The 72,089-nt window shown below is 32.5% G+C and overlaps 2 protein-coding genes and 1 pseudogene across 2 annotated transcripts; 1 reads left to right on the top strand and 2 right to left on the bottom strand.

The window, feature by feature from the left end:
* Positions 1 to 30,130: 30,130 nt before the first annotated feature.
* LOC107922161 (probable disease resistance protein At4g33300) lies at positions 30,131 to 33,756 on the top strand. Its single transcript, XM_016852044.2, has 6 exons — positions 30,131 to 30,471; positions 30,578 to 31,313; positions 31,409 to 31,791; positions 31,881 to 32,236; positions 32,323 to 32,528; positions 32,618 to 33,756. The coding sequence occupies exons 2-6, from the start codon at positions 30,656 to 30,658 to the stop codon at positions 33,454 to 33,456; spliced, it is 2,442 nt and encodes an 813-aa protein (XP_016707533.2). The 5' UTR covers positions 30,131 to 30,471; positions 30,578 to 30,655; the 3' UTR covers positions 33,457 to 33,756.
* Positions 33,757 to 41,851: 8,095 nt separating this feature from the next.
* LOC107922537 (uncharacterized) lies at positions 41,852 to 43,998 on the bottom strand. Its single transcript, XM_016852622.2, has 3 exons — positions 43,706 to 43,998; positions 43,305 to 43,619; positions 41,852 to 43,082 (listed from the first exon to the last, which is right to left on the bottom strand). Exons 1-3 carry the CDS (start codon positions 43,808 to 43,810, stop codon positions 42,336 to 42,338), a joined length of 1,167 nt encoding a protein of 388 aa, XP_016708111.1. The 5' UTR covers positions 43,811 to 43,998; the 3' UTR covers positions 41,852 to 42,335.
* A 21,792-nt stretch (positions 43,999 to 65,790) lies between these two features.
* Positions 65,791 to 68,247, bottom strand: LOC107921879 (pollen-specific leucine-rich repeat extensin-like protein 3; annotated as a pseudogene).
* Positions 68,248 to 72,089: the final 3,842 nt, after the last annotated feature.

Genomic DNA, 72,089 nt, shown 5'->3' with positions numbered 1-72,089 from the left:
ATATTCTTTGTTCACAAAATAGATTTCCTTTTGACAGGTAATTTGGCCCTAAAATTTGCTGTCAGGTTTGAGCTTTGTTGGGTTAAAGGTGGTTGGCTTGATGTGTTATCCATTAAAGTGGCTTGGTTCAAAATTTGTAGGCTCGATGATTGGCTTGCCATTTGGTTACCCCCAACAATCCCTTTGCAAGTCCTTGTATTATGGCCTAGTTTGCCACATTTGGTGCAATTAGCTTGCTGTCCTGTCTTGCTTAATTTTGGTCCACTCTTTCGTACTTCATCTATTTCCTTCCTCCTTATTTGTTTGGGTCTTCCTGGGGGCCTTCTAATTATGGGAGGAAGAATGGGTTCCATGTTCCTTACATGTTCCCATTGCATAGGACCTATACACAAAAATTTAAAGATGTCAAACACATTTTATAAATAAGTAATATTTCATAAAGGTTTAGGGTTTTAGGGCTATTTCCTTTTACAGGGTTAATTAAGTGGCTGTAAATATTCAACTGGGTAGTGACAGTATAACATGTATTTACATATGTTTCAGGGCTCACAGCAAGTAATTGCATGCAAGAAACAGCATGCTTACAAGGAATTCCTGACAAGTCCCATTTTCTGCATGAACAGGAGGAGTTGAGGAGGTCAACCACATGCTTGTTGCCTAATCCACAGTCTACCTCATACTTCTCATTTCCAGCATATATCGGCCATATACTATAAACAGAGTAACATTTTAAAGTTAAAAAATTTTCCATCCAAGCAACAGAATTCAAGCTAAGTAAAAAAAAAGTTAGCAAAGCTTACTTATTGGACTGACTAACAATTTCAGACAACTTCTTCTGTATCATTGGACATAAAGGTCCAGGATACTTCTCAGCAGCCTCTCTCATAGAAACCAACCTAGTCATGATTTTTCTTCTAATTATTTCCAGCATCGTTAGGATGGGTTTATCTCTAGCTTCTAAAATGATCTGCAAGGAGAGCAAGTCTTTAAATAACTCCAACAATAATTATACAACATGAAGTGATAAATAGTCAGATTTAAAAAATAAATTTTAACCTTGTTGAAACATTCACTGTTGTTGTTCAGTAGTAGATCAGATTTGCATCTAGTTGAAAAGTGGGCTCTTGACCAAGTTCTTGGATCATTGTCACGCAGCCAAGCCTCAGCAGATTCTGACAATGACCTCATTTCAGACATTGCTTCTTCAAATTGTCTTGGAAAAGCTATTTTAGCAGCTTTCCAGTAAGTAAGACACATAACTTGAACTCTAAATCCTTCCATATTTTTAAAATTATTGTAAAGATGTCTGGCACAATTTCTTGCTTCAGCATTAGGGAACAACAAAGAAATCGCTTCTATTAAACCCTGTAAAACAATTAAAACAACATGCTAAGTAATCGTTTTTATATAAACAATTTAGCGTATACTATGACTTTATAGTACCTTTTGTTTGTCAGACATGAAGCATATATTGTAGGAGTTGTCAATCTCCAAATCCCTCTGTAACAACTCGAGGAACCAAAACCATGATTGTTTGTTTTCACTCTCAACTGCAGCAAAAGCCACTGGATATATACAATCATTGGCATCAACCCCGACAGCAGCAAGCAAATGTCCACCATAATATCCTTTTAGCCAACACCCATCTAACCCTATAATTCTCCTACAACCAGTTAACCAACCTGATTTGCATGCTTCAAGGCATATATAAAGCCTCTGAAATAGCCTACAGTCTAATTTACAGATGGTTGTTGTACCAGGGTTGCTTCTCCTTAACTCAAGTAAATAATCATATATATTGGCATATTGGGCTTTGTGATTCCCTTGAACTAGTTCCAGAGCCCTAGTCTTAGCCCTCATACATTTAGTCCGAGACACTATTGTTCCAAAATCCACCCTAATATCATTTTGTAAGGATGTTAAGGAATAATTAGGATCAACTTGAAATTTGTGTAAATAATGTCTAGCCATCCACTTTGAAGTAATATTCTTATTTTCATTACCTTGCCACACTTATGATGGTTGACTAAGGTCTTAATTTGCCAACTCCCATCCATTGGATCCTTGGGATTTAACTTGGATGCCCATAATGTCCATGGACAACTAGGTACACAGACTGCTTTCACCTTAAGCTTGTCATTCCTAGTTAGTTTGGTTTCTACCCTATTTATCCTCCCATACTGTTTAATTACATCTTTTAAAATGTCTCTACTAGGGAAAACCAAACCATTTATCAATATAGGGTTCTTCATATAAGTTTGAGGATTGAATAGAGGGTGCTTTTTATTCCCATATTTATCATAATCCACGTCATTATTCAAATCATCATCACTGTTACTGTCAAAATCATCTTCTAAACTCCAAAAACTTGAACCCAGTAAGTGGTCTAACTCTTTCTGTATCATTTCACCTACTAGTTCAGCCTCTGGTTCATCTACCCTATCACCATCAGACTCAAAAGAATTAGAATAAGCAGTACCTGACTCATATGCTTTATATGAACTATCATCTGAGTCAAATGCTTCTCCTCCAAAATCTCCCCCTAAAGTATTTTGTTCAACTTCAAACCCTAAACCAAAAAAGGAAAATAAAACATTATATTAGTATCAACAAATTGCACAATTCAAACCTGAAAAAAATATTATCTCAACTTCAGTTCAATTTCAAACATCACTAATGAATTTATGAACATTTTAGGACATTCGGACAGTAGTCGATATTCACATTTGGACAACATTAAAATACATAATCTAAAACATGAAAATAGTAATCATTATTCACAGAGAGAGTGTAGAAGATAAATCAATTTATCTCAGTAATTATGTAATAGGATTCTTTACAAAGAAGCTGTGGGGTATATGCTCAAAAACTAGCTTTAAAATGGAGAAGAAAAAGAATTATGGATGATTTTTTTTTAAATTCCCTGCTTCCTTTTTCTTATGGTTTGCTTATTCAGAAACGAGAGAGAGGAAGCACTTTATTAAATGAAATTTTGCTTCATTCTTATTTGACAGATTTACAATTGTTTTTGGTTTTGTTCAGTAGACAGGTCGAAGAAACAAAAATACTCCATTACTATTTACTATTTCTTCTTTCCACTAGAAATATATTGACAGCATATGTTCATGCTTGGGCTATCTAAGTTATTTAGTGGTTGCCAGTTGGGGAGCTATGTTTATTGTCTTCACCAGTTTTTTGGGGGGGAGTGGGGTGGTAGCTATTTTAAGAATAACAAACTAATCCATCCCTCTAACAAACCCAAAACCCAATGCTAAAAGGCCATGAACGTACACAACTCTAGGAAGCCCTTATACTTAGAATCAAATCATGTTTGGGGTTTTCTTCTTAACCCTTCACTGCAAAAGAATTTTTATGCAATATTTTTTTTCCAATTTATCACGTTTTATGGAACATTTGGCTCCTCTAATCCTTTGTGTAGACATTGAGACTGATGGATGATAAGATGGAATAAGCCTACTAATCTTTGATTTAAAACTTTTGTTCTCAATTTCACATGCAGGATGTCTGCAGAAACGGTAGCATATATAGCAGTTGAGTCCCTATCAATATTAGAGAAGATGCATTCCAAAGGGTTGGTGATCTTAGTTATTTTTAGTATGAAGATTAGCAGTTGAGTCCCTATCGGCAGAAAAAGTGATTCCACTTACAATAAAAAATTCAATCTATTTTTAGGGTTTTCATTAAACAATAAAAAATTCAATCTTTTGTTTTTCAGTATTGAATAAAAAAGGCAGAGGAATGCAAAGAAGACATACCTGGACTCTCCATTGAATCCATCTTTATGAAACAGTCAATTTGATTTCAACTATTTTGATCTTAATAATAGTTTTTCTAGTCAAATGAAAAAAAGAAAAATCTAAAAAAAGAAGAGACGAAGAAAAATTAAAAAGAGGAGATGAACAGTTTTTTCAGTTAAGGTTTAGGTTTAAAAATTTTGATTAATTAAATTTATTTAATTTAAAATCTATTTTTATCCCATTTAAAAATCCAAGTTGGCACTTAAAATCTAGTTGGACAGCCACATAAGATTACCGTTAGAGGGATAACGGAACTTAACGGTAGAGTGATCACTTCGTAACAAAATAATAACATAAGTGACTAAAACGTAACATTTCAAACATAAGTGACTAAAATGTAACCTGAAGCAAACAAAAGTGACTATTTTTGTAGATTACCCTATTATTTTTCTACACACACCGCTCTTTTCTTTCTCTTTAAAAGAAAATGTGAAATGTTTCTTAATTCTAATAAGAAATTTGCAAAAACACTTTAATTACGCTTAGCGTCATAAATTTGCATGAAATTGGATCATTCAAATTACAATACGAAAAAGTAGTGTAGTCCACCTAACATAGAGCTAGTGCACGAGATGCTCTATTAATTTGCGTACAAATCCGTCGGAAGGATGTACATATCGAAATTATGAGTTGCGCTATAATTTTCATTCAAAGCTTTAATCACTTTAAAATGGTCAGATTCCACCATAACCTCATCAAAGTTCCATTTCTTTCAACTGGGAAACCGTTTCCCTTATCGCCAACACCTTTGTAGTATGAGGAGCCATGCACCCCAATTTGCATTTAGTACAACAACCCACCTTTTTACCATTAACATCTCGATTGATAGTTACCCAGCCAACTGCATTTTTATCCTTAAACATGTTCGCACCAACATTTCATTTTCTCCAATTTGTTGGTTTGCACCAAACCCCATTCGACCAACTGAGACCCCTTTTGAGTATGAAGCACAGTGTCGAAAACAACCCTTGAATCTGTCCATCCCTACAACAAAGCATCAACAAAACACACGACACATAGGATAACACTTCTTTAGACTTCTAGCAATGTAAATTTGGATGGAACTATATGCTCCATAAAATAACTAAGCCCCTCTCCATAAGTTTGTCATACAAGCTCAACACATTCAATAAAAAGTCGAAAAGTAGACTGAGTCAAAATCCTTGCTATCGACCAGACTTCGACTACTTTTGGACAACGTATGAAGACATGCTCCAAATTTTCCTTTTCAATGCACCTGCTACAAGGTAGCAAACTGAAACCTGTCTCAGCTAATGGTGACTTACAAGGCAGAAAATTTCTCAAGCAACGCCGTAAGAAGTCCTTAAACTTTTTGTGGAAAATTGTTGTTCCAAAGACACAACCGAGGTCCATCCACTCACAAATCTCGATTGCAAGAATATGACTCCAATGCTACCCTATAGCCTGACTTGATCAAATAAGCACCATTCCAATTAAAATGCCAAATATGGCTATCCGAACTTTATTAAAAACAATCAGCGTTTTACTTATTCGACAAGCATCATATGGAGACATTATACCATCAACTAAATTTTTATCCCAAAACACTCACCTTCATATCTTCCATACCTTTCAAAGGAAGTCAATGAAAAATTGTTATCATCTCTGATCCATAGGTCTTTAGAAACCTCAATGGCAGCACCACCACCAAATCGCCAACGAGTTCCCTTAACCAAAAATTGTTTAGCTGCTACTCTTCCATATATAAGAAGGATTATTACCTTCATTTGCATAAACAAAATCACATATTGGAAAATATTTGACTTTTAAAATTCTAGAATGAAGAGAACCAAGGTTCGGGATAAATCTCCAACCTTGCTTGTCGAGCATTGCAATATTAAAACAATTAAGGTTTGGAAAACCCATTTCGTCAAATTTCTTCAAAACATAGAGGTTTTCCCAAAAGTCTAATGATTTTTTCCTTACTCATTATTACTCAAACCCCACCAAAAAGAGTTCATTTTTTGGAGGGTGTCGCACGTATTCAGTGGGAGTAAAAGTACACTCATACAATAAGCAAGGAGTACTTAAGCAATCGTTTTCAACAACACTTCCTTTCTTGATTTTGATAACAATTTATTCTTCCAACTAATTTTTTTTTACTCAGTCTTTCTCTAATAAAAAAGAGAACAATCGCTTCTTATTTTCCCCCACCAAAGATGGTGACCTAAAGTATTGGCCATAAACAGGTGAAGAATGGACACCCAAAATTGAGCACATTGCCTGCTTTTCTGACAATTTAGCATTCGAATTAAACATGATGCCTGATTTCTATAAGTGATTAGTACTTGATTATTTTTTACTATATTTTACTTACATTTGTTTAGTTTCTTGAACATTTTTATATATTTTAAATTTATTTTAGTGATTTGATTTTTTATGTTTGTATTGTAAATATGGTATGTTTTTAGTGGTTTTTATGTGATTAGCTTCAATAAAATATTTCATGTGAAATTTGCAAGTGAAACAGGTTTGGGGAGAAGATGTCAATATATGGAACCATAAGATTAAATGCACTAAGCCTAAAATTGACCCAATATGATGAGTGAAAGTTCAATTCTCAAAGATTCAAAATTTGTAATTTGGACACATTCAAAACTTTCAGTCGGAACACTTCTTAATGTTTTGATCATGTCTCGAGCTTCAGGACTCCATTTTGGGTGTACTTTATATCGTCGGAAAGTGCATTTGAAGATCTATTCAAATATTGGAACATCAACACCAAAATGCATTAGGAAGAAATCCAAAAGTAAAGATAAAGTTACAAGTTTCACATTGATGGATAATTTTGACACGTTTTCGTGTTTGGCTCATATCTCCTAACATATTTGGAGTTTGGAGTTGAAATTTCTACAGTGAATATACAAGATGCAAATCATCAATCAACTTTCTTGGAATTTTCTCATTGGAAGACGTTAACTTGGACAAAAGAAGTCATCAATTAACATATGAAAAATGACTCAAAAAATGACAAAGAAGTGTGCCTAGAAATTTATTATTAGCAAGTCCTTTGCATTGACATTTTTCTCTTTACAAGTCTCTATAAATAGCCTTTTGTTTTAGAATACGAGGTATCTTGAAGTGGGAAAAAAATCATTTTCTTGTTAGTATTTTCTTGTTTCTTTATCCTTGTAAAATCTCAAGTTTCTTATATCTAATATGTCTTTTTCATATAATTTTGAGTTGTTTAATTTTGTTACGTTATTCTAAGTTTTCAATACTGAGGTGAAAAAGTGAAACTCTTGGCAAATATTAAGGTAAATTTCATACTCATCATTTGAGCTAAAATTAATTATCAGTCACTTGTTATAATCATACTTGTAAAGTAAGATATTTTATTTGTTATAAATAATAGATGACACAATGAATGCTTGAATAAATTAACATTGATTTGTTATAGACATATAAAAACTGGCATAATAAATATTTGGAATATTTTTATAAGTCTTGAAGTTATCAAGTGATTATAATACCATATGTTATATTTTTGAACTGAACTTAAACAGTTGAACTATCATATTGCATCATCCTTTGTTTATGGATTCATCTGCTAAACTCTTGAACTTATTGGCCAATCATTTTGGACACTCTTGTGATGGACATACCTTTGCTCCTGGATTCATATGCTTAATTATTGGATGTACATTGCTAGATTATCCGATACGGACCTCCATTTTTGTGTAGATCTAATTAAGTAATAATATTTAGTACTAAATTTAAATCTTACTATGACACCAAGAGTTGATCCTCTAGACTCAGTATATTTTCTTCCAGGTATTTGTTTTTATTATTTTTAGTTAATTTATTGTGTTAACTTTTATTTTTATTTCTAGTCTTTCTTGCTACTACTTTCATTATCGATACCCATTCCAAAGTTAAGTGTTAAATTTTTGTTCTAGCATAATACTTGTAATCTTGTAAGTTCTAATCAACTTCCCTGTAGATCAATCTTGGACTCCCGAGATTTTATTACTTGAATATAATCTGCACTTGGGTTGTAGACTTAAAAAGTCCTTATCACCCTCAGATAAATGGACAGGTAGAACTTGCAAATAGGGAGATTAAGAACATTTTCGGAAAAAAAGTTAATCCAAATTGCAAAGATTAGTCTTTGAGACTTAACGATGAATTATGGGCTTACCGAACTGCTTTCAAAACATCATTGGGCATGCCTCTCTATCAATTAGTTTATGGAAAACATTATCATTTACTTGTGGAATTTGAACATAAGGCATACTGGGCAATTAAAATGCTTAACTCCAATCTTGATGATGCTTTTAAGTTGCAAAATTTACAAATTAATGAACTCGAATAACTTAGAAATGATGCTTATGAGCATTCAAAAATAAATAAATAAAGAACCAAAGTTTTTCATGACAAGATGGTGTTAAGAAAGACATTTGATGTTGGACAAAAGAGTTTTGCTCTATAACTCCTGAGTTCACTTATTTCTTGGAAAACTAAGATCAAGGTGGAGTGGTCCATTTATTATAAAGCATGTGTACCCTTATGGGGCATTCGACATTGAGAATCCAAAAAATGGTAATATATTCAAGGTAAATGAACAAAGACTCAAATTATTCCTAGAAAATCAATTTGCTCAAGATCAAATTCTTTGTTTTTCTCATCATTGTTACAAGAATGTTTAGGTGTAAATATATATTTTACTAATTAGGAGTTCATATTATTATAAATATTACAATTGTTGTTATTGTTACTATTTATTTCAATTCTCTTTTGTTTTTTTAACCCCAGTTAAATGGTGGATAACAGTACTTCATGACTTTATAGTCGATCCCATCAGCTACTCATAAAACTAGTATCGTATATTCTTACTTTTAAATCTTCTCCAATTCAAAACCTTTTAATCTTCTCTTCCATCTCGTTTTCTTTGCTTTCAATGCACTTTAATCTTTTTCTTAAACTTTCTTTATTTTCAACATGAATAACATTGTTTCAAAGATGCACAAACGATTTTCTTGTCTCCCCAGAAATATGTTAGTGAAGCTTTACAAGGTCAGGTGTAAAAGATTAAGGATGTTCATGCATAAGGGCATGCTTACAAACATACGAGTGATTATCGAGGGAAGGTACGATTTGAGGAATATCTTTCTTTTTTGCATTTATTTGGTACAAATAGGAGTAGTTATGCAAGAAAGCAAAGAATAAAGAGCCTTAGAGTGATTTGTCAAAAGTGTGCTAGATGAACTTGTAACGGTAAATGTCGATCTATTGGGATGACATCTATAAATCGAGAAGATAAAATAAAATTTATTAAGGATGAATTGTGTAAGGATAATTTTGGAGATATTCGAATTTCTCTTGAGACCCATCCTAGTGGAGTTGTGCAAAAAGAATTTATTAATTTATGGTCTCAGTTACAATATGAATCGAATCGTCTTAGGTATCTGAAGATAAAAGACCCTATTTTCTAGTTTGTAAAAAAATTGGATGGGAAGTTGATCCTCGACTCATAGAAGGTGTTTAAGTCGTTACTAAATGTAAAACCAAAGGAAGATGTCAGCCAAAATCACAACTACTGTAAATAATTCTCAACCTTTAATCTTCTATAACGACCTGATAGTCAGGGGTGTTAGATAGTGAGGTTTGAGACTCTATTTCTGTAAAATGAACCCGTAAATATTTTATTTAAATATTTATGGGGTTAGTTAGTACTGAATTAGATTTTGGTTAAATAATTTTCATGAAATTAGGAGTTATTAAGGTGTAAGGACTAAATCACGTTAAAGTTAAAAGTTGAATTATAGATTGAAATAAATTATAGCGACCAAAGTTGTAATTATGCCATTATAATGGGATTTCTATGGTCGGTCATGGTCAGGGGCACTAATGTAGTTTTATATATATGTTATATTATAAGGTTAATAATAATAACAAATATAATAGAAACATAATAAAAGAAATAGAAAGAAAGTGGAAAGAGGATTGCATGCAAATTGGAAAAGAATGAAAAGAAAAGAAGAAGAGAACGCACGGCTTTGGGGATTAGGGGTTCAAGCTCAAATTAGTTAGTGCAATTTAGTCATTTCCTTGTACATTTTATGTTTTTGGAATCTCAATACTTAGAGCTACCCGACCCATTTCATAATTTTTAGTATTGTTTAAGATTTTAGATGTTAACATTGTTGAATAGTTTAAGTAATAGGGGTTAAATTGATAGATTTTTAAGTTAGAAGTGAAAAATGACTAAATAGTTAAGTTAATTATTGATTTTGAGCAATATGGACTAAATTGAGAAAAATTTGAAATTTAAGGGTAGAATTGAAAATAGATAGCTAAATTTAACTTAGAGTGAAATTAGTATAAAATTTTGAGGTTAAATATAGAGGTTAAAATTAATCTCAATTTAGGGACTAAATTGAAGTTTAAGCAAATATAGTGTAAAAATTGAAAATTTAATGTGAAATTGAATTGTGTAATATTAATGTATTTTAATTGTTCTATTTCATACCTAACGTCGTACCGGGATCCTCGAGTAAAAAGGGGAAGGATAAAATCGATGTCGAGTAGCTCAGAATTCAATATTTGTGTTTCTATATTCTGAATTCTTGTAAATTGTTGCATTTTAAACTATTATGCATGGTAAGACATGAGGTGAGTAGTTTTTTTTTAAATTGGGATGAAACAGATTGAATTGAATTGATTAATGTTTATAAAGATTTAAATGTGTGTATTGAGAAATGTACGTATTTGCATATATGATGAATTGAATATATGTTTTGAGAATTATGATTGTTAATGAATTGAATAAAATGTCTATATGCTACAAATGTATATATATAAAGAAATGAGACATTGGATATATTGAAATGTAATGAAAACCTATTAATTGTTCGGGCTAAGTCGGATATAGATGACATAACATAGGATAGGAAGAGTTCAGGGATTTCTTCGACCTCGAGTCGATGAGGCACTAGGTGTCAATTTGCTTTGGTTTAACCGATGAGACATTGGGTGTCAACTTATATAGCACTGGGTGCAATTATTACTTCAGATTTATCCGATGAGGCACTAGGTGCCAAACTGGTGTGATGGTTGGATCTGTGTATCGGTCTAAGTCTGAGTCGTGTTAATAGGGGAAATTAAATAATAAATTTATGTGTTTGATATTGAGATGGAAAAGATGAGAAATGAAATATGAAATGATGCAATGAGATGTGAATTGTGAAATGAATTCAAGTATTGATCAAAGAGATGAATCATGCCACTGCATGAGTTGAAATATTCAAATGCTATATGAAATACCATTGATATATACTTGAACATATGTAATCTAGTGGATGTAATAAAGAATGAGAAATTTTGTATTACTGATTTGAAAAAAAAGTGCATAACATTTTTTGTTGCATTCTCACATTTTGATTACTCATATTAAGTTAAATTGTTTGGATTATAGAAATACCACTGACTATAGAAGTTGAGTCCTTGTTTTACTCACATTTTGATTACTCATATTAAGTTTCACCCTAGAATAAAGTTTTGAGATTTGGCCGAAAATAGAAGTTGAGTCCTTGTTTTATTAGACCGTATGAGATTACTGAAAGAGTGGGACCAGTTGTGTATCGATTAGCATTACCAGAGGAATTAAAGAAAATACACGACGTTTTCCATGTGTCAATGCTTAGAAGGTATCGATCGGATTCATCTCACATTATTTTGGCAGAAGATATAGATATTCAACCTAATTTGTCCTATGAGGAGGAACCGGTTGAAATTTTAGCCCGCGAGGTGAAAGAGTTGTGTAATAAACGTGTTCCGTTAGTAAAATTTCTATGGCATAATCATAGTGTCGAGGAAGCGAATTGGGAGCCAAAAGAGACGATGAGATCTCAATATCCCCACATCTTTTCAGGTAAATTTCGAGGACGAAATTTATTTAGGGGGAGAATTGTAAAGACCCGATAGTCAGGGATGTCAGAAAGTGAGGTTTCAGACACTATTTTTGTGAAACGAACCTGTAAATAATTTAAATATTTATAAGGTTAGTTAATAGTGAATTAGAATTTGGTTAAGTAATTTTCATGAAATTAAGGGTTATTAAAGTACAAGGTCCAAATCGCATTAAAGTTAAAAGTTAAATTATAGATTGAAATAAATTAAAGGGACCAATGTAGCAATTATTCCATTAATTAATGGGATTTTTGTAGCCGATCATGGTTAGGGCCATTAATGTTATTATATATATATATGTTATATTATAAGGTTAATAATAATAAATATAATAAAAACATAATAAAAGAAATAGAAAGAAAGTGAAAAGAGGATTGCATGTAAATTGGAAAAGAAAGAAAGAAAAGAAGAAGAGAACGCACGGCTTTGGGGATTAGGGGTTCAAGCTAAAATTGGTTAGTGCAATTTAGTCAATTTCTTGTAAATTTTATGTTTTTGGAATCTTGATACTTAGAGCTACCCGACCCATGTCATAATTTTTAGTATTATTTAAGATTTTAAATGTTAAGATTGTTGAATAGTTTAAGTACTAGGGGTTAAATTGACTGATTTTTAAGTTAGAAGTGAAAAAGGACTAAATAGTGAAGTTAATTATTGATTTTTTACAGTAGGGACTAAATTGAGAAAATTTTGAAATTTAGGGGTAAAATTGAAAATAGGGAGCTAAATTTAGCTTAGAGTGAAATTAGTATAAAAATTTGAGGTTAAATGTGGAGGTTAAAATTAGTCTCGGTTTAGAGACTAAATTGAAGTTTAAACAAATATAGTGTAAAAATTGAAATTTTAATGTGAAATTAAATTGTGTAATATTAATGTATTTTAATTGTTCTATTCCTTAGCTAACGTCGTACAGGAATCCTCGAGTAAAAGGGGGAAGGATAAAATCGACGTCGAATAGCTCGAAACTCACGGTTTGTGTTTCTATATTCCAAACTCTTGTAACTTGTTCCATTTTAAACTACTATGCATGGTAAGACAAGAGGTGAGTAGTTTTGTTAAAATTGGGATGAAAGGATTGAATTGAATTGATGAATGTTTATAAAGATTTAAATGCGTGTATTGAGAAATGTATGTATTTGCATATATGATGAATTTAATATATGTTTTGAGAATTGTGATTGTTAATGAATTGAATAAAATGCCTATATGTTACAAATGTATATATATATGAAAATGAGACATTAGATATATTGAAATGTGAAATGAAACCCTATTAACTGTTCGAGCTAAATTAGATATAGATGGCATGCTATAGGATAGGATGAGTTTAGGGATTTTTTCGACCTTGAGTCGATGAGGCATTGGGTGCCAATTTGCTTCAGTTTAATCGATGAGAGATTAGGTGTCAACTTATATAGCACCTGGCGCAATTATTACTTCGAATTTATCTAATAAGGCACTAGGCGCCAAACTGGTGTGTTGATTGGATCCATGTATCTATCCGAGTTCGAGTCGTGTTAATAGGGGAAACTAAATAATAAATTTAAGTGTTTGATATTGAGATGGCGAAGATGAGAAATGTATATTAAATGAGAAATGAAATGAGTAATGAAATATGAAATGATGCAATGATACGTGAATTGTGAAATGAATTCAAGTATTGATCAAATAGATGAATCATGTCATTGCATGAGTTAAAATATTCAAATGCTATATGCAATGTCATTGATATATACTTGAACATGTGGAATTTAGTGCATGTAATAAAGAATGAGAAATTTTTTATTTTCGATTTGAAATATAATTGCATAACATTTCTTGTTGCATTCTCTCGTTTTGATTACTCATATTAATTTAAATTGTTCAGATTATAGAAATACCATTAAGTTATACTCAGCGTGCGGTTTGTTTTCCGTGCACAAGTTCAGTACTTTCAGCTTATCATCGATAAAACATCCAACAACGAATCCCTAGCTCAAGTGTGATAATGTTCTAAATTGTAATGGCATATACCTAGGAAGTCTTTAATTGATAGTTGGTTTGTTAATTTAATGTTATTTTGGTTTAATGTGAAATGATGGCTACTTGAATATATAAGGTTACAGTTGAGGCAATGTTGGTATGATAGATTAGCCTAATGCTTGGTATGTGCTTAGCTTCAAATTTGGTAACTTAATGAGTTGAAAGTTAGTTCAATTATGGCAAATGTGGTAAGAATAGAAGTTTTAAATGGTTGATGACTTGATGATATGTTTGAACATATAAAATGTGGTACCAATGAGGGTATATTGGTTAAGCACTTAAATTGGTTGTTTTAGTATGAATTGAGCATGTTTAATTGTGTTTTGAATGGGTTAAATGGCTAGTGAAATGATTGCTTAGTGTCCAAGTATTCACAATTTGGTAAACTTGAGTTTTAAGGTACATTTAGGTGCACACGACCTAAGACACGATTTGACACACGGTCCTGTGTCATACACGGGCAACCCACATGGGCGTGTGGCCTGAGCATGTTGAAAAATGGTATATGTGTACACGGCCTGCGACACGGTCGTGTGATCCAAGTCAGTGAGTTACACAGGCTGGGACATGGCCGTGTGTCTTAAGTCAGTGAGTTACACAAACAAGGACACGGGCTGGGGCATGACCGTGTGTCCCAACTTCGAAAGTCAAACGGTCTGAGGTGTTCACGCAGCTGTGTGTCCCTTATTTCTAGGTATTTTTTAGATTGCCCTAAAACTTTTAGAATTTTTCCAAATTAGTCTTTGTTTTAGGTATTTTAAATATTGCGCTAAAACTTTTAGAACTGTTCCAAATTAGTCCTTGTCTGTTTGTAGGCTATTTTTAGGGTTCTATAGACTCGAATTAAGGCTTGTAAAAGTATTTTTACTCTATTTTGGAGTGAATTAGCAAACTTGATTTAGGTGAAGTAGGTCATTCTACTAATATCATCGAAGGTAGTAATAGTTTTGATGCTAAGAATTGGAATAGCCTTGTTTTGTATCCAACTTATAGCTTTCAAGAGGGGATAAATAGTGATAAGAGTGTAGACAATAGAAGAACAAATTTAGTACTGCATAGTATAATTCGTTATTCTATTGTATAATACTTTAGTATGGAAGTGTTGGATTGTCATGATATGCTTCTTGTATGATGTGATTAAATGTTCTAATTGGTTAGTAATGCCCATGACCTTAATCTAATGACAGAGAGAGGTTAGGGGTGTTACATTTAGTGGTATCAGAGCTACAGGTTTAGCTGATTCTCTAACTAAATCGAGCTCAGAATTGAGTCTAGATGTACATGCCAAAGTTGAGTCGAGTTGAGTCGGGATTTGGATGCTGATTATACTTGTTTTTGTTTTATAATTAAAAGATGGCAAATGAATCTGATAATGAAGTTGAACAAGAGTTTTACTCTAGCGATGATTATACTAAGAGAGGAAACTAAATTGGTAACACCAAGTGCTAACCTAACTGGTGCTCAACAACCTAATGTTAAGCGAGTTAATAATGAGGGAGTAGGTGATTCACATTTACTCCAAGCTATTGCTGATGTTTTTCAGTGTGTTGCAAGAATTATATCTACTACAGTACCTGCATCTACTGTTCGACGGGCTCTAATAAAAGAATTACGGAGATATCGTGTGACTGAGTTCTTGGGTTTAAAAGGGTTGATCCCTCAGTAGCTAATGTTTAGATTAAATCCACTAAAAGTGTCTTACAAAAACTTGAATGCAACCCACGTGAAAAGCGTAATTTGTGTTGTTTCTCTACTGCAAGGAGAAACATATACATGGTGGCAGTCAGTAACACGTCACGTATCTACCAAATAGGCCATGGGAGTTCTTCCAAAATGAATTTCAAAAGAAATACGTCAGAGAATCATATATCGAAGATAGTAGACAAGAGTTTCTATTGTTAAAACAAAGTGGGATGATAGTGGTTGATTATAAACAAGAATTTTTATGACTTAGTAAGTACGCTATTAAATTTGTGTCATCCAAAATTAAAAGTTGTAATGATTTCTGCATGGACTACGTGATGAACTACGGGTACAATTGGTATCGTATCGAATTACAGAGTTTGTCGATCTAGTTGAACGGGCAAAGATTGTAGAACAAGCCTTTGGATTTGATAAAAAGGTAGAGGTTACTCATACTGCTAGAAAGAGGTTTGGAGCTGCTAGCTCGCACCTACAACCTAAACGAACTAAGGAATTTCGTGGTAGCTAAAAGTCGACTTTTAAGTTTAATAGATCTGATAGAAACCGTGGTCGACAACCGACTATGTCCACAGGTAGCATGTGAGGTCTGTCTAGGGATACTGATATTCTGAATTGTAAGCATTGTGGGAAAAAGTATCATGGTGAATGTTGGAAGGTAACTCGAGCTTGTTTTCACTGTGGATCTACGGAGCATTTTGCTCGAGAGTGTCCGGAAAATGAGAATGCTACCCCTATTACTTCTCAGAGATCTGTACCTACCACTAAGGGTCGTGGAATAAGTCGTGGTGGTTCTATTGGCAGAGGTGGTGCTAGAAAAGAGAGCGATGTTGTTACTCATCAATCAGAGGCTAGAGTGCCAGTTCGATCTTATATCATGCGAACACATGAGGATGGTGATGCTATTGACGTTGTGGCAAGTATCTTTTTATTGCATTCAGAACCTGTTTATGCTTTGATAGACTCGAGATCTTCACACTCATATGTTAATTCTAAGTTAGTTAAATCAGGAAGTTTTAATTCCAAGACGTCTAGAGTATCGATAGTTCTGTTAAGACCTTTGAGGCAGTCTGTAATAGTGGATCAAGTGTGTAGGAAATGTAATATTTCCTATTGATTTGTTGATAATGCCATTTGGCAATTTTGATATGATTTTACGAATGGATTGACTTACTGAACATGGAGTGATTCTAGACTGCCGTAAAAAAAGTTTATGGATCAGAGTGCTGATGGTACCATGATTGAGGTGAATGGTGTTCAAACAAGTGGTTCAACTCGTATCATTTTAGCTATTCGAGTTAATAAACTTCTCAATCAATGTTGTGAAACTTTTCAAGCCTATGTTATCAACTCGAATTCTAGTGATAGTTAAAGCAGTAAGATTCGTACTACTTGTAAATTCCTGAGGAATTATCGGGATTACCACCAAATCGGGAGGTTGAATTTTTTAATTAAGGGGTTTCCTAGTATAGCTCCAATGTTAATGTCTCATTATTGTATGGCACCAACAGAGCTAAAAGAATTAAAGGTGCAACTATAAGATTTATTGGATCGCGGCTTTATTCGCCCTAGTATACAGCCTTGCGGAACTCTAGTGTTATTCGTTAAAAAAAGATGGTTCGATGCGACTCTACATAGACTATCGACAATTGAATAAGTTGACAATTAAGAATTGATACCCCCTACCTCGTATTGATGACTTGCTTGATCAACTGAAAAGAGCTTTTTTCTTTTCCAAGATAGATTTGAGATTTGGTTACTATTAGCTGAAAGTGAAAGATAATGATGTACCTAAGACAGCGTTTCGTACGCGTTATGGCGATTATGAATTCTTAGTGATGCCTTTTGGGTTGACTAACGCTCCTACGACATTCATAGATCTCATGAACCGTATTTTCCAACCGTATTCAGATCAATTTGTGGTAGATTTCATTGATGACATCTTGATTTACGCGAAATCCAAGTCCGAGCATAAGCAACACTTCAGAATATTTTTGCAATTATTGCAAGAAAACAATTATATGGTAAGCTTAGCAAGTCCGAATATCAGAAGTTGTATTTTTGGGGCATGTTATCTCAGCGGATGGAGTTAGAGTTGATTCGAAAAAGATTGAGGCTATTGTTTAATGGAAAGCACCGAGAAGTGTGTCGAAGGTTCACAATTTTCTTGGTTTAGCTGGTTATTACCAAATATTTGAAAATAGATTTTCGAATATAGATTTACCAATGACAAAGCTGTTGCACAAAAAAATTTAGTTCGTATGGAGCAATGAATGCCAAGAAAAGTTTTAGAAATTGAAGCAAATGTTGACTGAAACGCCAGTTCTAACTTTACCAGAATCGGAAAAGGATTTTGTAGTCTATAGTGATGCTTTTTTGAGCGGTCTCAGTTGTGTTTTAATACAAGACATAAAAGTGATCGTGTATGCATCTCATCAACTAAAAATGCATGAACGTAACGGCTTAGAGTTACCTGTTGTAGTCTTTGCTTTAAAAATCTGGATATATTATCTGTACGGTGAAAAATGTCACATTTATACAGATCATAAGAGTCTTCAATACCTCTTAACTTAAAAAAGTTAAACTTAAAACAACGACGTTGGGTTGAGCTTCTGAAAGATTACGATTGTGTTATTGATTATCATTCTGGTAAACCTAACGTCGTAGCTGACGCGTTGAGTAGAAAGGCAACAGTTGAATTGCGAGTGATGTTTGCTCGACTTAGTATCAATAATGATGGAAGCTTGATGGCTGAGTTGAAAATCAAACCAATGTTATTTGATCAAATCAAAATAGCACAGTTAGACGATGTCAAGTTAGCAAAGAAAAGAGAAATGGTTCAAAATAGCGCAACAAAAAATTTCATCATTGATGATTGTGATTGTTTGAGATTTCATAATCGAATCTGTGTTTCAAATGTTACGAAACTAAAAGAGTTGATACTTCGCGAAGCTCATGATAGCCCTTTTGCCTTACATTCTGGAGGTATGAAAATGTATCGTGATTTTCGAGAATTGTATTGGTGGCCTGGAATGAAAAGAGAAGTAGTTGAGTACGTAGTTAAATGCTTAACTTTTAAACGAGTTAAGGTAAAACATTAGGTTCCCACAAGATTACTTCAGCCTATTTCTTTTCCTGAGTGGAAATAAGAACGCATAACGATGGATTTTGTAACGGAGTTACCTTTATCTTCAACTAAGAAAAATGTTGTGTGGGTGATCGTTGATCGACTTATGAAATCAGCTCATTTCATTGCAGTTAGAACTGATTGGTCAATTTAAAAGCTTGTTGAAGTTTACATTCAGGAAATTGTTAGATTGCACGGTATCCCTATGTCGATTATCTCTGATCAAGATCTACGTTTCACTTCGAGATTTTGGAAATAGTTGCATGAATCTCTTGGTATAAAACTCAATTTTAGCACACCCTTTCACTCGCAGACAGACGAACAATTTGAACGTGTTACTTAGATTTTGGAAAATATGCTTTGCACTTGTGTAATTGATTTTGAATCAGGTTGGGAACGTTATTTACCTTTGGACAATTTTGTATACAATAATAGTTTTGAATCGAGTATTCAAATGGCTCTGTACGAAGCCTTATATGGTCGTAAGTGTCGAACACTTGTTTGCTGGATGGAATTATGTGAAAGAAAAATTGTTGCGCCAAAATTAATTCAAGAAACGGAAGATATTGTTAAAATAATCCGAGATAGATTGAAAACAGCCATCGGTAGATAGAAATCGTATCCAGAATTTAAACGTAGAGAAATTGAGTTTGCTATTGGTGAAAATATTTCTTAAAGTTTCACCCTAGAAGAATGTTTTGAGATTTGGTGGAAGATGGAAACTGAGTCACTGTTTTGTTGGATCGTATGAGATTACTGAAAGAGTGGGACTAGTTGCATATCAATTAGCATTACCAGAGGAATTATAGAAAATGCACAATGTTTTTCATAAGTCAATGCTTAGAAGGTATCGATTGGATCTGTCTCACATTATTTCTGCGGAAGATATAAAATTCAACCTGATTTGTCCGATGAGGAGGAACCGGTTGAAATTTTAATCCATGAGGTGAAAAAGTTGAGTAATATATGTGTTCCTGTAGTAAAAGTTCTATGGTGTAGTCATAGTGTAGAGGAAGTGACTTAGGAGCCAGAAGAGACGATGAGATCTTAATATCCCCACCTCTTTTCAGGTAAATTGCGAGGATGAAATTTATTTAGGGCTAAAGAACTGTAACGACCCGATAGTCACGGATGTTAGAAAGTGAGGTTTTAGATTCTATTTCTGTAAAACGAACCCGTAAATATTTTATTTAAATATTTATGATGTTAGTTAATAGTGAATTAGATTTTGGTTAAATAATTTTCATGAAATTAGGGGTTATTAAGGTAAAAGAACTAAATCGCATTAAAGTTTAAAGTTGAATTATAGATTGAAATATATTAAAGGGACCAAAGTAGCAATTATGTCATTAATTAATGGGATTTGTGTGTTCGGTCTTGGTTAGGGCCATTAATGTTATTTATATATATGTTATATTATAAGGTTAATAATAATAATATAATAATAAATATAATAAAAACATAATAAAAGAAATAGAAAGAAAGTGGAAAGATGATTGCATGCAAATTGGAAAAGAAAAGAAAGAGAGAAAAGAAGAAGAGAGCGCATAGCTTTGGGGGTTAGGGGTTCAAGCTCAAATTGGTTAGTACAATTCAGTTATTTTATTGTAAATTTTATGTTTTTGGAATCCCGATACTTAGAGCTACCCGACCCATTTCATAATTTTTAGTATTGTTTAAGATTTTAGATGTTGACATTGTTGAATATTTTAAGTACTAGGGGTTAAATTGATAGATTTTTAAGTTAGAAGTGAAAAAGGACTAAATAGTGAAGTTAATTATTGATTTTGAGCAATATGGACTAAATTGAGAAAATTTTGAAATTTAGGGGTAAAATTGAAAATAGAGAGCTAAATTTAGCTTAGAGTGAAATTAGTATAAAAATTTGAGGTTAAATGTAGAGGTTAAAATTAGTCTCGGTTTAGGGACTAAATTGAAGTTTAAGCAAATATAGTGTAAAAATTGAAAATTTAATGTGAAATTGAATTTTGTAGTATTAATGTATTTTAATTGTTCTATTCCGTAGCTAACGCTATACCGGAATGCTAAAGTAAAAAGGGGAAAGATAAAATCGACGTCGAATAGCTCGGAATTCACGGTTTGTGTTTCTATATTCCAAACTCTTGTAAATTGTTGCATTTTGAACTATTATGCATAGTAAGACATGAGGTGAGTAGTTTTGTTAAAATTGGGATAAAACGGATTGAATTGAACTGATGAATGTTTATAAGGATTTAAATGTGTGTATTGAGAAATATACGTATTTGCATATATGATTAATTGAATATATATTTTGAGAATTGTGGTTGTTAATGAATTGAATGAAATGTCTATATGTTACAAATGTATATATATATGGAAATGAGACATTGGATATATTGAAATGTGAAATGAAACCCTATTAAATGTTCGGGCTAAGTCAGATATAGATGGCATGCCATAAGATAGGAAGAGTTCAGGGATTTCTTCGACCTCGAGTCGATGAGGCACTAAGTGCCAATTTGCTTTGGTTTAACCGATGAGACACTAGGTGACAACTTATATAGTGTTGGACGCAGTTATTACTTTGGATTTATCCAATGAGGCACTGGGTGCCAAACTGGTGTGTTGGTTGAATCCGTGTATCCGTCTGAGTCTGAGTCGTGTTGATAGGGAAAATTAAATAATAAATTTATGTGTTTGATATTGAGATGGCAAATATGAGAAATGAATATAAAATGAGAAATGAAATATAAAATGATGCAATGAGATGTGAATTGTGAAATGAATTCAAGTACTGATTAAAGAGATGAATCATGTCATTGCATTAGTTGAAATATTCAAATGCTATATGAAATGCCATTAATATATACTTGAACATGAAGGATTTAGTGGATGTAATAAATAATGAGAAAATCTTTATTATCGATTTGAAACATAAGTGCAAAACATTTCTTGTTGCATTCTTACATTTTGATTACTTATATTAAGTTTAATTGTTCGGATTATAGAAATACCACTGAATTATACTCAGTATGCGATTTGTTTTCCATGCGCAGGTTAGGTACTTCCAGCTTATCATCGTCACAGCATCCAACAATGAATCTCGAACTCAAGTGTGGTGATATTTTAAATTGTAATAACATGTACCTAGGAAGTCTGTGGTTGATAGTTGGTTTGTTAATGTAATGTTATTTCGGTTTAATGTGAAATGATGGTTACTTGTATATATATGGTTATAGTTGAGGCAATATTGGTGTGATAGCTTAGCCTAATGTTTGGTATGTGGTTAGTTTCAAATTTGGAAACTTGAGTTGAAAGTTAGTTTAATTATGGCAAATGTGGTATTAATAGAAGTTTTAAATGGTTGATGACTTGATGATATGTTTGAACATATAAAATGTGGTCCTAATGAGGGTATATTGGTTAGGCACTTAGTTGGTTGTTTTGGTATGAATTGAGCATGTTTAATTGTTTTTTTAATAGGTTAAATAGCTAGTGAAATGGTTGCTTAGTGTCCAAGTATTTACAATTTGGTAAACTTGAGTTTTTAGGTACATTTAGGTGCACACGGCCTGAGACACGGTTTGTTACACGGCTATGTGTCACACACGGGAAATCCACACGAGCGTGTGCCCTAAACGTATTGAAAATGGTATAGGTGTAGTTTCCACACGGGCTGACACATGGCCTATGACATGGTCGTGTGACCCAAGTCAGTGAGTTACACAGGCTAGGACACAGCCGTGTGTCCCAACTTCGAAAGTGAATCGGTCGTGTGTCCCCTGTTTCTAGGTATTTTTGAGATTGCCCTAAAACTTTCAGAATTGTTCCAAATTAATCCCTGTCTGTTCATAGGCTATTTTTAGGGACCTATGTACTCGAGTTAAGGCCTGTAAGAGCATTTTTACTCTGTTTTGGAGTGAATTAGCAAACATGAGTTAGGTGAAGTAGGTCATTCTACTAATATCATCGAAGGTATTAATAGTCGGAGTATGGTTCAATACTCTAATGCTAATAATTAGAATAGCCTTGTTATGTATCCAACTTATAGCTTTCAAGAGGTGATAAATAGTGATAAGTGTGTAGACAGTGGAAGACCAAATTTTGCATGGTATAATTTGTTATTCTATTGTATAATACTTTAGTATGAAAGTATTGGATTGTCATGATCTGCTCCTTGTATGATGTGATTAAATGTTCTGATTGGTTAGTAATGCTCGTGACCCTAATCCAATGACGGAGAGAGGTTAGGGGTGTTACATCTTCATTTGCAATAATCATATGTTTCTTGCATTTTACATGGTGTTTGTATTTACGTTATTTATTTTGATCTCAACTATTTGAAAAAAAATATAAATAAATAAATAAAAATAAACAAAAAAAGGTTGTTAATATCGATATTTTATTATTGTCTGTTTTTAGATTTTTTGTTACGTATGATGAGTTTTCTATTTTGTATTATTGTCTCGATATTTATGTTTTTTTAGTACCTAATAATTAATTATGGTATGTTTCTGACTTGTCTGGTTTTTTTTCCTAACATCTTATTTACTCTTTCTGCTTTATTATTACTTTATGTATCGTCCAAACCTTATATATTTTACTACTCCCTCATTCACATTCAGGCACTAAAAAAAAGAAAAAAATGACAAGTACTTCAACTTAAAAGTATGAAAAGATTTGTGTTTTCTGTGGATCTTATCCAAGAAAAGATAAAACTTCTACAGATATGGCTATAAAATTGGGCGAAGTACTCACCAATGAAAAAATTCAACTAATCTATGGAGGGGGAGTATGAGTTTAATGGGATCGATGGCTACATCAACATATGTTAAAGGGAGTTCAATTTTGGGAATAACCCCAAGAGTGTTAAAAGAGAATGCACTATGTGGAACAACCATCGGTAAAGAATTACCAGTTTGAAGTATTCATGAACGATTAGCGCTTATGTTCAACATTGTAGATGCATTCATTGCCTTACTTGGAGGTTTTGGTACATTAGAGGAAATATTTTTGCATAACCTCTTGGCCATCTTTCTTCAAACATAAAAACCCATTGGTTTGCTTAATGTTAATGGTTATTATAACAATTTGCTCCCATTTTTAAACATTGTTGTGGAAAGTAGATTTGTGTTTTTAGACGCAAGGAATGTCTTGATTGTTGCTGCAACTGTTTATGAACTATTCGTTAAGCTTCAAGCTTTTGAGTACCATCCAGATCTAATCACTCAACAGATTTTTTTAATCTAGAAAAAGGAAAAGAGATTTTGACCAGTAAGAAATGGATTTAACTTTGTCTTTGTGATATTATCCAACTTTTGGGTTTAACTTATATTTATATTTCTATATATATACACATTGTTGCGTTTCAATTGTAGCAATCTTGACCGACTATCACAAGTGATAACCTCTAAACTTCACTCATGATTTTGACATTGAGGACAATGTCCTATTTTGACAAGTGGTAAGGGATACTTTCGTGAAACTCTAAGTTTGCTTCAAAAAATCACTAGTGGTTGTTATTGTAAACAAGGTGACAGAGTATGGAAAATAATCTTGAGACTACACCTTATTAGAATGCCTACCCTTATCTTTTTAAAAGTTTTCTAAGTTAAATGCAAGTAAGGAATGAATAACATTCTTGAATTGGATCATTTTATGTTAAAATGGAGGATAAGAAGTAATCTTGACACCAATTTTACATTATGTTTTTTTTTATGTGTGATGTCAGTAAATGTTTTGCATGATCATTTAAGATATCTAGTACTTTTAATATTTCAACATGCTTGCAAAGCATTAAAGTATGTGTCGAATGCATGTATAAGACTTTCGTTGTTGCTGGAAAAAGAAAACGACTAATTAATTGCATGTGAAAATGTCATGTGGAGTTCTGGGTCACTTCGGTGACTAATGTGACATTTTGGATTCGAGTTGGACCGTCCCGGTCGGGTTTGGGGCACTACAAGCTCCATATCTGAAATAGTAAAAAGGGGGTTTAGAGGAAAAATGTGGATGTGTGATTGTATTGAAAGAGGTACGGAGATATTGATTGATATGTGATTTGCCCCCGACATGACATGTAAATGCAAACTGAGATTGGCGAATGGCCCCGACCTTGCGAGGGAACACATAGGTGTTCAAATTAACAAGGAGGATTTGAGGAGGTTCGGTAGGATAAATGTATATTGGCTTTACGGAATGATATTGTAAAAATGGCTCTTCAGAGCGTTGATTGGATCAAAAGCTAGCACAAGGAAGGGTCCATGAACTGTTTATGTTTAAGTATGGTCTGTGTAAAGTCTTGCATGGGAAGTTATGATAGGTATCTAGGTATCTGCATATAAACTGTAGCAAACATGTCTTGTTCCGTTAAAGAATTATACCTAGAAGCGGATAATGTCCGCCATTGTATAGTAACAATTTTGCACTATGTATCCGCCAATGAATGGTGCGAACTTGAAATGTCACGTCCGCGAGTAAAACCAAGTTACTTATCTTTTTGTGATATTTTCTTTCTTTAGGAACCTTATTAGGGAGGTTGTCATTTTATTGGAACTCACTAAGTTCAAATAGAACTTACCTCGTTTCTTTTCTCCAAATTTCAGGAATTGTAGGTTCTTGTGGATCCTTAAAAAATTATCTAGAAAGTGGCTACAATTGTGAGCCTTGTGTTTTTTTTTTGTAACATGTATATATATTGGGGTAGCTTATGGTAAAATTACTTGGTGTTTTAAAACAATGTACTGTAAACCTTGAAATTTTATTTATTATAATGTGTACTCTTATTTTATTTTTGATTTGTTCCAAATCATTGCCCGCATTTAAAAATTCTTTTATTCACCTCTTTTGTTTTAAAGAATGTGTTTGCTCAAGTTCTCTGGTGACACTGTTGTTTGACAGTATGATTGTCGAAATAGAGGGTGTTACAGCTTTGGTAAGCTAGAAGATTTTAGGTAAGCCATAAAAGCTAGAGCAAAAGGTTACATCTAAACCTTTGAAAAAATAGAGTTGTAAATGTTATACCTTATCTTCAAAATGTATCAATTCTAGTAGTGAATTGGGAAATCCCTAGTGATGGAAAAATAAGGTTGTGGAGGTAGGCAATTAGGGTCGAACCACTATAAATTGAAGTGTTCAAGTTTGTCTTCCTTATTCTTTTTATTTAGAAAAGTTTGTAGAGAATTTTCAAAATTCCAATTCACCCTTTTTTTTGGTATTTTTGGGCTTAACAAGTTCTCTAAGGTTGGAGCATTCATCCTGAATTTTTCCTCGGACAAATACTTCTTGCCTCCTTTCATAGATGATATGCCCTACTACCTTTGAGAAGTTTTTAGTTTTTACTAATTTGGTGAATAAATGTATAAATGTAGAGGGTTAAATTTGTTATTATACCTTATATATAAACACCAAATTTTAACGGAGGGGATATTTTACTCACTCATGTGACGTATAAGGATTAATTTATCCATTTTTTCAATAGAGAAACTAAAATGCAATTCATGATATGGTACATGTGATACTTTTATCAAAAAATAAAGGTTTAATAATAAATTTGGCCCCTAATGTTTGCATGTTTTTGTCAAAATAGCCCTAATTGTATTTTTGAGCCTTTTTTGGTCGTCAACTTTTGTTCTTTTTTTTCAATCTGCTTTTTGTAACAGATATAATGAATAAATTCAAGGTTTCAAATTTCTTTTCCTTCAAAAGGTTTTAATATTTCATACGTTTGTTTACTAAGGAGTTTTTCTATTGAGTTAATTTTTTTAGATAATTATGTTTATTTTCTTTAAATTAAGAGTTGTTTTTTTTAATTTAATGTACTATTTATTTTATTACTTTTCACATGTAATTATCTTATTAGGTTATCTAAGTAATTAATTACATCTCATTAAAAAATTCCACATATGAAATTCTACATCATCCTTGTTAATTTTTTTTAACGATACTTTCATTAAATCTATTAGAAAAAATAGATTGAAAAAAAAAGAATAAAGGTTGATGGCCAAAAAAACTAAAAAAATACAATTAGGGTCATTTTGATAAAATATGCAAATGTTAATGGTCAAATTTATCATTAAGCCAAAAATAAATAAGAGACATTGTTTACAAATTGTGAATCTACCGATGTCGGCTACTTTATTGAACTTAAAAGGCATTTCCGCGAGTTATCTAAGATGATGAAGTTTTTGGTCACCGGAGAAAATTGGAAAATGCTGCGGCAGCCCTACTGTTGAAGTTGCAGGCAAATGGTATTAGTGTAGAGTAGCTGAAACAGTGCATGTAATATTAGTGTACAAAAATTTTGAAGAATTGAATTGTTTGTTAGATTAATGGAACTCTTAACCTTTATTTGCTACAATGAACCTTTTCTTTTTCCTTTCCAAGGGAAGTATATTTTCTTTGTGAGTAAAGTCAAGAAGATGGCCAAAGGTGACGCCGAGGATGGGCGGCTAGGAAGCATTAAAGGGTGACTTTTTGGACGCAAGATTTTTATGCACCTAGTTCCAAATGGTAGGATTGGAAAACTTTTGTATCTGCAGTGGGATGAATGGAGAGAGATAGGAGACCAATTTTGACCGAAATTGTTGGCCAATACAAATTCCATTTCAAACTTTTCTCTATTAAATAAACAAATCGAAATGATTAAAAAGTTAATATTATATCACATATTTCTCTTTATTTTATAACTTTTTCATAAAAAGATTAAAAATTTATAGTAAGATTTGAATATAAACATTGTCACATTTTATGGTGATTGGAGAGGCTTGAATTGAAAGAAAAAGTAAAATTTTGTTGGGAAATTATAAATGGAAGGTTTAGTCGAGATGTGATAATGAGGAGAAAGGGGGAGGTTTGAAAGTCTTGGTTGGGCGTTTACTTTTTGGAGATTGGTGTATGAAGAAGAGGGTTTGCACAGTGAAGATGCCAAGCAAAGGACTCTGTTTTATATTATTTCTGGTTTTCAAGGGAAGAAAACGAGTGAAGAGATAAAAACGCGTGGACCCCACAAATGAGATATCCATTCGTAGAACCAAAACTCTAGTGATGTGTGTTCACATTGCTCATTACAAAGTATAGGTAATTTTTTATATAATTATTTAAAAATTACGTAAAATCACTTAAATTTTTGTCCATATATTCTTCCCTTTTTTACATAGTTTACCAAGACATTTGTCATCACTAATCACTTTAACCCTATTCATGAAATTTAAAATTTTCAATATACAAAATATTTTCTCTTTTGTTAGAAAAAAATACATTTTTTTTACCGAATTAATTCTTCGTAACAACATTTTATTTTAAATTCTAATAAAATTAATTCTATTCCTACACAAAATAAATATAATAAATTTTAATTAAAATGTTTTTTTTAATAAGATGTCTCGAATATTATTATAAATATATAATAAATAAATGAAGGTGATATAGAAAGGGTTATCGAATCTAATACCAAACCCTGCAATATCCATTTGGTTAAATTGTCATTTTCAGTCGGAAAAAATAGATGGAAGTTGTTCTTCCAATTTGAAATGAAAATGTTTACTTTTTCTTTACAGTATGGTCACTTTGCATGTATAACAACCTTAGCATTTAAGAGAAGCATAATTTGATGATATTCTATCATTTTATTATAAGCATATGATATAATCAACGTCGATAATAGTAGCAGGAGAAAGAAAAATAAAAATACACAGATTTTACGTGAAAAACTCTTATCGAAAAAAATCACGGGTAGAAGAGGATAAATTCATCATGTTGAAAAACACACGATACAAGAGGAGTTTTACTACATCTGTTTAAGGGCTAAACCTTGTTATAATCAATGTCTAATAGAAGAAGTATAGTCCCATGCGGATTCAACTTGTGCAGCATGGTCCGTACCCTTAACCCCACATATCCCTCTATTTTGCCTCTCTACTTTACTTCTTTAACAAGTGATGAGATTCGGGTCATACAACTCTAATAGCATATTGGAATAAGTTATGGTTGATTTACTTTATCTTCCTTTCTACATTATGAGATCAAATATTAGTAGAATAAGGAGTGAAGTAAGAAAAAAAATTTAGGGGGTGATGTGCGAAAATTTGTTATGCAAGTGCATGCATTGAATCAAGTAATAAAGGAATAAGAAGATATGAGTCTCACGAGGACCAAATATTAAGTTGTTAAGTACTAACTATTCAATTTTGTCTAATCCAGATTAATAAAGTAATTTATAATTATTATTAAAATTAAACTAAGGAAATTATAAAAATTCTATTAAACTAAAATAATGAAAATCTATAAGTTTCTCAATCAATTTCAAGATCTTGGAACTCTAACTTCGTCTAATCCAATTAATTAATTAATCGGTTCTTATTTAGTTGTTCAATATATGTAATTACTAACCCAATTATATTCCTATGGTAGATAAGTTGGGCGAAGTCACTACGATCAAATCTACTGTGTTGATTAGGGCATCAACTATATTCCCATCCTAGTTGCCATCCTACTTGCAAATTAACTCGTTTGTTGGCGTTACTAAATTGAATTAACACTTTGTGGCTAAACAAACAAATTAAATAAGCACAAGATTGAATAAGAAATTAACAAGGATCGAAATAATTGAAAAGAGAATATTTAATTAATTGAAAAATAGGATCCATCATCATTCGAAGAAAATATGGTTTAGTTTATAATGATTTGAGAAAATCACGTAAGAAGAGATTCAAAATAAAGTTGCATTGATAAAATGTGAAAGAAAATAATCTAGAGAGAAAAATAATTATTGAACTAATGTTGAGCACTCCGAATCTCTTTTTTCTTTTTCTCTTTGTAAGCTAGAAGGTTCCTTTAGTTTTGAGAGAATTGTTCTTAGCCTCCAAGTTTATTTCTTCTACTCTTTTTTTCCCCTTAAATCATGTCACCCTTATTTTTAATGTTTTAATCCTTCCGCTCCACATGACGCAGAATTGATGTGGAACAGATTGCTTGTTATTTGAAATTTTTAAATAGAACATTACGCGGAAGACTTCTCTTTACTATTTTTTACTCTATGTTTCAAGCTTTCTATTTTTCATCCAAAATCTACAATATGAAGAAGAAAATAGCAAGTAAATTTGAACTAACTCTAAAAATGATAAAAATCAAATAAAATGCAATAAAACTAACCTAAATGTTAAAATGATATCTTAAAATGTTATAAAAACTATATATTAATATAAAATTTTTAGGAGAGAAATTAAATTTTAATTTTAATATTCTAATAATCTACTTCTTTTATTGTTAAAAAACCCCTCGAAGAATTAGGGTGAGTTTGAATGGGCGATTGAGTGCGGTGCGGTGCGTTTAGCTTACTTTTTATCTCACGCTACAGTATCACTACAGTATCTAATCTCACCGTCACCGTTATTTTTACACTAAACATACCGCTCATCCAAATTCACACTAGTTAGCAAAAGAGAGTGGTTTTGAATTTGATGTATGTAGAGTAACTGTGGGGGAGTTGACGCATTCAAGTTTCAACTGTTGTCCCTTTATTTTACGAAATCAGCTCATCTTTTGCACCTATTGCTATAAACAGCCAGCTGTAGTGTTTACTACTCTCTCTACGTAACCCATAATTGGAATCCGATCAATAAAAGACACTCAACCACACCTCTCATAATTTTATTATTCCAGCCACCGGAATCTTTTATGTAGTGCGGACACAACTCTTTCTTCTAATTAACTTATGATTAGAATCCTCATCTCATTGCTTCCCTTTCTTTTCTTTCCTTTTCCCCTCTCCCTCTTTTGACTCTCTCTTCTTTTCCATTGAAAATCCTTTCTTCACTTCATACTTTGCTTGAATTACAGATTCCAATCTCGGCAACTCCTTTGGGATTTTTTCATCAATTGCAAAACCCAGTAAGCATTTCGCTCAACTCTTCTCCTTCTTCTTCTTTAATGTATGTATTCAATAGTTTTAATATAAATTACAGCTTTCTAAGTGGGTTTTTTTTTTTTGGTTTAGTTTTCAATGGCGATTTAGGATTGAACTCATTACTAACTCTCCTACGAAGAGACTGACCACCGACTAAAGCAAGAGACTATGGCGTTAAACGAAATGTTCGTTGGAGAAATCGTAACGGAACTTCTTAAGCAGTTAAATGCTATCTCACACAAATCCTGCTTCTGCAAATCTAGTGCGGACAATCTCATCACAAGCATCCAAGAACTCTTTCCCATTATCGAAGAACTCAAATACTCCGGAGTCGAACTCCCTGCTTTCCGTCAATCTCAACTCAACCGTTTTTCAGAGACCTTACGTGGCGGCATCGAATTGGCCCGCAAAGTCCTGGAATCTGGCCGATGGAACGTCTACAAAAACCTACAGCTGGTAAGGAAGATGGAGAAGCTTGAGAAACAAGTGGCGAGGTTCATTAGCGGGCCGATGCAGGCCCATCTCTTAGCCGACGTGCATCATATGAGGTTCGAAACGATGGAACGGTTCAACCGGTTGGAACAGCGGCTAGATTCGATGAAGACTGGATCGGGAAGGTGGGTTGAAGAAGCAGTTAAGAGAATGGAAGTGGAAGGGGATTCTAATCTGGGGGGTTTTAGTGGAATTGGTTTGGAATTAGGGAAAGATAAGGTGAAAAAGATGATGATTGAAAGGGATGATTTAAACGTTGTTGGAATTTGGGGTATTGGAGGATCAGGGAAAACAACTTTGGCTAATGAAATTTGTAGAGATAATCAAGTTCAAAGTAAGTGATGATGATCCATTAGGTTCTTTTTTCGTTGTTAAAGGCTGATTGATTATCAAAGTACTAACAGGTTCTGTTTTTTGTGTTTTTTAAAGGTTACTTCAACAACAGAATTTTGTTCTTAACTGTATCACAATCACCAGATCTGGAACAGCTGAGGGCAAAAATATGGGGATTTATTACAGGAAACGAGCCTTTGAATTATACTAGGAAATCGCAGTGTGAGTGGGGAAGTGGACCGCAAGCTCTAGTTGTTTTGGATGATGTCTGGTCGTTGCCGGTACTCGAACAATTGATTTTCAGGGTCCCGACATACAAAACCCTGGTAATTTCAAGATTTAAGTTCCCAAGACGTGTTGTTAATGAAGTTTATGAAGTTGAGTTGTTGGGAGAAGATGAATCAATGTCCCTGTTTTGTCGTTCTGCTTTCGGACAGAATTCAATTCCTCCGACCGCCAATGAGACTTTAGTCAAGCAGGTAATAATGCATTTAAAGGACAAGTGGTTTATGTAGTTTATAGCTGCCATTTATCTTTGCTGATGTTTGTGAAATTCTGGATTTGATAGATTGTTGATGAATGTAAAGGACTTCCTTTGGCACTTAAAGTCATCGGAGCTTCCTTGCAAGACCAACCTGAAATGTATTGGATAAATGCAAGGAAAAGGTTATCACGAGGAGAACTGATCTGTGAGTCCCATGAAAATAAGTTGCTTGATCGAATGGCAATCAGTGTCGAGTGCTTGAAGAAGAAGGTTAAGGAATGTTTCATGGATTTGGGATCATTTCCAGAAGACAAGAAAATCCCCCTTGATGTTCTTGTAAACATGTGGGTTGAAATCCATAACATCGACGAGGAAGAAGCTTTTACCATTCTTATGGAGCTATCTGATAAGAACCTACTCACTCTGGTGAAAGATGCACGGTACGTTACTTAATAATTTGAGTGGCTTTACTTACTCGAGATTTGAGATTGTTAATTTATTCGTTTTTTGGAATCATATTCCACAGGGCTGGAGAGGCATATTGCAGTTACCATGAAATCTGTGTAACTCAACATGATGTGTTGAGAGACCTTGCTCTTCATTTAAGCAATAAAGGAGAAGTGAATGAGCGGAAGCGGTTACTTATGCCTAGAAGAGATACCGAACTTCCAAGAGACTGGGAGAAAAATGCAGATCAACCATTCAACGCTCAGATTGTTTCAGTTCAGACAGGTACTATGATCACTTGTTTCGAATTTTCGATACAGTTATTAGCATTTCTTTACGGTTGCTGATTATTTTTTATTTTCATCAACCGATAGGAGAAATGAGGGAAATGGACTGGTTCCACATGGAGTTCCCTAAGACAGAAGTACTCATCCTAAATTTTTGCTCGGACAAATACTTCTTGCCTCCTTTCATAGATGATATGCCCAAGCTTAGGGCACTTATTGTTATAAACCACGGTACAACTGAAGCTACACTTGAGAATTTTTCAGTTTTTACTAATCTAGCAAATTTGCAGAGCCTATGGCTTGAGAAAGTGTCCGTTCCTCAATTATCCAATGCTACTGTTCCATTGAGGAACTTGCGGAAACTATCCATGGTTCTTTGCAAGGTTAGTAACAGCCTTGATCCAGCAGTGCTCGACCTGCCCCAGATCTTCCCTCGTCTATCCGAGCTCGTAATTGATCATTGTGATGATTTGGTTAAGATACCATTAAGCATTTGTAAGGTGAATTCACTTCAGAGTCTGAGTCTAACCAACTGCCACCGATTACGGGAATTGCCTGCTGATTTAGGTATGCTGAAGAAACTACAGATACTTAGGCTTTCTGCTTGTCCAGAACTTAAGATGCTCCCTCCTAGCATCGGTGAGCTAGTCGGGTTAAAATACCTTGATATTTCAGAATGCGTTAACTTGAAATGTCTACCGAAGGAAGTAGGTAAATTAGTTAGCCTGGAAAAGATAGACATGAGGGACTGTTTACAAATAGTGAATCTACCGACCCATGCTGCTTTATCGAACTTAAAGTCATTACAACGAGTTATCTGTGATGATGAAGTTTTTGGTCAGTGGAGAAATCTGGAAAAGACAGTGCCAAACCTACATGTTCAAATTGCAGAGAAATGGTATAGTCTGGACTGGCTGAATAGCTGAAACATTGCATGTAATCTATCCGTGAATATCAGTGTACATAAAATGTTACGAGTTTTGCAATGTTTTTTAGATTAATGTAACCCTTAACCTTTCTTTGCTACGAGGAGTAACTTTTTTTTTCCCTTGCAAGAAAGGGTATAACTTTTTTCCCCTGAGTGGATACAAAAAGGGACCGAAAGGGAAAAGGTGACACGGACAGCGTGGATGGGCGGCTAGAGAAGGGTGACTTTGGATAACTATCAAACTAGTCACTTTTGTTCACTTACATTAACATGTTATAGTATTTTATATTTATTTTTAGTCATTTCTGTCCCTTGCATTTGCAAGAAAGAGTATAATTTTTTTATATCTAAATACAATTTGTAAAAGATAAAACTTAATTTAAAGTCTAATTTAATAAAAATATTATTTTATTAAGATATTAAAATTTTAATAATATTTTATGTACTGTTAGTTATAATTAAAAATATATTTTAATATGCTAAAATTACACATAACTATTGATACTTATAAAATATATTATTTCATTATATAATATTATATCACACACTATAATAGTAGAGTAGTACAGAAAATATTAATATTAAACATTATAATATCATGTAATATTATATTTTTTATTATAATATATAATAAAATAATATGCATATATAATAGTAGCACATTATATTTGTTATTGTTTATTATTATACTAGTTGAAATATGCTTTAATTCTTTATACTTTTTGTACATTTGAAAGTTAGCCCTTCTACTATATTATATAATGTTATATCATATCATATCATATATTTATAATTTATATATACATGCATCGATGATTAAACATCATAATATCATGTAATACTATATCTTTTATTATAATCTATATTATAATGATTGTTATATATGTTCTAATATTTTTAGTAATAGTTATATATATTCTATTACATGTTAGGTAGTCAATTTCGGTTTCGATAATAGTTATATAATATATTATTATCTGATCATTAAAGTTTATTTTTTTATTTTAATAATTATTAATTTTATATATTTATTATACATATATAATTATAGTATTAAAAATATTTAATATGAAATTAATGTTTTTAAAAATTTATTTCAATTTATAATTTAACATAAAAAAGTATTATTAATTAATTTTCCTATTAATAAAATTTTAATATAAATACACTATGCTTATGAATACATGTTCAAAATATAAAGAATTATTATTTATTATTATTTTCAATAATATCATAAATTTATATTAATTATTAATGTCTACTATGGTTGTTCAGTTATAAAATCAAGTATTTTTTCGGCTTTGGGTCGGATTTATCTCATGCTTGGGTTAGATCGATATCAGCCTCGGATCTATTATGGGCTTGGGCTTTCTTGGGGTCAGATTTGTTATGGGCAAACTTTCAGGCTCGGGCTTGTTTTGCCAACTCTAGTTGCAAGTATAAATATACATGATTAAAAAAATTTATTGAATGGTAGTTTTTTTTAAGCATAATGATTTATTTGATCTCCCATCTTCACAAGAAAAAAAAAGTCATTTTAGCTCTTCATTTAATTGTTTTGTCTCTTTCAGTTCTTAAACTTTCATTGATTATTAAATCACCCCAAAATAGATAAAAAAAAGTTAACGTTTGTCAAATTTGCTGATATGATATCCATGTTTATGCCACACTAGCAATTAATTAAATTTGTTTAAAATTTAAAATAGTAAATTTTATACTTTTTAATTTTAAAAAATTAATTAATTACTAATGTATCATACGTATGGATTAAAAAGTTAATTAGTTTTAAAAAATTAGATTGCCACGTCAACAAAGTAAAAAAATATTAACTTTTTCATTCATTTTGGGATGATTTGATAAGATGAAACTAAAATTATTTTTTTATAAAATTGGAGGGTTAAATAAATCATTATATGGTTTTTGTTTTTAAAGATAATTAGAGTGACGTGTTGGTCATATTATCCATATTTTGTGCTCAACTCCATAGGAAGTTCTATAGGCGATGGATAAGCACGAGTGTTAGGCCATTTTTAAAACTAATCTTGAGAAAATGAATGCAACTCTAATTCAAGGCTACTCTCGCTTTTCTCTCGAATTCATTTTTTATATTTTATTTTATGTTTATAATAACAATATTCATAGTTATGATATAACTTTAAGTAAAATTATATGCTATAATTATTTCAATAAAATGTTTAATTTTCACATGAAAAATAATCTAATTAAATCGAAATAATTTTTTAATGAGTCGAATTAAATACATCAATTCAATAAACTTTGGAGCATCATAAACTTATAAATTGATTCCTTGATAAATTAATTAATTTAATTTAATTTGATAACTCATTGAGCTTGTTAGTTTTATGAACATTATAATTAATCATGTAAAATAAAATATGCATCATCTTTTAATTTTCTTGATTTGATTCCCACTTTTTCTTTTTTTAAACATATTTCTCACTTCCTTTATTTGAATTTTATGGTAGGTTTACAACGGTATAACATCCTTCTCTCTGTTCTAGATAAGGTTAGACTTGAATTATTATATTATAAAAGATATAATTAAAAATGGGAATGCCTCCACACTAAGATTTTGGTCCATCACTGACCACTGAAATTATTTTTCTTAAATTATATCATGAAATTAACAATTTTAATAAGTAATGAATGGGATCCACGCGTTTTTATGCCTTCGGTCTTCGCTTGATAAAATTAAAAAAACGCCTTGCTTGCTTGTTTGGTCAGTTCGCATCCACCAAAATTTTGTCCAACATCTAATCGGGTCTAACATGTATTGTAACTCCAAAGCTATTCGCCTAACTTATCAATCAAAATCATGCTTCACTTCTACTTATTCTCAATTATTTACCCAAAATTTACGTGCATGCCATATTAATAACTAATTATTTTTAAAATATTAAAAATAAAAATCTATCATTTTTATTCTTTTTAATAATAAATTTTATATTTTTTTTGTTACTTTTTGAATTTTTTCAAAATTAATTAATTAATTAATTCTTGACATGACACTTCATATGTATGCTATATTAGTAAAATTAACAAACATTAATTTTTCTATTCATTTTAACGTGATTTAACCAACATCGTAAATTTAAGAATTAAAAATGACGAAAACTAAAATAAAAGACTAAAATAATTTTTTTATAATGTTAAAAAAACCAAATAAGTCATTATGTCTTTTCATGACCGCTCTACATCTTCCACGACCACCACGTCACTCTCGTTACCAAGCACCACTATGAAAATTGTTTTATGATAAAGTTTTTAGATTCCGTAATTATTGTAAAAAAAATATAAATAAAAACTAGTATTTAATATATAAAAAATACATGTAAGCTTTCTTGTGGAGTTTTTTTAATTTTATTATTAATGTACTTAATAATAAAATTTTAAAGAGTAAACTATACAATTGATCATTCAATTTTCAAAACTTTTTATTTTGAACATCGAAAAAAATTCATTTTAGGTAGTATTGTTAAAAATCATTTTCATTTTAGGCACTACTGTTAAAAATTGTTTTTATTTTGATCACTCTTAGTTAGTTCAATGTTACTACATATTCATTTTAGCCACTTAACTTTATTAGTTTTCATTTTGGTCAACAAACTCTAGTAAGTTTCTACTTTGGTCATTTATTTTAACTTTTTAATTTCTTTAGAATTCATATTAGTTTTTTTAATAAAAGGGAGAATTTTGGGTATATAGAGAAAACCTTAGGTTTTTACCAATTTTTTTTAAACCGGATAGATGGTTGAACTGATTAGGCCGCTGGTTCACCAATCCAACCGGTCTTATTAAAAGATTATTAAAAAATTAAAAAAAAAGACTCAGTTCAACCATCGGTTCAATTGGTTCAACCGTTTTGTATCTATTCTCGATTTAACCAATTTAAAGCCACTCTCTAGACCGGTACCCCGGTCAATCTTGTTTGATTCAAACATCACTGGTTTTTACATGAAAATATCAATTATCTTTTTAATTTTCTTTAAAATTTACCTTTTTCAGAAGTATTTTTATTTTTTAATAAGGGGAAAAAATATGGGGTTTTACAAGGAATTAATTGTGTTTTATAGGAAAGCTTGGGCCTTTACAGGAAAATTCATTTATCTTTTTAATTTCCTTTAATTTTTTCATTTTCTAGAATTAATTTTGAAGTTTTTCCTAGTAAAAGAAAAAAACTTGAGGTTTTACTAAGAATTACCTAGGTTCTTAGAAAGAAAACTTTGAGTTTTTACATGAAAAAACATTTTATCTTTTTCATTTCATTTTCCCCCTCTTTTAAAATTAATTTTAGTTTTTTTTTCAATAACAAGGGAAAAAGCTTTTTTCCAGTGAATTACTTGGATTTTTATACGGAAAAACCTCTGTTTTTACCATGAATTAAGTTATAAAGAAAAACTTAAGTTTTCATCTTCACAATTGAATAACTCTATTTCTTGTCTTTTGAAAAAATAAAATTAATTTTAAAAAAATTAGTGACCGAAATAAAAATTTAATGGCAAATGATTGAAATGAATGTACAATAACACTGAATTAACAGCACGTCACCAAAATGAGAATAGTTTTTAACGGTAATGCCTAAAATAAAAATAGTTTTTTGTCGTGGTACCTAAAATAAAAATTTTTATTTTTCAGTGCTGAAAATGAAAATTTGTGAAAGTTTGGGGACTAATTGTGTAGTTTTCTCTTTTAAAAAAAATAAAAGTTGGAGTGTACTAAATATGGATGGTTGTTCACAACCATTTTTTTAATTAGGGGTAAGCAATCGATTAATTTAGTAAAAAAAATTGAAAATTAATTAATCAACTTTACAATTTCCTAAATTGAAAACCAAACCTTCGATAAAAAACACACACCAAAAACTAAACCACCTTATCTCAAAATTGAATTAACCAAATCAACTTACAATTAAAATCAAATTAATTAAATTGATTTTAGTTGATGGATTCAGTCAATTAACAGACTAGACTAAAAACATTAACATATATTTTTCGACAAACCATAACGAAATATCAGTGTAACATTTCGCAAAGTTACAAACACTAAACATATAACATTTATTAATCTTTAATGATATATCAACTCGAGAAGAGATCCTAGATAGATAGTATTTTTTAGATGTGAATGAGACCAAAAGATTTCCTTTTAAAAATATCAATCAATGCAATACAATGAAGATGTACTTACCTTTATTTTTATCTACTTGACCAATTTACCATCACATTATCATTTTGTTAATCCTAAGCCAGGAAAAGTGCATTAAATTAGTTTGTTCAAAGATATTGTAGTTTACTTTTTCTTTTAATGATTTTATTGTTGATAGTGCTAATAATCCATATCTCTGAGTAAGTTGGTAATTATATACCTACTAAGATTGCAACTTATTCAATTTTTATGGAGGCGATCCTTGAGATATTTACGAGGTATTACATTGTAATACAAATTCTATACTATAATTTGATACCAGTATGTTTGCAATCATTCTTCGCGTAGAAGTAAAATTTTATATGTTTGTGTGAACCGAGTACACGAGGTATCACTTAATCCATTCATTTATACACGTCGGCACCTTTTAAGGATTTACAAGAGTAATCAAATTATAGATACATTTCATAATAAATTTTCTCAATTTTGCAAGTAAGATTATGCATTAATTTTTGTTAAAATATATCTCTTTATATCAACAACACTTTATGAAAAACATCTCGCGAACAACATAGACTTCTTCAACACTTTTGTCTTAGACAAGATTATTTTATAACCTTCCTTTTCATAGGGACTATTGCTTCATGTCTCCATCAAGCACGAATGTATGGATTATACATGATTTAAATGACCCTTACTTGCCCCACACTTGTCCCATAGATTTTATGGCTATTTAAGCCTTACCTCATAACCCAAGTGAGTGGGGACTTATATTCTCAACACAAAAGAAAAACAAGGGAAAGAGAGGGCTCCTCTCCTCCTTTCCTAGATACCATCTACAACTCCCATACTATGGGGACTTCTCCAACCTCTATCTACCTATACAACTCTTGACTTCCGGGAAAACCATTGTCAACCGCTAAACTCACATTTGTAGGCAAGCAGGGGGTTGTTGTTGTATGTCTCCATTGCGCATGAACACATAGACTATACATAATCTACACGTGACCCTTACACGCCTCTCATTTGTCCCATGAGACTTGATGGATATATATATATATATATATATATATATAAAATCCTTTCCTTGTGACCCAAGTGAGTTGGAACTCTTATTCTCGAACACAAGAGAAAAACATGAGAAAGAGAGGGCTTCATATACATGATAACATATCTTAATTAAAATATATCATCAAAGATTTTTTTTAGTATAGTACTTCCATATACACTTTCATATAGGTTAAACATGATAGCACATCTTAATTAAAATATACATATATAAATTTACTCTCGGAATTAGAACATTTTAAATTAAATGCTAAGATCCACCACAACTGTGTGTCAAATACAAGTATGGTAAAATTTTTCTAAGATACTCCATATATATATATATATAAAGGATCATTGCAGGCCATATCTCCATATCAACGTGTTGAACACAAGTGTTGGGCACATAATTAAAAAAAAGAACAGAAAATAAGAGCGACATAAGCTAGAGTTGTACCATGGGTAGAGCTCAACTAGAATGAAGGGAATTGAACAAGGCTAGCGAAGTTTGGTTGCTTTCTAAAAGCTTGAAACGTAGGTAAGTATATTAAAGCTTAGTATGTGAATGCTGTTGGAGTACCAAAAGCACTTATTGGCAGCAGAAGCATTGCCAAGCACTTGGCTTTTGCAACCCAATTTGAGAAGCTGAGATTTGGTGCTTCAACTTTTAGCTTGTAGAGTTTTGAAGTGAAAAAGCCCTAAACATGCTTATTTATTCTTTCAGCTACCCCATGTCACTTTCCTCTTTTCACAATAATGTTTTGGTTTAGGGAAAAAAATTTATTTGCCCTATAATTTCTTCATTCAAGAATACACATCAGAGATGCTTCAAGAATACAATGCACGAGGATTCTTCTATTATTTCTTCATTCAAGGTATGAGTTTACTTCAATGTCAATGTTGACCTAGAAATTCTTTAAACCCTTTAAGTATTCTTTTTTGCAAATTAATATGACCTAGAAATTTGCAGATGAAAGACGAACCATATAAGTACTCATTGAAAACTGTCAATGTTGGTGTTTTTGGTGGGTGCAGGGTGTTTGTTGCTCGGTGTTAGCATTGTTTACTTGGTTCTTTCATTTTGAGCGCAGTTAACTCTTTTTGTTATATTATGTATTATAAATACTTCTGCTCAACTACTTGGGATCATGGCGATGGTGGCAAGAGTTTGGACTAATTTCGCTCATCTCTCTATACAATCTCTAAATTTTCCAATACCAATGTTAAGTTTAATAAGCTGCGATTAAAAAAAAAAAGAAAAAGAAGCGACAAAGATTTTTTTTTAACTAATAATAAAGAGGTCCTTAACTTCAGTCAAAAGTCAAAAATTATCACATGTTCATTCAATGGACTAATGTACCACGTCAACAATATGTTAGTAAACTAGCATAATTTTTAACTGCAATGACTAATTCGAATAATTATTTTAATTAGAGTGACTAAATTAAAAAATATATATTTAAAATGTCCAAAATAAGACACTTTAATCTATTTTAAAGTGACCATATCAATACTTCAACGAGTAAATTTTGCCTTCGAACACAACCATTTACAATGACTCAAGATCAATGCTTTCAAATTTTGATCTGAAGATGAAGTATAAGCTTTTCATATTTAAAATAAAATTTTCAAATAATTTATATTTACTTAAAATATATTTAAATTTTATATTTCATATATTATTTTATTAAATTATTTGAATATCATTTAAGTTAACTAATTCTTTTATTATCTAACATTCTGTCTAAAATAGATATTTTAACTTTTCACCGCAATTTTGTAGTTTTTAACAGTAGTGTCAAACACTTGAATTTAACAAACCACACTTTTTCACGCAACACTTTTCAAAGGTAACAACAATGTCAAACTGAGCCTACGATTCGTTCACTGACTTGCTGCAAATTCCTATCACATGTTCTTGGTCTTTCCTATAGGTAGCAAGATGTCAGCTTTAAAATGACTGGGTCTTTCCTATAGGTAATAAGAAATCAGCTTTAAAATGTAGATACAATCACCATTCCAATGAGGGGAAAGATCTAAGCATACAAACCCGGATTAACATTCATTCGATCAAAACTAATAGTTGTTTAGATCCAGCAACATTTGCTAGGTTTCTACTCCCAGAACAATTACATGAATAAGGAAGCAGTGGGAACAAGTTCATCCTATGAGTCGAAGAATGATTTCCAAAATGCATTAGTTTTAAATGAACGGTACTCATCAGGTATCTAGAGACGTGAAATATAAAAGTCTCCAATACAAAACATGATTTGACTTAACTTTTACAAATACAAGGTAATCGACAGAAAGAGCAGGAGAAGAATCTCAAAACAAACAGTTGAAGGTCCATCTTTGCCTAAAATTAGAAGCATGGCCAGCCTATTATACAAGTTAACAAGAAACAGAGATCCTAACACTGCTGTTATCGTACAGTAAAGGATCTAAAGCAAATGCAAATGAGTGGAAGCTCTTTCATCACTCCCTTTTTTTCTTTTCTTTTTTTCTTTTTGTAAATATTATTTACAAATCCAATCCAAGGCGGGTTTGACATAAGTGACACGCATATGTTACACAAATCAACCGAAGATTCAACAGACAGATAATGGCGTATAGCATTGATCTGTAAATATCACTGAAAACAAAAACATCTTACAAGGTTTTCCACTACCATTTGACATCCAATGTCAGAGCCTCAGGAGGGACAAGAATGGATGGGAACTTTGTAAAAGAAATGTTTGACAATAAATTACTCCATGAGACTGTATCTCCACTAACAAAAGGTCGGACCTTCTTTATCAGAAGGGGCTTCAATTTGTCTCCTTCAACTCTTGTCATTACATCAAACCATAGTCTCTCAACAGTTGGCTTTGTCCTCCATTCAGCTAACATACCACGAACACTCTCATTGTTCCCAATTTCTTTTTCCAACTCTAACTGGAAATGAACGATAGGTGATGCTTTAGTTTTCACATTAAGAGAACCTAAAAACTGCTTTTGATTGTTTCTATCACCTAGAAATGTCCTAAGGATTTTTTGTAACCTGGCTATCCTCAAACTTATAGAATCTATGGGGAAAGGTTGTTTCGTGTAACCATCAATCCCATAACACTTTTCAGGCAGCAGCTCAATAGTATCCTTGGATGGGAAGTGAGCTTCAATGTGGGCATCAGGGTTCCGAGTTCGGTAGGCAGCAAGAGACACCGACCGTAAAACATGCACAGGAAGTAAGGACCTACAGAATGAATGCGAGAAGGGCCAATATCCACTACTCTTCTCCTTGACACCATTTTCATTTGCCGGTAAACCGAGATTAAACGTATGGAAAAGAGAGATCTCTTGAGCTCCATTTACTTGTAAAGTGATGCCATGACCAACAAGGACTCGTTTCAGATCAGTATGTGAAGTGTTCAGCTGATGACCAAATACCCAAGCTTCAGACTACTACTATTGATAACTATTATTTGCAAAGGTCCAATTAAACACATAATTCAAATCAAACATTGATTAAGATAACTTTAAACTCTAAGCTATCTCTAAAGATTAACTAAGCCCCCCCCCCAAAAAAAAAACCAACAACTCCTTTCTATGTAATTGATGAGGAATTAAAATAAAAGGGAAAAAAGAGAAGCATACCGGAAAGAGGAGGGAAGCTTGGTGACCGGGAGAGAGGCGTAACTCGAAGGGACCTTCCATTGTAAAAGGCTCGAGTACGGCCGAGGAATTAATTTCATTGACAAAATCAAGAAAATCGTTGCTACTTCGTTTGGTAAACTTTTTCAAGGAAGAAACTTCGTCGGGGAATTTGAAGAGCAGATGAGTTTTTCCAAATCGGATCCGGAACTCGCATCTTTTGCCAGTCCCGAACCTAACCTTACTCAATTCCAGTTTTGAAAAATTAAGCCCTTCCAGCTCCCATTTCTGCTTCAAAGCAATCTTCTCAATTACATCCTGATCCGAAGGGGAAAAAACAAATTTAATGAGTATTAAGAAACTTTAATATCAATTATTTCTATTAATTTGATTTTTTTTCTTACCTGTACGATTTGGGGATTGTTTGATTGGAGAGGATTGAAAGCGAAGGATAAGATCTGAGAGAAAAGGAAGAAGAGGAGAAACGAGAAAACACGGCGGCTCATCATCGGTGATGGTTGCCGATGGTGCTGCGTTACCGGAGTTTAGGTTAGTGTGTACCGGATCGTAGACGATCAGATGAGTCACTCACTCACTCAACTCGCTCGCTTTGAACTACGTTTCCGTAACATGTTTCTGGGGTTGAAGTTGAAATGACAGTTATGGGCTTGTGGGCCCAATCTGAGTACTAAGTTGGCGCTGATTTCATGGTCACGTACTCACGTTTAATGGGTGGTCCGAAATTGACCGTGTTTCCTAATAACTAGTTTTTTTAATGCATCAAAAAATAAAAGAATTTAGATAAAATATGAAATTCCAAAAATAAATCTGGGAAAAATTTAAAGTTTATTTTTTTATATGAGTCAAGATATTTTTGCTGAAGACTAACTCGGCCGGAATATAAATTATGTTAATAAAAATATTATATTAATTATATATATAATCATTAATCTAATAACATTTAAATTTATTACCCAAAATCTAAAAAAATATTTACCCAACTAAATAACTCAACCCAAAATATAAAATTTTAAAAATTATATTTAATACAATAAAATATTTATTATATTTATTTGTGTTTTATTTATTATATTGTTTTCTAATATAAATACTTTTTAATGTATTTTTAATGTGTTAGAAAACTTTTATTTTAGCATTTTTACTGCATTTAATGTATTATATTTTTTCAAGAATTATTTTTAAATAAAAACTAATATAAAAAATCAAATATGGGCGGATCAGATTGGGTCCGGGTTTATCTTTCTTAAATTGAATCAAGTTTGGACAAAAAAGTAAGCTCATTTTTTGGGTCGGGCCCGAGCTTAAGAAATTAATCTAGATACCTTATATGGGCTCAGTCTGAACCTGACCTATGAACGCCTCTAGCATAAATTAATAATATGCATTTGATTAAATATATTATATTAATTTATTTAAGTATGTTTTTAATAATTTGCAATATTATACTTTGATAAGAATTTTGTAAATTTAAAGAATAATAATTTAGATAAAATGAAATTATTTTTTAAAGTAATAATTAATGTATTTAATTAGTAATGTAGAAAGCAATGAAATGTTAATTTACTAGAGGGCGAAGTTAGAAATTTTTTTTCGGGGTCGGAATTAAATTGTATATTTTACGTTAATAAAAAATGTAATTTCATAATTTTAATAGTTTATATCTTTATAATTATTAAAGGATTAGATTAAATTTTTATCATTTTTGGGGTCAAAATATAGTTTTATCTTACTAATTTAAAATTTTATAAACTATAAAAGAACCTAAATAGAAAGGCTTCGCCACTAATTTGAAGCAAGTTTATTAATAATTGGATTCTAATTGGTGTGGTTGATTTTTCGAAATTAAGGTATCTTCTATTTTATTTTACGATTTGTGGAGATTATCCTTTTAAGATTTGTGACTGTGTCTCTCAACAATATTGTTTACAAAGTTCAAACTCGAATTCTCTCATTAAAAGTATATTGTACCTTTTAATTGCACCCACCACCTTTTTTTTAAAAGTAATTTTTAAATAAATAAATCTTTTAAATATTAATTTCCACCCAACAATTTGTAACCATTTATATAAATTATTTCATGTCTTTTAATTTAATATTTAAAAATAAACATTTTATATTAATATAAATTTTTTTAGGATAGAAGCGTAAAATGAAATCATTTAATTATATAGAAGTTTTTCATTACTCTAATAATTATGTGTAAATGTTGATTAAAAAACTAGTGTGCATTCTCATTTTTAAACCAATTAAGCAAAATTCCCATATTTTAGAGCAAAACATTGCTAAATATGGTATAGTTTTTAGGAATAATAAAGCATATTGTTGTACAAAAATGATAAAACTAATAAGCCATATTATTATGAAAGATGTAAGATACAATTATTTTATTCTATAAATAAATACTTGAATAAGTTATGTAATACTATTTAATAATTCTGCCCTACTTTTGTAAAAAAGCTAACTCCTCAAATAATATTTATTTCTTTAATGTAACAAGTTGCTTAAGAAAAATATAAAAATATATGTAATTATACCAAATATATTTTTATTGATTTTTAGGGTTTTTGGATTTTTAAACCGTTTAAAATATTTTATAAAGTCTTAATTTCTTAAAATGTGTTTTGAGACCATTTTAGATTTCATATAAGTTCTTCTTAATAATCCTTTTAAATAGTATTAAATTTTGTTTTTAAAAAATTTTAATAGTATTTGTAACACCTCATGCTTAACCCGATCATCGAGTTCGAATTACAAGATACCACATTCATTGTCAGATCAACTAAGAGCAACTAAGATCAATTATATAAAAATTCAACCATTATAAATTTAGATACACATATTATATACATATAATGCAATCCATAATCATTTATGGGTCACATACGAGCTTACAAAAGCTCATTACTATCTTAAGGTCGAACAAGGACTAAATTATAAAGTTATCAAAATATTTCAAGCCGGTGTCAGAACATCAGGGTTGCGGTGTTGCGACCCCCAAAACAGTAAGCAAGCTCCCCAACTTGAGGACCAAATTGCAAAGTTTTTAAAACATTACAAAGTCAAAGTCACGACATCAAACATGAGATGTCGCAAGAGGATAGAAGTGATCATGGGTTGGGCCAAGTTTGGGATAGGCCTCAACATAATTTTAGGCCCATTTTCTAAGCTTGGGCTTAGCTCAAAATGAAAAATGGGCCTAAATTTTTTTCCAAGCTCGGCCTGATCGTATTAAATTTTTTTTATATTATTATTTTTATATAACTTTTTAAAAATATATAATACATCAAATACACTAAAAATATTAAAATAAATATTTACCAATAAATTGAAAATAAATTCAAAAAGTATTTAATATTTATGCTTAAATAACACTAAGATAGGTGCAACTTAGCAAGCAAATGCCTCTAAAATATTAGCAAAATTAACAATAAAACAAGAGTTATACAATATTCAAACAATAACAACAAGATAGTAACAATATAATAGCGAAATGACAGCAAAACAATGGCAAAATAGCACAAAAACAGTGGAAACAACAATATTTTTTTGCAAATTGGGGCCGAGTTCGGGCAAAAAAAAGCTTACCCGAGGCCCAAACCGTTTAGAAAACGAGCCTTATTTTTTTGCCCAAGCCCATTTTTGGGGCCTATATTTTTGCCCAAATTGTCCCACTTTTTGGATAGGTTGGGTGGCCCAACCCATGGTCAGACCTGCATAAGGATGGTTGGCATTGTGACTTCCTGGACAGAATACCACAACTCCAATTTTCATTTGTTTCCAACCTATCATATGACAACAATAATTGGTTTTAAAACCCCAATTAACCATCCAACACATTTAAGAAGTTCTTTATACAACACTAAGATAACAAAACCAATTTCATGCATGATTGACCATGCTCCGATGTGCGTGCCCCAGGCTTATAAATCTAAAATTAAATATAAGAATTGAAGTGCAGTATCTACAAGTATACAGATCAAATTGCAATATAGTTTAAAGTGTTTACAATGGAACACAAGGAAGTATTACGAAGATTGTACCCAAGGGAAGTTTGTCTAAACTAAATTGCAATTCACACACTACTAAGTCTAAATAGTAATCACGTAATAATTATATTACGACAGTAAATAATAAAAAGATGATATAAAAGAACATAAAATCAAAACTAAAATAAACAACATAACTTCAATTAATTTGAGCAAACAAAAGATTAACTCGTATCTTTGTTCATGATTAACTTCAAATTCAAGTTTTAACAAATTAGCTAACGATTAACCTAGTTAATACCTTTTTACTTATAACTAAATTAATTGATCGATGTAACCTACTTATCTTCCGACATGATAGCTTAAACCGAGATAGATTAAGTGGTGCTTAGTAGACTATCCTTTCGGTCTTATCTATCTAAGTTACTTCCTACGGTCGTCAATCCTAGGGTTTAATTTTGCTTAACCTATGTTAACTAATTTGGAGTAAATCCTAAACCCTTAGCCAATCACTCCCACTTCCACACGTTAATCTCCCTAGGGTTCTTAGTTCATGGTCGTACTAGATGTGAATTTCCCTAATTGGACTTTAAACATTCAGTTGAAAAGTAAAAAAAAGAGAGAGAGAGAGAAAGAGAATTTGAATCTAAAATTGTGTGTTGAAGATTGATCTATAAAACCCTTAGAAAAAATGTTGATCATGATTCGATTGGAGCAGAAACGAAGTAAACAAATAGAATTGCAAAAAGAAACTAAAAAATAAACTAGAAAATAGATTGAATAGAAAAATCTCAATGTAAACCCTATTCTAAGAATAAGAAAATTCAATAATTTAAAGAAAATCCCCCTAATTAAGTCCTAAGCACTAATATATATAGTCTCCCTGTTAAATGACCAAATTAGGTCATTATTTAATATGACGAGCTTTATGGTTTTCATTTAATAGCTCATTATTTAATAGCACATCAGAAGAATAAAAAGTTAAAAAGAGTTTTTTCTAACAAGTTCTCATCAATAATATTCTCTCCACATAATGTTAATTCAAGAACTTATCATAAATATTGCAGAGTTATACTTAATCACAATTTTAAAAATCTTGCAACTTTAGATGCATCCAATCATAACGAGTATTAGATAAAATTATAATATTCCAATTGTCATATCTTTCTCTTAAAGTTGTTCCACATTTTAAGTGGATATTACACGGTCAAATATTCTGCTTTCAGCTCTTTATGGGCATGATAACAAAAAAAGATCACGACAGATGATCATAGTCAATTCAATTCTTATATAAGAAGTATCACAATTATGATTTTAACATGCATATCAAATATTTAAGCATTCATGGATCATGCATGATATTATTCAATAACTGAATATTTCTAATACCAAATGTAATTGTTTCCTCATTCGTAATATCAATATGAGATCCATTATAGTGATTATATTTTAAAATTAATGTGTAATAGCCTGTTTTCCAGTGGTATCAGAAATAGTGGTTTCAAGACCACAAATCCGATGAATAAGTCTGTATTTTTATTTAATATTTATGATTCAATTATAATATTATATGTTTAATAATTTTATAAATTGAACGAATAGATAAGTAAAAAATGGTTCAGTCCCAAGGTCAAGTTGTTTTTGAAAATGAGGTATTGGGACCTCATTTCTGTAATTTAAGGCCGTAAATATTTTTATTAAATATTTACAAAGTTGCATTATAGGTGAATTGAATTTTGGTCCGGTAATTTTTACGATTGATTGCTTAATTAAAGTAAAAGGATTAAATTGTAAAAGAGGTAAAAGTTAATTACTATAGATTTAAAATACTAAAGGGACCAAAATGGTGATTAACCCATGGTCAAAAAGTCCAAGCGGTGGTGGATATGATTAATCCACTAACTTTTGGGCTATTTTCTTATTAAGTCCTAATTAGTTTAGGGTTAAATTGAAATTAAGCTTGTTTAGTTCAAAACTTGAAACAATTGAAGGACCACTTGTGTAATTAAACCTTCCTTAGATGGTAATTATACCATATACTTATATTATGGACATGTTTTAGAAATTATATATGTTATAATTAAAAGGTTATAATGATAAATTTGTAAATAAATAAAAGCCAAATTGAAATGTCATCTTCTTGATTCTTCTTCCAAAAGGCCGAAATACCATTGTTAGGGAGAGAGCAAGCTTCGGCTACCTAGGGTTATCTATTGGGTATGTGTTTGATATCCGTTTTTAGTAATTTCTATGTTTTTGAGTTCGTTACAACTAGGTTTAGCTAACCTAGGGGCTAATTTGTAAAATTGTTAAACATTATAGATTATGGAATTTATGAGTTTGAGTTGTTCTTGAAGTTTTTTGGTAGATTATTAAGCTTGGTTGTTAAATAGGACTATTTTGTAAAGTAGTTTTTAGTAATTTTAATGTTTAATGACTAAAATGTGAAAGTGACAAAATCACAAGGACTTGATGTGAAATAAAAGAAAATAAGGGTTGTAATGGAGTGCTATACAATTCGGCTGAACTTATTTTTAGTTAAAATTGGTTAAATTACAAAATTTGAGCTTATGGACTAAATTTCATAAAAGTAAAATGTTGGGGGAAATTTTGTAAAATTTTTTAAAAGGACTTAATTGCATAAAATTTGTTAATTTTACTGTTTGAATTAGTTAATTGAATGAAATTATTATTCTAGATCAAGAATGGGTTAAAATTTGAGGAATAGTGAAATTGCTGAATAGTCTCTGTACCTTTGTCATTGCTGCAGTTTAATATTGTAAATTCGTTCGGTTTAATTTTGATACATTTTAAATGATTTATGTGAACTTAATTGTATAATGTTGGATAATATTGATGCATGGAATTGAGAATGGAAATAATGAATTGATATGGTGTCGATTACTTATTGAAATACTCTAAGCCGATAAATGTAGGATAGAGTACGATTGGCATGCCAATAGGTTATTTTGCGCGCGGTACGGGATTGGTATGAAATGTGATGATGATTTTTGTATATCCTCTATTACTGAATATATCGAGGTCCTGCATTTGTTGCGGACTATTGTGTTATATTACAGTGTTTTCTGGTGTGTTACGGGGCAAATGTTAGCCTACGGGCTAGCCACTTAGTGCCGAGGTGTGTTATCAGTTGGTCTAGATTATATGAGTGCCTAGTGTGTTCTGGATGGTTAACCATGTACTCGTATCCATATATTGTTTATCGGGCGTTAATTATTGATCATTGAATGTTATTGAAATATGGAAAAATTGATTGTACTATTGTTTAAGAATTACTCACCTATTGTGAATTGTGATTGATAGGAACACTGTTAATAACCTTGTGACAAGAACTCTGTCCATTAATCTTGTTATTTGTATTATTATGTTTCATTCGGTAAGCTTTATCATTTAAACGACGAACTTACTAATCTTTATGAAAGCTTACCTATGTTATTTGTCTTATTTCTTGTAAATGTTATTTTTAGAAATCGGGTGATCGGATCAACTCGAAGAATCACACTATCTGAAGACCTTTGGTAGACTTTGAATATGCACTTGACTTATATGACATGTAATAGGAGAATTTGATTATGTTTTGTAATGGTTCATAATGACTCATAATTGTGTAGTTGTTGTGCATGTGATGTTGTGGTATGAGTAACTATGTGTGATAAACATGCTTAATTCTAAGTTATAACATAAGTGGATGAGCATGAAATGGTAAGTTTGGCATGAATTGAGTATGGTATTTAGGGATTTTTTATAAGACATTTTAAGTGTATAATACGGCTTATGTGCTTAACTAAAGTGATGAATTGTTAAGAGTTTGAATTGGAGTGCTATTGGTGACACATTGGTTAGATCTTAGGTTGATTGATTTAGCATGTTATGGTTGTTCTTAAATGTATTTAGAAGTCTTATGAGCATGTGTTATAAGTTAGGTTAGGTACCTAATCATTTGGTTGTGAAATTGGAATGGTTTAAGGTCATTATTGGACATTCACGGCCTAGGGCACGGGCTGCCACATGGTAGTGTGTCACACACGGGCAACCCACACGGGTATGTGCCTCTAGCATGTTATGGTGCAGGTCAATCCACACGAGCATAGAGAAGTACACGGCCTGGAGACATAGTCGTGTGACCCTGAGCCACACGATCATAGAGAGTTACACAGCCTGGCCACACGGCCGTGTGACCTTATATTATACGGGCACAGTGAGTTACACGGCCTACGCATACAGGCGTGTGGAATAATCACAAGGGCGTGTAGAGTAGCCACACGAGCATGTCTTGAGCCATACGGTCTAGTCTCTGTTACACGGCCTTAACTCACGGCTGCGTGGGCCCTGTTTTGATTAGTTTTTCCCTGGATGTTCTAATTTTCTTTGAATTGGTCCCTAATTGTTCCTAAACTATGTTAAAGGCATCGTAGGCTCAATTTAAGGCCCATGAATGTTTTTTTACTCCAATATGATTATTATGAATTTGTTAATTAAATTTGTTATTATTTGTTCTGGATTGTATGGTAATACTCTGTAACCCTAATTCGACGACAGGTACGGGTTTTGAGTGTTACATAATGCGTTAACCATGACAAAATTTGTTCTTTTAGATATTGATATATTAGCTTTTCTAGCGTTTTCAACTAATTTTGTACTACCAAATATTACATTAATATTGATTTATTTCAATATTAAATAAGATAAACACTTTCTATCTATAAGGCTAGTATTCATTGCTACATTGTCAGCAAGAAATATATATATTCTTAAAAAATATTAATGTAGTTAAACAAAATATTTGGACATATGACAGATACGTGATCGACGATATTTCATATCACATTGATAAGTTATATCTACCTTTTAAAGGGTTATCTTGAAAACTCTTATTGTTTTCTTATTTATTAATATATTTCCACTTTTAGTGGTTATTATTATGCCACTTATTACATTCATGATTATATCATTTGAATTTTTTTTACTTGCATTCACTTTAGGAAATGCAACAAATATAGTAGGATGTAGGGGTGAGCATTCGATCGAGTCAAGTCAAATCGAGTAAAAAATTTCGAGTTAGTCGAGTTGACGAATCCTATTTTAGCAACTGAACTCAATTTGAATTTTTTTTTGAATCGAATCAAATCGAGTCAAGTCGAGTTGAGTTAATGAATCTTATTATTTATACTCAATGTTGCGTTTACATGGACCGATTATTTAACTAGTAGACGGAGTACAATATTATTTAATTACATAAACAGTATAATAGTTTTGCTTTTAACTTAATGAGTAAACATTTATCAAAACGACATAATTTTGTCTTTTAACTTAATAGTTTTGACTTTTAACTTTAGAAAAAGGTACACATTAATCAAAACGATGTAGTTTTGCCTTTTTTTATTTAGATTTTTGGATAACTCAAATTGTGTAATTCATATTCGAGTTAAATCGAAAAATTTGATTTTTTATTTGAGTTGATCTGAGTAACTCAATTAACTCAAATAATTCAAACTATTTAATTCAAATTTAAATTTTTTATCAGATTTTTCGAATCGAATCAGATTTTACTCGCACTTAGTAGGACAGATTTCTAAACGTCCCCTTAGTTTATTTATGTAAAGGGGACTAATATCATAAAAAGGTTATGTTTGAGTCGACATTAATATATATTTAAACAATTAATAACATTTGAGATGACCTAAACAAAATCAATATTTAATAATCTAACTCAATAATTTAAAACATAAAAAGAATAATCACAATTATACCTCAATAAATAAAAGGTCAAAACGCCTTACCAATCTAAAATTTATCCAATAAATCCAAGGTAAAGAACTAAAATCAATGTTGAGATCAAATCTTTCACCAATCTTAAAAAGATAAAAATAAATCAAATTAATCAAACTAACCATATTTAATCATGAATTAAAATAAAAATAAATCTGGCCATAAAATATTTAAGAAAAAACTTTCTTACAATCCCCGCATCGCGTCTAAAAGCATGGAGAATAGTGTACAAGCCCAATTTAGTTCGGGCCCAGCACACTCAAAACAGACAAGAAAAGAAACCAAAAATAATAAACCGACCAGCCCAACTGCAAGCCCAACAAGCCCAAACCCGAAGCCCAATACAAAACCAAACCCTAGCAACTTCAAAAAAAAAAACATCAACCCTAGCCTGCTGCCGCCGCACCTAGGCCTATCCCTCTGCCACCGCCGCGCTACCAGCTCTGCCACCACTTGCTCTCCTCCATCAACGCCTGCAACAGAAAAGACAACATATAAAATAGGTTAAAGTTTTGTAAAATGGCTATAAAAAGCCATGAAAAATTTGTAATGGAGATCCTTTTTTTTAGAGAAATGAAAAAAAAGATTCAAGCATAAAAAAAAAAAGAGAGCAGATCAAAGAAAAAACGAAAATCCGAAAGCAAAGGTTTTTTATTTTATTTCCGAAACTTTTCTTTTATTTTCTTCATTTTTTACTTTGTTTTCTTTAAAAATATATATATACAAATATATATATTTTAAAAAAACAAAAAACAAAAAAACTCACCTTTTTATTTTTTTTGGCCACCGTGGGCGGCGACGCCGTCGCCGGTGACCGGTGGCCGCCATGGTGGTCCGACGTCGGAGCCATGGCCGGACCTTCAAACCATTTCAGAGAAAAAAGGGGAGGGGTGTTTGTTTTTTTTTTTGAAAACTATTGATAATGATTTTTTTTAAAGATTTTTTTAAACTTATATAGGCCATCAAAACAACGTCGTTTTGAAGCTGGCCTTAAACTCCCGAAACGGCGTCGTTTCATCCTTGACCTGCATGTTGACCTGACTCGCTCCAGAGGATCCGCGTGTTTTCAACAAAGGGTATATTTGCCCGTTTAGTCCTTCCGCTTTTATAGCGTGTTTTAATTTAGTCCTATTTTTATTTTTTTTATTTTTAGAATTTTACCGCATAATTTTGTTTTCATCTCATTTTGGTCCATCTTGAAGCTGTGTGTTTTGGAGGGTGGGGATTATTGCCCATTTGGTCCCTCTTTGTTATTCACGCGTTCAAATTGGTCATTTTCCTTTTATTTATTTACAGATTTATCCCCGAATTTTGTTTTAAAATCCAATATAGCCCTTTTTTTGTTTTGGTTATTTTATTATTAAAATCAATAAATTTGATATTATTATTTATTATTATTAGTTTTTATTTTCCTTTTATCTATCTATTCATTATTATTATATTATTATATGAATTATTTTTGCATTATTTTTTTATATATTATATTTTATTTGTTTATTTTTAATTTTTAATTTTATATATATATTTATCTTATTATATCATTTTATTATTTATTATTCACTTTTAGCTTTTTATACTTTCAAAATATTATTATTATTATTTACCCATTTATAATTTTTTTAAATTTCAAACTTTGTTATGTACATATATACATATATACATACATTTTTATATTTTTTTATAATTTTATTCATTTTCTTTATTATCATTATTGTTTTATTTGATATTTATTCATTTATCCATTTATATGCCCATTATTATTTTAAAGGCATTTTAGTTCTATTTGTTTATTTACTTGTTATCTTATTTAATTGATTTGTCCTTTTCTCATTTATTTATCTTACTTTTGTTGTTGTTGCTCGTATTATTTATGCTTACATCATTGTATTCATTATTAATTCGTTAAGTATATTAACACCGTGTGTTATTTCTACCATTTCGCGTTAGATTGATTTTATTTGATGCATAAATTATGACTTTAAAATAAGTAAAGCTACGTATTTTGAGATTTGAGAAAGTTGTACCCTAATTTACGGGGTTTCGATTTTTCTCGATAAATCCAAATATACGAATCTTTTCAAATATAAGTTTCTAAAACGATCTCGGGGATTAACAAAAGATCGTGTTCTAACTTACTAGACGTGATCTCTTTTCTAAACCCGAGATAGTTGAATATCTTTTTAAATAAGTAAATTTTGGCATTTATTCTCGTATCGAGAATTCGATATGTTGTGTCCTAACGCATTGGATATGACATGTTGTTTTCTCGAGATAAGGGTTTTACTAAAAAATAATAAAGGCAATATTCAATGTTTAGAATTTTGAGAAATTGAGCCCTAACGTATTAAGCTTCTATTTCTTTATTTGACTTAAACAATTGAATATCCTTTTAAATTTCATTGTATGAGATTTTTTTAAGGACAAGCTCATTTTTGAGGATGTGAAATATCATGCCCTAACCCATTGGGTGTGACATTTTCTCTATTCGAAATGAGAGGGTCTTAACATGTAATTTGATTTATACAAGTTTTAAATACAAGGATCGTATTTTAAAATCTTTGCACATTTTTGATATTAAGACACTAATTAATCAACAAGGTATCAATTTTGGGAATGTCAAGGGTGCTAACCCTTCCTCGTGCATAATCGACTCCCGAACCCGTTTTCTGGATTTTATTAGACCAAAAAAATTATCGTTTTAGTAAATTTAAATTTTTATTAAAATGATTTAATTATGAGGTGATCTGATCACACCTAAATAAAAAGGAATGGTGGCGACTCCATTTTCATTTTTTTTCAAAATTTAAGTCGATCCCTTTTTCAAAAAAATAGCATCGACAGCTTGGCGACTCCGCTGGGGACTGGTTTTGAGAGTCGAGCCTCGAATTGATTATTTTCTGTCTTTTTGTTAAATTTTGAAAATTCGATTTAAATTTACCTCATTGCATTGTTATGGGTCTGCATCATTTCGATATGTTTGCTTTATTGGTTCGAGTATTTTAATTTCTGCATATTGCATTGTATAACCGCTCTATTATACCATTTTAAGTGGGAGTGAGAAACTAGTCCTGTGTGAGGTTTTCACCTCTGTGCAGGATAGTGGATCGCTTTCGGGATACATCCGTACCTATGTCTTCGTGAGATTTTCATCTCTGTGCAACCATAGGGAAATGTATTCCCCTGAGCTGAACTTGGTCCATATGAACCTATAATGGGTGTGGATCGAGGAATCTGCCAGTTCAGGTACCCTTTACTTTAGAGCCAAACCGCATGTAGTGAACCCTAAGAGCCTGCTCTAGGTAGAACCACTCCAAACCCCTAGTGGTCACCCGAATAAACACTCTATTTATTTCTTTCTTGCTTGGTTTTGCTTTGTACAAATCTATTTTTTTTTGTTTTGGTTATGATTGCATTACATTTTCATAATAGAAAAGAGGTGTTGATTCACGTTCAGTTGCTAAATAGAGAACTTGTCATGGAAAACAAATTTCTTGATAAAGTAGAAGACAATATGGTTGTTCGAATATGGTCCAAGAAAACGTGATAAGAGAAAGATGATAGTCTAATGGAGGACTACACGACTTTGCTTCGTTGCCCGAGGATTCAAGTTGGTAAAGATTATTCGAGAGTTGTCAATGTCCCGACCTTTTTAAAGAAGCTAACGAGCATTACGAGGATGAGTGAGCAATGAGTCGTGGCCCTGATCAAGCAAAAAAGAGCTAGTAGAGGCATCCATTAGAAAATTCGCGAGATTTATCTTAACATCTGGATAAAGAAAGGGATCGATGTCTCCGCTTGGAGTATGAGGGCAAAGCAGTATATATATCCGCTTTATGTAAAGAGATTTGTTTTCTAGTAAAGTTGTTCTAACAGAATAGAATCAGAATCAATATCTCTTTTTTGCATTCATTTCATGTATTTGCATTACATTACATCATATGCATTAAAGTCCACTAAAAAGATCCTAATTGATTAAAATCATTTCAGTTAATCTGGAAACCAACAAAAATTTACCAACCAAACACCGTTACGGTACTCGAGCAAAGTCAAGAAGCATGGACGAAAGATTGGAAAGACTTGAACAATTTCAAAAGGAGGTGCAAGATCAGCTACAAACGCAAATGCAAGAGCAGCTAGCTAAAATTCAACAAGATATAACAGAAAAGATGTTGGAATCTCAAAGAAATATGATGGCTTAATTGACACAATTACTAACTGGAGGAATAGATAAGGGAAAGGGCCGTATGGCCAATCCTGGGGAGGATAGTGAGGAGCCGCTGTATCCTCCGGGTTTTACTCCACCAAATGTACAGACCCAAGCTGAGATGCACCCGCGGAGACCATCCGTCACAATTGGGCCTCAACAATTTTAGGCCTGTGCTTCAATGCCAATGAACTTTCAAGCTGGATCAGGTTCAAACCCATGAGATAACCCAACTAATCCTGTTATACCCGACTTTGATGAAGTGGCTTAGAAAGAAAAAACGAAGGCGAAATTGCCAGTACAGCTGGAGGACAGATGTAAATGGTTGGAGGAAAAATTCAAGGCCATGGAAAGTGCTGATAGTTATCATAGAATCGATGCTAAAGATCTGAGCTTGGTTCCAGACTTAGTACTTCCTTACAAGTTTAAAATGCCAGACTTTAAAAAATATAATGGAACTAGTTGCCCCGAGGTTCACATCACCATGTTTTGCAGAAGGATGACTGGTTACATTAATAATGATCAACTGCTACTACACTATTTCCAAGACAGTTTGGTAGGGGCAACATTTAAATGGTACAATCAATTGAGCCGTACCAGGATTGGTTCATGGAGGGATCTAGCTCAAGCATTCATGAAGCAGTATAGTCATGTAACGGACATGACTTTTGATAGAATTACTCTGTAGAACATAGAGAAGAAACTGAGTGAGAGTTTTAGGTAATACGCACAGAGATGGAGGGAAGTTGCCATCCAGGTCCAGCCACCGCTCCTAGAAAAAGAAACTACTATGCTCTTTATCAACACGCTAAAGGCCCCGTTCATCATGCACATGCTGGGAAGTGCCACAAAAAGTTTTTCAGATATAATGATGAATGGTGAGATGATTGAGAATGCCATAAGAAATAGAAAAATAGATGCAGGAGAGAGTAACAAAAAGTCAGCCTCAAGGAGAACAAAAAATGAGGTGAACAATGCAAGCACGTATAATAAAGGTTACTGAAAATCAGTTACTGTAAATCAGCCAAGAAAAGTGGTTGCTGGTCAACAAGGTTCATCAAGGCAAGAATCTAACGCAAAGCAAAATACCGAGAAGCTCCAATTTATGCTAATCTAATGTCGTATAGGGAGTTGTATCAGAGTTTATTTGATTCAAACGTTGTTTCTCCTTTCTACGTAGAACCTTTGCAACCTTCGTACCCCAAATTGTATGACGCAAACACCCAATGCGAATACCATGCAGGAATCACGGGGCACTCGATAGAAAACTGCAATGCCTTTAAAAAGTTAGTTGAAAGATTCATCAGTATGGGCATTGTCAAATTCGATGATTCACCCAATGCAGAAAATCCGCTACTCAATCATGCTGATAATGGGGTAAACATGATGAGTGAAAATATGGGGAGAAGAATCAAGGAAGATATTGTAGAAGTAAAAACTCCTTTGAGATGGGTATAGAAGGAGATGAAAAGAAGAGGGTTAATCATTTCAGATTTAGAAGGGAGCTATGAAAGGATAAAAAATTATTGTGAATTCCATCACAAGGAAGGGCACGAAATACAAGAATGTGTAGAATTCAGGGCCTTGGTTCAATGCATGATGGACAATAAAGAAATGAAGTTCTGTGAAGAAGTTAAAAAGGAGGGAAACATTCACATCAATGCCATACATGAAAACACAACTGAAAAGGGATCTTGTTAGATATCCACCCTTAGAAGCCTGAGAGTGTTCTAAATAATTGGACTGTAGAAGAAATCCCTGTAGTATTTGGAGCCTAGTTAAAGTAATATTCAGAACATACTTGTTACTTTCAGCCTAGAGGCAATAAGAACTCCTTTGTGAAATAGACTCATGTCTGAACGTCATTATTTTAATGAAATACATCTTGCGATCATTTTTGAGCCAATAGTCTTTCATTCTTTACGAATAATTATTTTTGATTCTTTCATTCTTTTGGATTTTCTTCCAAATCAATCTTTCATTTATTCATAATCATACTATACAGATAATTATTCTTAAATTCATACATTCTTTGCATATCCTTTTGTACCTACAATAGGTCCCTGGATATCAACGACATGAGTGACTCTGCTACAGACTCAGAATCTCCTTTTGAGTGAGACATGTTTAGAGGGATCTCATGACTTTGAAGATGACATAGATTGTAGCCTATCTTCAGGCTTGTTGAGGATGGTAGAATAGGAAGAGAAAAAAATTTTACCTCATGAGATTGTGACCTTGAGGGAACATGCATAACCAAAGAAACGAAACAAGACATTGTGGAGTTACTTCAAGAGTTCAAAGATGTCTTCGCATGGTCATACCAGGATATGTCCAGGTTAAGCACTGACATTTTTATTTGACAATGCACTAAATTTGAACAACGGCATGATATCAGAAATTTACAGTATGTTCAAAATTAACATCATGAACGATGCAGTGGAAAAACCTCTACCGGGGCAACGCCTTTCTCTTTGGCTTATCATAGTTTTGCCCATTGAAGTCGAGTTTCCATCTCTTCGAATTTTTATCCTGGTTGAAGAGGAAGATCCAAAGATTTCCGTCATAGTTAAATTTCACCCCAGAAGGCTCTGTGAGAGAAACTTGATACCAAAGAAGATCTTTCGCATACAAAATGAAAGTGGAAGATCTTGTGTGGAAGACTTTATTCAGAATAGCATTGATTGTGATCGAAGGGGATAACAAGGACTTGCCTAATCCTATGAGTTCAGATCCAATCAAAATATATTTAAAAAAAATCAAAATATCTCAAAAAAATGAAAATGATGAAAAAAGAAAAGAAAAAAAGAAGAGAAAAAAAGGAAAAAGAAAAATGAGAGGCCAATGTGAAAACCCGCAAAAGGCGCCTTGAGACCAAAGGGGATTTGAGTTGAAAACCCGAAAAGGGCGGCTAAAATTTGGATCAAAATGGGACATGAGGGGATCAGAGCAACTTAAATTTTGATCAGTTTGGGGCATGTGGTGATCTTGCTATACCTGAATCAACAGGAAAGGGTAGGCGACATCTTGGGGCATTAACAAAGTACTGTAGATCTCCTAAACACAGTTCAAACTCAGAATGGTCTTCAGAAAGTTGTACAGAGAAGTTCAAGCTGTGGTATCTGGGGCACCTAGTCTTCATACTATTTATATTGAATTTGTTGTTCTTGTAATACTTCATTATTTTTCAAGATACGTGTTCCTAATCAATTCCTCTTTTATTCTTACTATCCTTGATAATTTATTTCGAGCTATGCTCCCAAATAAATTCTATTTTATCCATCGTTATAATCTTTTTGCAAGCATGTTGCATTAGAATAATGATTAATGGACTAATAATACTTTCACAAGGAAAGTTTTGCATATTACTTTAGAAGTTTCTAAATAATACAAGAACCTGAAACATGATTATTGTTTAGAACGCACCAAGTTTAAAGGTTGAAATATCTAAGAAGGAAAAGTCTAAGACTATCCCTTAGGATTTTGTTGTCAGAACATTGATTGAACAAAACGACAAGATGTCGTGTAGGTGATAAAGCTTTAATGAGAAAACAAGCAATGATCACCGAGTAATAAGAAGAGGTTTTTCTTGAAGAAGAAAATTTTACAATGGTGCATGAACATTTGGTACGACACCCTAGGTGTGGTGTAAATGACCAAAGTGATGGAAGAGGATTCACATCCTATACTCTTGAATTGCAATAGGAGAGGATGGAAAAATGTCAGATTTTACACCCCGGGTCTCAATAGCACAAGACTCGTGACCTTGATGTACGGTTGAACCTTGAGGTTACAGTGGGGCAAACTGATTGGGTGTTTCTTTAGGTTTCTGTCGAAGGCACCAGTCCAACAAAATGACTCCGTAACACGTCAGTGATAAAACCTTAATGAACAATGAGTAATGACAACCCAAACATTAAGGGATCATTTTCATGACATTCTGCATTCATTCATACGCATCTAGTTAGGAGATTTTGATTTCATTCCAATCATAACATCCTAATCACTAGGCATGAATAGGCCTATGAAATGGATTTTATAGGTCATGTTCCCCAGAGAACAGATTGAAGTTACAAGTCTTATCTCCCTGAAGTTGCAGCGGAGCAGACTGAAGATGGGGAATCTTATTTCCCTGAAGTTACAATGGAGCAGATTAAAGCCAATAATCATATCTCCCTAAAGTTGCAGTGGAACGGATTAAAGTTACAAGTCTTATCTCTCTGAAGTTGCAGTGAAGCAGACTAAAGCGGAGCATATTAAAGTTGAAGGTAGCGAATCTTATCTCCCTAGTGTTAAAGCTGAAGACAACGAGTTTTATCTCCTTGGCGTTACAGTGGAACAGATTAAAGTTAAAGGTAGCGATTCTTGTTTTCCTGGCGTTGCAGCGGAGCAGATCAAGACTGAAGATAACCAACCTTATCTCCCTGAAGTTGCAACGGAGCAAGTTAAAAATACCAATCTTATCTCCCTGAAGTTGCAGTGGAGCAGATTGAAGCTATTAATCCTATCTCTTTGAAGTTGCATTGGAGCGGATTAAAACGATAAATCCTATATCTCTGAAGTTGCAGTAGGTCAGATTAAATCTACCATAACGAGTCTTATCTCCCTAAAGTTGCAGTGGAGCAGACTGAAGATAGCGAATCTTATTTCCCTGAAGTTGCAGTGGAACAGATTAAAGCTATAAATTATTGATCTTATCTCTCTGAAGTTGCAGTAGAGCAGATCTTATCAAACCTTATCTCACGGAAGTTACAGTGGAGAAGGTTAAAAATAAACAATCTTATCTCCCTGAAGTTACAGTGGAGCAGATTGAAGACAGGCTACAAATCTTATCTCCCTGAAGTTGCAGTGGAGTAGATTAAAGCCACAAACCTTATCTCCCTGAAGTTGCAGTGGAGCAGACTGAAGATAGCAAATCTTATTTCCTTGAAGTTGCAGTGGAGCAGACTGAAGATAGCAAATCTTATTTCCTTGAAGTTGCAGTGGAACAGATTAAAACTATAAATTACCGATCTTATCTCTCTGAAGTTGCAGTAGAGCAGATCATAACAAGTCTAATCTCCCTAAAGTTGCAATGGGGCAGACTAAAACCACGAATTTCATCCCCCTGAAGTTACAGCAGAGTGGATTAAAGTTACAAGCCATATATCTCTGAAGTGCAGTAGAGTGGATTGAAGCAACAAGACACAGTGGACTGGAAAGAGGCTACTTGAAAAAGAAATGCACCAAAATAAGTCAAGAATCGGCGAGACATGGCAAAAGTGGTCTTTCTTAGTCTTTGCTTTGTTCTCGTTACACAACAACGAGCAAAGAGGGGCAGCTGTACAAGCCCAATTTAGCCCAGGCCCAGCACACTGAAAACAGACAAGAAAAGAAACCAAAAATAATAAACAGACCAGCCCAAATGCAAGCCCAACAAGCCCAAATTCGAAGCCCAATACAAAACCAAACCCTAGCAACTTTAGAAAAAAATCAAGCCTAGCCTGCTGCCTCCGCACCTAGGCCTGTCCCTCTGCCACCACCGCGCTACCAGCTCTGCCACCACCTGCTCCCCTCCATCAACGCCTGCAACAGAAAAGACAGCATATAAAATAGGTTAAAGTTTTGTAAAATGGCTATAAAAAGCCATGAAAAATTTGTAATGGAGATCCTTCTTTTTTTTTTTGGAGAAATGAAAAAAGAGATTCAAGCATAAAAAAAAGAGAGTAGATCAAAGAAAAAACGAAATCCCGAAAGCATAGGTTTTTTTATTTTATTTCCAAAACCTTTTTTTATGTTTTTCATTTTTTTACTTTGTTTTCTTTAAAAATATATATATACAAATAAATATATTTAAAAAAAAACAAAAAGCTCACCTTTTTATTTTTTTCGGCCACCGTGGGCGGCGACACCGTCGCCGGTGACCGGCGGCCGCCACGGTGGTCCGACATAGGAGCCATGGCCGGACCTTCAAACCATTTCAGAGAAAAAAGGGGAGGGGTGTTTCTTTTTTTTTTTGAAAACTATTGAAAATGATTTTTTTTAGATTTTTTTAAACTTATATAGGCCATCAAAACGACGTCGTTTTGAGGCTGGCCTTAAACGCCCAAAACGGCGTCGTTTCACCCTTGACCTGCGTGTTGACCCGACTCGCTCCAGAGGATCCGCGTGTTTTCAACAAAGGGTATATTTGCACGTTTAGTCCTTCTGCTTTTATAGCGTGTTTTAATTTAGTCCTATTTTTATTTTTTTTATTTTTAAAATTTTACCGCATAATTTTGTTTTCATCTCATTTTGGTCCATCTTGAAGCTGTGTGTTTTGGAGGGTGGGGATTATTGCCCATTTGGTCCCTCTTTGTTATTCACGCGTTCAAATTGGTCATTTTCCTTTTATTTATTTACAGATTTGCCCCCGAATTTTGTTTTAAAATCCAATTTAGCCCTTTTTTTGTTTTGGTTATTTTATTATTAAAATCAATAAATTTGATATTATTATTTATTATTATTAGTTTTTATTTTCCTTTTATCTATCTATTCATTATTATTATATTATTATATGAATTATTTTTGCATTATTTTTTTATATTTTATATTTTATTTGTTTATTTGTTTATTTTTAATTATATATATATTTATCTTATTATATCATTTTATTATTTATTATTCACTTTTAGCTTTTTATACTTTCAAAATATTATTATTATTATTTACCCATTTATAATTTTTTTAAATTTCAAACTTTGTTATGTACATATATACATATATACATACATTTTTATATTTTTTTTATAATTTTATTCATTTTCTTTATTATCAGTTTTATTTGATATTTATTCATTTATCCATTTATATGCCCATTATTATTTTAAAGGCATTTTAGTTCTATTTGTTTATTTACTTGTTATCTTATTTAATTGATTTGTCCTTTTCTCATTTATTTATATTACTTTTGTTGTTGTTGCTCGTATTATTTATGCTTACATCATCGTATTCATTATTAATTCGTTAAGTATATTAACACCGTGTGTTATTTCTACCATTTCGCATTAGATTGATTTTATTTGATGCATAAATTATGACTTTAAAATAAGTAAAACTACGTATTTTGAAATTTGAGAAAGTCGTACCCTAATTTACGGGGTTTCGATTTTCCTCGATAAATCCAAATATATGAATCTTTTCAAATATAAGTTTTTAAAACGATCTCGGGGATTAACAAAAGATCGTGTTCTAACTTATTAGACGTGATCTCTTTTCTAAACCCGAGATAGTTGAATATCTTTTTAAATAAGTAAATTTTGGCATTTATTCTTGTATTAGGAATTCGATACGTTGTGTCCTAACGCATTGGATATGACATGTTGTTTTCTCGAGATGAGGGTTTTACTAAAAAATAATAAAGACAATATTCGATGTATGGAATTTTGAGAAATTGGGCCCTAACGTTTTAGGCTTCGATTTCTTCATCTAACTTAAACAATTGAATATCCTTCTAAATTTCATTGTATGAGTTTTTTTAAGGAAAAGCTCATTTTTGAGGATGTGAAATATCATGCCCTAACCCATTGGGTGTGACATTTTTTCTCTCCGAAATGAGAGGGTCTTAACATGTAGTTTGATTTATACAAGTTTTAAATACAAGGATCGTATTTTAAAATCTTTGCACATTTTTGATATTAAGACACTAATTAATCAACAAGGTACCAATTTTGGGCGTGTCGAGGATGCTAACCCTTCCTCATGCTTAATCGACTCCCGAACCCGTTTTCTGGATTTTATAAGACCAAAAAAATTATCGTTTTAGTAAATTTAAATTTTTATTAAAATGGTTTAATTATGAGGTGATCCGATCACACCTAAATAAAAAGAATTGGTGGTGACTCCATTTTCATTTTTTTCAAAATTTAAGTCGATCTCCTTTTTCAAAAAAATGGTTTCGACAAATAAAAATTCAGTTAATTATAAGATATTATAACCCAAATCAAATTGTATTGAATTCATTTTTAAATTAATTGAATAGAATTTTTAAAATTGAGTGTAAATCTTGATATTTAAATTATTTTTTTATAACATTAACTCAATTAATGTGCATTGAAATGGGATGGCAAGATAATAGTGGCATTTATAGAATTACTGTCACATTTTATTTCTACATCAATCCAAGAGCATGTTTATTCCTTGGAATTTAAATTTGGATTTTTTTGTCATTTGAGTCATTCCAACCGAATTATATAATAATTTAATAATTAGAAATATTTTTAATTACATGTTATTATAAATTCGTATAAAAGTTATTATAATTATTTTACTATTTAGTCAACAATTAATTTCACTTAATATTCACATATAAGTAAGGATTTAATTTTTATTTTTACGTTAATTAACATAGGCATTGTTGTCAATGTAAGAGGACACCGGTTTAAGTGTTCTGAAGCGCATTAAACATATATAATCAAGATTTATAATTAAATTGTTCAAAAAAAATATTAAAATTAATAAAATATAATCAATAAAAGATTAGTTTATTAATTATTAATGTACAACACTCAAAAAAATTATGTACAAGTAAGGACTTAACTCTTTATTTTTACGTCAAAAACGTTCTATCTAGATGTAAATTAATATCTCAAAATAAAACTAAAAGAAAAAGTGGAAGTTCCATCAACAACTTGAAGAGACTATGTAATTCCCATATAACTTTTGCCGACGAGTATTGCGCGGAGAGAATTATATATACATTCTCTTTTAGTGACTACCTATACACTAATTAACAATACTATGTTTATGTTGTAAGATTGTTAAACTACTAAAAGGAAGTAACCGAAGATGTTCCCATTAGTATCCTGGGAACTTTGGTGGAGGCGGTGATGAGTACTGGAAGCCGATAGTTGGTGGTAGGATCACTTCTTTTTTTGGCGGTGGTTTCGAGACAACAGGGGCAGGAGGAGGAGAAAGAGGTGGCGGAGAATGCACTGGTGGTGGAGGAGAGTGAACAGGTGGAGGTGGTGAATGAATTGGTGGTGGTGGTGGAGAGTGGACTGGAGGTGGTGGTGGAGAGTGGACTGGTAGTGTCGGGGGCTTAACAACTGGAGGTGGCAATTTTGGTGGTGGAGACCGTTCCCTTGTTACAGGTGATTCCTCTTGTTTCGGTGGTTTTTCCACTGGTGGCGGGGGCTTAATAACTGGCGGAGACCGTTCCCTTGTTATAGGTGATTCCTCTTGTGTCGGTGGTTTTGGCACTGGTGTCGGGGGCTTAATAACTGGCGGTGGCAATTTTGGTGGTGGAGACCGTTCCCTTGTTACAGGTGATTCCTCTTGTTTCGGTGGTTTTGACACTGGTGTCGGGGGCTTAACAACTGGCGGTGGCAATTTAAGTGGTGGAGGTCGTTCCCTTGTTACAGGTGATTCCTCTTCTTTCGGTGGTTTTGGCTTAAGGGGCTTTTGTTTCGGTTGTTGTGGCTTTGGCCGCGGTTGTGGAGATCCACCACCACACATTGACTGACTGCATTCAACTGGTCGACTTAGCACCGGATGACATTCTTTAGCTGACTTCTGCTTAGGCCTATCTGGTATGCAATTGCTAACATCGTCGAACACACAGTCCTCCCGCTTGGATGGCTGGCAAGATTCAGCCTCACCATTGAAATAGTTGGAAGAAAACGTAAAGTTCTTCAAGCTCGGCAATCGACAAATGTCATCCGACGCAAAACCAGTTAACATGTTATTTGCAACATTCAATTCTTCAACTTTTCCAAGCCCTTTAAATGTCTTTCCAAAAACACCGCTGAAAGAGTTGGAAGAAATGTCCAAAACCGTCACATTTCCAAGCATCCCCATCTCCACTGGCAAGCAACCCGTGAGATTGTTGTTTTAGAGCACAATCTCGTTCAACGTATTGAACATCTTGCCGATGCTTTTTGGAATGCAACCCGAAAGCTTGTTGTTGGCAACCACAATGACGGAGGCCGGAGAAGACCCAAAAGTTTCAGGAATGATGGACACAAACCGATTGTTGTTTAAAAACAATGCATCCAAGTCCTTTTCGAACAACGCAGATGGCAATTCACCTTCAAAATTATTGTACCTTAAATCAAGGAACTTAAGCGCGGGTAAGGATATAACAACTTCTGGGAAAGGACCAACGAAACGGTTGTTGCTAACATCCAATTCATGAAGAATAGTAAGCTCGGAGAAACTCTTGGGAATGATCCCACAAAACCGATTAGTGTTTATGTGAAATAGAGCCAAATCAGTCAATAGGCCTAACTCAACAGGCAGGTATCCAGCAATGTCGGCATGGTTAATATCAATGCCAGCAACGACTATCAACTTCCGATCGTCGAGTGCCTGTGCGCAGAAAACTCCTTTGTAATCGCAGACATTGGGACCTTCCCAACTGTGAGTGGTCTTCAGAGGGTCCGAATGTACGGCACTTTTCCATGCCTGAAGTGCAATGTAAGCACGTCTAAGCCTGGGATTCTCAAACGTGAATTTAAGCTTCACATGAGATTCATAATCATCAGGCAACTTACCACCCTCAGGAAGACTCAGGAGCTGGCGACGAGCGATGAATGCTGTTTCAGAATCGGAAAGAGCAAGAGAGAAATACGACGACGACGCTAAAGTGAGAGAAGAGATTAGGAGAAGCACTGGGAAGCAGCTCGAGGCGTCTTGAAGAAATGCTATTGTTTTCATGCTCATCATTTAGGAACCTTGGAGTGACCTAAGGCTACTGATAAGGAAGAATTGCTTTATACAGTATTGAAGGAAGTGGTTAAAACACATTTGAAAGGCACTGCAACAATCTCTCTTTTGGTCATCTATTGGTCACCACAAGTTTTCCTTTCATTTTCTACCTTTACTCCTTTCCGTTGATATCTCTTAATTGGTAATGTCATGACATGTGTAACTTTGTGCCTACATTTGATTCATAGCAGTTTCTAAAAGAAAGATATTCCTAAACTTCATATTATATTCTTCATTCTCTATATTTGCTACATTTTTAAAACTTCATTATATCAAACATTTTATTTTAATGTCGCCAAAATGATAGTTGGTATCTTATCTTCGGTGATAACATCACCGTTGAACTCAAAAACTCAATCCTACAATCTCCACATGTTTTCTTCTTATTTTTGTACATAATAAGTCGTTGTTTCAAATATTACACTTTTATTGAAGAATAGATTAAAGATTGAAGACTTGTTTACGAATAAGCTAAACATTAAAAGTTTATTTCCATATAATTAAAATTTACACACCAATGATGTCGAAATTACCCCCGAGACAGTGCTTCTTGCAAGAGAAGTATGGAATGCTTTTTTAATACAATGGCCAGCAAATATGCAAGAATCAGATTTTTGGGTATGGTTTCAACATTTTGCTAGGAGCATTTCAATGCTTATCTTTAAGGCTAGTTTAGCTTTTAAGAAAGCGTTTTGTAAGTGTGATTTTGAAAACTATTTTTAAAAGGTTTGGTTTAAAATTTAAGTGTTTAGTATTGCTATAAAAAAGTGCACAAATAAACATTTAAATAATGTTCAAATCAATTAATATTATGATATTTTAATAAGAATTGTTGACACCATTTTTTGGATAAAAACGGGGTCGACTTGGATTTTGAAAAATGAAAACGAAAACGGGAGTCGCCACCAATCCTTTTTGATGAGGTGTGATCGGATCACCTCGTAAAGTTATTGTTTTTAATAAATAATTTAATTTTATTAAAACAACGGTTTTGGTCTACGAAATTTAGAAAATGGATTCAGGATTCGGTTACGTACGAGGAAGGATTAGCACCCTCGTAACGCCCAAAAATTGGTACCTAGTTGATTAGTTAGTGTCTTAATGTCAAAAATAGAAATTTTGAAGAATTTTAAAGATACGATCCTTGTATATAAAAAACTTGTATAAATTTAGGGAGAGAAGCATATTTTCACGTTATTCAAGAAAAAAATTACGTCCCGTAAGTTAGGACACAATATCTAAAATTCCCAATACGAGAATGAATGCCTAAAAAACAATTATTTATTTTGAAAGGGTTTGATTATCTCGATTTTAAAAAAAGGTCATGTCCCGTAAGTTAAAGCACGATCTTTTGTTAATTCCCGAGAACATTTAAAAATTTTGATTGAAATGATTCGTATATTTGAATTTGTCGTGAAGATCGAAACCCCGTAAGTTAGGGCATGATCTTCTCGATTTTCAAAATATGAAATTTTTTTTATTTTAAAACCATATTAAATAAAATTAACTTAACATAAAATGGTAGGAATAAACGCAATATTAACATGTATAACAAAATGATAATGATCATATAAGCACAACTAATATTAACAACAATCAAAAAGAGAAATAAAATACATAAACAAATCAAGTATATATGAAATGATAAATAAATATATAAATAAAAACTAAGCATTTCCTAAAAATAATAACGAACACATAAATAAATGAATAAATAAATATCATATAGAACGACAATGACAATACGAACAATAAGAGATAAAGTATTTCTGTATGTATATCAATGTATTTAGGTTGTAAATTATAAAGTGAGTGAATGTATATATATATAAACGAATATGCATATCTATGTATATATATATAAATTATAAAACATGAAAACATAAATATGTATATATCTAAAAATATGTAGGTATATATAAATTATATGAAAATATAAAAAACACATAAGTATGTATATGAATTCATGAAAAGAAAAAATATTTTTGTATTAAAAAAATATGTAATATAAAAATATATGTAAGTATGCACATGTACATACACATGTATGTAAACTAAATTATGTACATATGTATATAGATGTACATACAAGAGTTATGAAATAAAATATATATATATATGAATGTATATATATGTTTATAACAATAAAAATGTTCGTATATACATATATTACAAAAATGTTTGCATGTATTTCTATTTTTTTTTAAATTACAAAACGTGAAAATATATACATGCATTATGAAACATAAGAGATTTATGTATTAAATTGGAAATTGAACAAAATTTCAGGCAAACATTCGAAATAGTGAAAATATAGAATAAAGGACTGATTCGTCATGCGCTGGAAGCATTAGGGGGCGAACGAGTAAATGTTCCAGACCCCTTTGTGTACAGCATTTTGCGCGGGACCAAATTGAAACAAGGACAAAATTCGCGGGACCAAATTAAAACATGAAATAAGAAGCCAAAGGATCAAATTGAAATAGGGTGATAACGTAGAAGTACCCGCAGTGCAAATAGCCCATATGGCGCAAAAACACGCCGACCCTGGCTGCGGGTTGGGTCGACGCGCTGGTAGGAGGGTGCAAGGACTAAAACGGTGCCGTTTTAAGGCTATAGGATTAGCCTTAAACGACGTCGTGTCGTCCGGCCTATAAAGGCTAAAATTTTTTTTAAATCAATATTCCTTTTCATTTAAAAAAAACTGAAATCCCTCCCCCTCTTTTCTCTCACGATTTTCGGCCATTAGATTCTGGCCATCGTCACCGCCTCCATGGCCCGTGGCCGGAGTCACGCGATATGGGCCCTTCGGCCCTCGCTTCACAACATCCTTGAAGGCTAGGCCTTCTCAACCGAGGGATCGAGTATAAAAGGAAGAGACCTTCCTCCCTGTTCGACTCCGGTGACGACGAAGGAAGGCTCCGACGCCTGCCTTCGAAACCAACAAGTATTTTCTTTTTTCTTTAGTTTCGTTTTCATTAAGAAAGATTGTAGAAAATAAACAAAAAAATAAAATAAGATAGAATAAAATAAATAAAAACACAAGAACAGAAGAAAAATTAGAGTCAACCTTTTTTGTAAGCCTTTTGATCTGCTTTTTTCAGTCACTCGTTGTAAAAAAAAAGAAGAAAATACAGAATAAACTCGGCTTTTAATAGCCGACTTGTTTCTATTTCTATTTCTTTTCTATTATTTTTGCTCTCTTTGCGTGTTTCCTCCACTTTGTAGGGTTGATGGGCGACAATCGACGTGACAGCGGCGGTAGCAGACGCACGGCGGCCCAGAGACCAAGGGTCTGAAGCGAGTGGTGGCAGAAGACCATCGGTCTGGAGCTAGTGCGGTGCTTAGAGTTTCAGTTTCTGAAATCCTAAGTTGACTTTGGTTTTCGGGCTTGGGTATTGGGCCTCTGTAATTGGGCTTTTTGTTTTAATTTTGTTTTATTATTTGTGTTTTGTGTTTAAGGCCCGGGTAAAATTGGGCTCGTACAGCTGCCCCTCTTTGCTCGTTGTCGTGTAACGAGAATAGAGCAAAGATTTCAAAAGGGCTAATTTTGCCCGGTCTTGTCGAGTCTTGACTTCTTCTGGTGCTTCTCTTCTTCAAATAACTTTGTTCCAGTCCATTGCGTCTCATCGCTTCAATCCAATGTACTGCACTTCAGAGAGATCTGACTTGTAGCTCTAATCTTCTTTGTAGTAACTTTAGGGGAATGAAGTTTGTGGTTTTAGTCTGCTCCACTGTAACGTCAGGGAGATAAGATTTGTATCTTCAACCTGCTCCACTGCAACTTAAGGGAGATAAGGTTTGATATGGTAAGATCTAATTCGACCCTCTGCAACTTCAAAGGTATAGGATTTATCATTTTAATCCGCTTCACTGTAACTTCAGGGAAGTAGGATTAGTAGCTTCAGTCTGCTCCACTGCAACTTCAGGGAAGTAAGACTTGTATATTCAACCTGCTCCACTGCAACTTCAGGGGATAAGGTTTGTGGCTCCAATAAAGTCTGATGTGATCTATTCTACTGCAACTTCAGAGAGATAAGATCCATCATTTTGACCCACTCC

The sequence above is a fragment of the Gossypium hirsutum genome, chromosome D01, assembly GCF_007990345.1.
Source record: "Gossypium hirsutum isolate 1008001.06 chromosome D01, Gossypium_hirsutum_v2.1, whole genome shotgun sequence".
NCBI classification, from domain to species: Eukaryota; Viridiplantae; Streptophyta; class Magnoliopsida; order Malvales; family Malvaceae; genus Gossypium; species Gossypium hirsutum.
Note: the sequence above shows the minus strand (reverse complement) of the source record. Positions and strands in the feature narration are given on the sequence as shown.

What these genes read in the sequence shown, in the direction of transcription:
- LOC107922161 (XM_016852044.2), top strand. Translation starts at nt 30,656, where the DNA reads ATGGCGTTAAACGAAATGTTCGTTGGAGAAATCGTAACGGAACTTCTT. An exon ending in ATGAGACTTTAGTCAAGCAG is followed by an intron (nt 31,792 to 31,880) that starts GTAATAATGCAT and finishes TGGATTTGATAG; the next exon opens with ATTGTTGATGAATGTAAAGG. An exon ending in GATTGTTTCAGTTCAGACAG is followed by an intron (nt 32,529 to 32,617) that starts GTACTATGATCA and finishes ATCAACCGATAG; the next exon opens with GAGAAATGAGGGAAATGGAC.
- LOC107922537 (XM_016852622.2), bottom strand. Translation starts at nt 43,810, where the DNA reads ATGATGAGCCGCCGTGTTTTCTCGTTTCTCCTCTTCTTCCTTTTCTCT. An exon ending in ACAATCCCCAAATCGTACAG is followed by an intron (nt 43,620 to 43,705) that starts GTAAGAAAAAAA and finishes CCTTCGGATCAG; the next exon opens with GATGTAATTGAGAAGATTGC. An exon ending in AAGCTTCCCTCCTCTTTCCG is followed by an intron (nt 43,083 to 43,304) that starts GTATGCTTCTCT and finishes TTTGGTCATCAG; the next exon opens with CTGAACACTTCACATACTGA.